Genomic DNA, 72,089 nt, shown 5'->3' with positions numbered 1-72,089 from the left:
GCTAGTTAATTATTAACCAGAACAGGGTCAGGAATAGGGGGATCGATACAGAACCTATAGGAATACATCACACCCACTCCACGCAGACTATGTCCATATTTACAAATCTAGGCATAGTAAATATACTAGTAGAGCATGTGTATACCGTACCACCCCAAAATACATTCATATGCATTTTGAAACCATGAAGTATACTAAAAGATAAATATATGCATTATATGCACTCAAGCAGTAGAAAAATGCTAAATTAATCACGCATATTCATACATCATTATTAATAAAATATTGAAAAATAACACATGAAATGGCTCTTAATACAGAAGAAAAAAATGCGAGACCATTTCATCACAAAATAAAATATTTATGAACATGCCAGAGGGCAGCTAATGTCTCTAAAGTTCCTAAAATAGAAATTTAGTTCCCTAAGAATAGTTTCTACTTTAAGCAGAAGATAAGTGTCCCGAAAAACTGCAAAATATTTTGGGGCCGCTGAAAAAATTATGTTCCGCTGTCCGTAAACTGGAAAAAATTGTTCATGATACTTTATTATCAAATTTGAAGGCCAAATTCAGGGTGTTGGGAACGCCGTGTGCTAGCCTGCTCAAAAGTCATTATTTCTGCTCTGGTGAGAACATCATATCATTTAGACTCTCGAAAAAACTGTCAACAGCTTCCTGCGAAAGTTCCATTAACTCGGAAAAAGATGTTACCATGCATGCAATTACCGCTCTAAGTGTACTGGGGATGCTCAGACGTGAGTCCCAGGCACTCCACACCACTGGAATCAAGCTAGCCGGGCTGATGAGAGGTGTTACCTCGAAACCGGGCCGGTCCTCGGATGCTTGTTTCCGTTCTGGGAAGGACATGGCTTTTGTAGTTCGGACTGGACTGTTCCCATGGGGCACAGGGTCAGCGCTGATTTGCATATCGCCATTGTCTAACCCAGGGGGGTGTGGAGTGGAAAAACGATGGATTTGGGCCCAGATCTTTGGACTGGGGTGAATGTGTGACATTGATCCACATTCTGTCCATCACTGTTGTGTTTGCAATTACCGCTCTAAGTGTACTGGGGATGCTCAGACGTGAGTCCCAGGCACTCCACACCACTGGAATCAAGCTAGCCGGGCTGATGAGAGGTGTTACCTCGAAACCGGGCCGGTCCTCGGATGCTTGTTTCCGTTCTGGGAAGGACATGGCTTTTGTAGTTCGGACTGGACTGTTCCCATGGGGCACAGGGTCAGCGCTGATTTGCATATCGCCATTGTCTAACCCAGGGTGGTGTGGAGTGGAAAAACGATGGATTTGGGCCCAGATCTTTGGACTGGGGTGAATGTGTGACATTGATCCACATTCTGTCCATCACTGTTGTGTTTGCAATTACCGCTCTAAGTGTACTGGGGATGCTCAGACGTGAGTCCCAGGCACTCCACACCACTGGAATCAAGCTAGCCGGGCTGATGAGAGGTGTTACCACGAAACCGGGCCGGTCCTCGGATGCTTGTTTCCGTTCTGGGAAGGACATGGCTTTTGTAGTTCGGACTGGACTGTTCCCTTGGGGCACAGGGTCAGCGCTGATTTGCATATCGCCATTGTCTAACCCAGGGTGGTGTGGAGTGGAAAAACTATGGATTTGGGCCCAGATCTTTGGACTGGGGTGAATGTGTGACATTGATCCACATTCTGTCCATCACTGTTGTGTTTGCAATTACCGCTCTAAGTGTACTGGGAATGCTCAGACGTGAGTCCCAGGCACTCCACACCACTGGAATCAAGCTAGCCGGGCTGATGAGAGGTGTTTCCTCGAAACCGGGCCGGTCCTCGGATGCTTGTTTCCGTTCTGGGAAGGACATGGCTTTTGTAGTTCGGACTGGACTGTTCCCATGGGGCACAGGGTCAGCGCTGATTTGCATATCGCCATTGTCTAACCCAGGGTGGTGTGGAGTGGAAAAACGATGGATTTGGGCCCAGATCTTTGGACTGGGGTGAATGTGTGACATTGATCCACATTCTGTCCATCACTGTTGTGTTTGCAATTACCGCTCTAAGTGTACTGGGGATGCTCAGACGTGAGTCCCAGGCACTCCACACCACTGGAATCAAGCTAGCCGGGCTGATGAGAGGTGTTACCTCGAAACCGGGCCGGTCCTCGGATGCTTGTTTCCGTTCTGGGAAGGACATGGCTTTTGTAGTTCGGACTGGACTGTTCCCATGGGGCACAGGGTCAGCGCTGATTTGCATATCGCCATTGTCTAACCCAGGGTGGTGTGGAGTGGAAAAACGATGGATTTGGGCCCAGATCTTTGGACAGGGGTGAATGTGTGACATTGATCCACATTCTGTCCATCACTGTTGTGTTTGCAATTACCGCTCTAAGTGTACTGGGGATGCTCAGACGTGAGTCCCAGGCACTCCACACCACTGGAATCAAGCTAGCCGGGCTGATGAGAGGTGTTACCTCGAAACCGGGCCGGTCCTCGGATGCTTGTTTCCGTTCTGGGAAGGACATGGCTTTTGTAGTTCGGACTGGACTGTTCCCATGGGGCACAGGGTCAGCGCTGATTTGCATATCGCCATTGTCTAACCCAGGGTGGTGTGGAGTGGAAAAACGATGGATTTGGGCCCAGATCTTTGGACTGGGGTGAATGTGTGACATTGATCCACATTCTGTCCATCACTGTTGTGTTTGCAATTACCGCTCTAAGTGTACTGGGGATGCTCAGACGTGAGTCCTAGGCACTCCACACCACTGGAATCAAGCTAGCCGGGCTGATGAGAGCTGTTACCTCGAAACCGGGCCGGTCCTCGGATGCTTGTTTCCGTTCTGGGAAGGACATGGCTTTTGTAGTTCGGACTGGACTGTTCCCATGGGGCACAGGGTCAGCGCTGATTTGCATATCGCCATTGTCTAACCCAGGGTGGTGTGGAGTGGAAAAACGATGGATTTGGGCCCAGATCTTTGGACTGGGGTGAATGTGTGACATTGATCCACATTCTGTCCATCACTGTTGTGTTTGCAATTACCGCTCTAAGTGTACTGGGGATGCTCAGACGTGAGTCCCAGGCACTCCACACCACTGGAATCAAGCTAGCCGGGCTGATGAGAGGTGTTACCTCGAAACCGGGCCGGTCCTCGGATGCTTGTTTCCGTTCTGGGAAGGACATGGCTTTTGTAGTTCGGACTGGACTGTTCCCATGGGGCACAGGGTCAGCGCTGATTTGCATATCGCCATTGTCTAACCCAGGGTGGTGTGGAGTGGAAAAACGATGGATTTGGGCCCAGATCTTTGGACTGGGGTGAATGTGTGACATTGATCCACATTCTGTCCATCACTGTTGTGTTTGCAATTACCGCTCTAAGTGTACTGGGGATGCTCAGACGTGAGTCCCAGGCACTCCACACCACTGGAATCAAGCTAGCCGGGCTGATGAGAGGTGTTACCTCGAAACCGGGCCGGTCCTCGGATGCTTGTTTCCGTTCTGGGAAGGACATGGCTTTTGTAGTTCGGACTGGACTGTTCCCATGGGGCACAGGGTCAGCGCTGATTTGCATATCGCCATTGTCTAACCCAGGGTGGTGTGGAGTGGAAAAACGATGGATTTGGGCCCAGATCTTTGGACTGGGGTGAATGTGTGACATTGATCCACATTCTGTCCATCACTGTTGTGTTTGCAATTACCGCTCTAAGTGTACTGGGGATGCTCAGACGTGAGTCCCAGGCACTCCACACCACTGGAATCAAGCTAGCCGGGCTGATGAGAGGTGTTACCTCGAAACCGGGCCGGTCCTCGGATGCTTGTTTCCGTTCTGGGAAGGACATGGCTTTTGTAGTTCGGACTGGACTGTTCCCATGGGGCACAGGGTCAGCGCTGATTTGCATATCGCCATTGTCTAACCCAGGGTGGTGTGGAGTAGAAAAACGATGGATTTGGGCCCAGATCTTTGGACTGGGGTGAATGTGTGACATTGATCCACATTCTGTCCATCACTGTTGTGTTTGCAATTACCGCTCTAAGTGTACTGGGGATGCTCAGACGTGAGTCCCAGGCACTCCACACCACTGGAATCAAGCTAGCCGGGCTGATGAGAGGTGTTACCTCGAAACCGGGCCGGTCCTCGGATGCTTGTTTCCGTTCTGGGAAGGACATGGCTTTTGTAGTTCGGACTGGACTGTTCCCATGGGGCACAGGGTCAGCGCTGATTTGCATATCGCCATTGTCTAACCCAGGGTGGTGTGGAGTGGAAAAACGATGGATTTGGGCCCAGATCTTTGGACTGGGGTGAATGTGTGACATTGATCCACATTCTGTCCATCACTGTTGTGTTTGCAATTACCGCTCTAAGTGTACTGGGGATGCTCCGACGTGAGTCCCAGGCACTCCACACCACTGGAATCAAGCTAGCCGGGCTGATGAGAGGTGTTACCTCGAAACCGGGCCGGTCCTCGGATGCTTGTTTCCGTTCTGGGAAGGACATGGCTTTTGTAGTTCGGACTGGACTGTTCCCATGGGGCACAGGGTCAGCGCTGATTTGCATATCGCCATTGTCTAACCCAGGGTGGTGTGGAGTGGAAAAACGATGGATTTGGGCCCAGATCTTTGGACTGGGGTGAATGTGTGACATTGATCCACATTCTGTCCATCACTGTTGTGTTTGCAATTACCGCTCTAAGTGTACTGGGGATGCTCAGACGTGAGTCCCAGGCACTCCACACCACTGGAATCAAGCTAGCCGGGCTGATGAGAGGTGTTACCTCGAAACCGGGCCGGTCCTCGGATGCTTGTTTCCGTTCTGGGAAGGACATGGCTTTTGTAGTTCGGACTGGACTGTTCCCATGGGGCACAGGGTCAGCGCTGATTTGCATATCGCCATTGTCTAACCCAGGGTGGTGTGGAGTGGAAAAACGATGGATTTGGGCCCAGATCTTTGGACTGGGGTGAATGTGTGACATTGATCCACATTCTGTCCATCACTGTTGTGTTTGCAATTACCGCTCTAAGTGTACTGGGGATGCTCCGACGTGAGTCCCAGGCACTCCACACCACTGGAATCAAGCTAGCCGGGCTGATGAGAGGTGTTACCTCGAAACCGGGCCGGTCCTCGGATGCTTGTTTCCGTTCTGGGAAGGACATGGCTTTTGTAGTTCGGACTGGACTGTTCCCATGGGGCACAGGGTCAGCGCTGATTTGCATATCGCCATTGTCTAACCCAGGGTGGTGTGGAGTGGAAAAACGATGGATTTGGGCCCAGATCTTTGGACTGGGGTGAATGTGTGACATTGATCCACATTCTGTCCATCACTGTTGTGTTTGCAATTACCGCTCTAAGTGTACTGGGGATGCTCAGACGTGAGTCCTAGGCACTCCACACCACTGGAATCAAGCTAGCCGGGCTGATGAGAGCTGTTACCTCGAAACCGGGCCGGTCCTCGGATGCTTGTTTCCGTTCTGGGAAGGACATGGCTTTTGTAGTTCGGACTGGACTGTTCCCATGGGGCACAGGGTCAGCGCTGATTTGCATATCGCCATTGTCTAACCCAGGGTGGTGTGGAGTGGAAAAACGATGGATTTGGGCCCAGATCTTTGGACTGGGGTGAATGTGTGACATTGATCCACATTCTGTCCATCACTGTTGTGTTTGCAATTACCGCTCTAAGTGTACTGGGAATGCTCAGACGTGAGTCCCAGGCACTCCACACCACTGGAATCAAGCTAGCCGGGCTGATGAGAGGTGTTTCCTCGAAACCGGGCCGGTCCTCGGATGCTTGTTTCCGTTCTGGGAAGGACATGGCTTTTGTAGTTCGGACTGGACTGTTCCCATGGGGCACAGGGTCAGCGCTGATTTGCATATCGCCATTGTCTAACCCAGGGTGGTGTGGAGTGGAAAAACGATGGATTTGGGCCCAGATCTTTGGACTGGGGTGAATGTGTGACATTGATCCACATTCTGTCCATCACTGTTGTGTTTGCAATTACCGCTCTAAGTGTACTGGGGATGCTCAGACGTGAGTCCCAGGCACTCCACACCACTGGAATCAAGCTAGCCGGGCTGATGAGAGGTGTTACCTCGAAACCGGGCCGGTCCTCGGATGCTTGTTTCCGTTCTGGGAAGGACATGGCTTTTGTAGTTCGGACTGGACTGTTCCCATGGGGCACAGGGTCAGCGCTGATTTGCATATCGCCATTGTCTAACCCAGGGTGGTGTGGAGTGGAAAAACGATGGATTTGGGCCCAGATCTTTGGACTGGGGTGAATGTGTGACATTGATCCACATTCTGTCCATCACTGTTGTGTTTGCAATTACCGCTCTAAGTGTACTGGGGATGCTCAGACGTGAGTCCCAGGCACTCCACACCACTGGAATCAAGCTAGCCGGGCTGATGAGAGGTGTTACCTCGAAACCGGGCCAGTCCTCGGATGCTTGTTTCCGTTCTGGGAAGGACATGGCTTTTGTAGTTCGGACTGGACTGTTCCCATGGGGCACAGGGTCAGCGCTGATTTGCATATCGCCATTGTCTAACCCAGGGTGGTGTGGAGTAGAAAAACGATGGATTTGGGCCCAGATCTTTGGACTGGGGTGAATGTGTGACATTGATCCACATTCTGTCCATCACTGTTGTGTTTGCAATTACCGCTCTAAGTGTACTGGGGATGCTCAGACGTGAGTCCCAGGCACTCCACACCACTGGAATCAAGCTAGCCGGGCTGATGAGAGGTGTTACCTCGAAACCGGGCCGGTCCTCGGATGCTTGTTCCGTTCTGGGAAGGACATGGCTTTTGTAGTTCGGACTGGACTGTTCCCATGGGGCACAGGGTCAGCGCTGATTTGCATATCGCCATTGTCTAACCCAGGGTGGTGTGGAGTGGAAAAACGATGGATTTGGGCCCAGATCTTTGGACTGGGGTGAATGTGTGACATTGATCCACATTCTGTCCATCACTGTTGTGTTTGCAATTACCGCTCTAAGTGTACTGGGGATGCTCCGACGTGAGTCCCAGGCACTCCACACCACTGGAATCAAGCTAGCCGGGCTGATGAGAGGTGTTACCTCGAAACCGGGCCGGTCCTCGGATGCTTGTTTCCGTTCTGGGAAGGACATGGCTTTTGTAGTTCGGACTGGACTGTTCCCATGGGGCACAGGGTCAGCGCTGATTTGCATATCGCCATTGTCTAACCCAGGGTGGTGTGGAGTGGAAAAACGATGGATTTGGGCCCAGATCTTTGGACTGGGGTGAATGTGTGACATTGATCCACATTCTGTCCATCACTGTTGTGTTTGCAATTACCGCTCTAAGTGTACTGGGGATGCTCAGACGTGAGTCCTAGGCACTCCACACCACTGGAATCAAGCTAGCCGGGCTGATGAGAGCTGTTACCTCGAAACCGGGCCGGTCCTCGGATGCTTGTTTCCGTTCTGGGAAGGACATGGCTTTTGTAGTTCGGACTGGACTGTTCCCATGGGGCACAGGGTCAGCGCTGATTTGCATATCGCCATTGTCTAACCCAGGGTGGTGTGGAGTGGAAAAACGATGGATTTGGGCCCAGATCTTTGGACTGGGGTGAATGTGTGACATTGATCCACATTCTGTCCATCACTGTTGTGTTTGCAATTACCGCTCTAAGTGTACTGGGAATGCTCAGACGTGAGTCCCAGGCACTCCACACCACTGGAATCAAGCTAGCCGGGCTGATGAGAGGTGTTTCCTCGAAACCGGGCCGGTCCTCGGATGCTTGTTTCCGTTCTGGGAAGGACATGGCTTTTGTAGTTCGGACTGGACTGTTCCCATGGGGCACAGGGTCAGCGCTGATTTGCATATCGCCATTGTCTAACCCAGGGTGGTGTGGAGTGGAAAAACGATGGATTTGGGCCCAGATCTTTGGACTGGGGTGAATGTGTGACATTGATCCACATTCTGTCCATCACTGTTGTGTTTGCAATTACCGCTCTAAGTGTACTGGGGATGCTCAGACGTGAGTCCCAGGCACTCCACACCACTGGAATCAAGCTAGCCGGGCTGATGAGAGGTGTTACCTCGAAACCGGGCCGGTCCTCGGATGCTTGTTTCCGTTCTGGGAAGGACATGGCTTTTGTAGTTCGGACTGGACTGTTCCCATGGGGCACAGGGTCAGCGCTGATTTGCATATCGCCATTGTCTAACCCAGGGTGGTGTGGAGTGGAAAAACGATGGATTTGGGCCCAGATCTTTGGACAGGGGTGAATGTGTGACATTGATCCACATTCTGTCCATCACTGTTGTGTTTGCAATTACCGCTCTAAGTGTACTGGGGATGCTCAGACGTGAGTCCCAGGCACTCCACACCACTGGAATCAAGCTAGCCGGGCTGATGAGAGGTGTTACCTCGAAACCGGGCCGGTCCTCGGATGCTTGTTTCCGTTCTGGGAAGGACATGGCTTTTGTAGTTCGGACTGGACTGTTCCCATGGGGCACAGGGTCAGCGCTGATTTGCATATCGCCATTGTCTAACCCAGGGTGGTGTGGAGTGGAAAAACGATGGATTTGGGCCCAGATCTTTGGACTGGGGTGAATGTGTGACATTGATCCACATTCTGTCCATCACTGTTGTGTTTGCAATTACCGCTCTAAGTGTACTGGGGATGCTCAGACGTGAGTCCTAGGCACTCCACACCACTGGAATCAAGCTAGCCGGGCTGATGAGAGCTGTTACCTCGAAACCGGGCCGGTCCTCGGATGCTTGTTTCCGTTCTGGGAAGGACATGGCTTTTGTAGTTCGGACTGGACTGTTCCCATGGGGCACAGGGTCAGCGCTGATTTGCATATCGCCATTGTCTAACCCAGGGTGGTGTGGAGTGGAAAAACGATGGATTTGGGCCCAGATCTTTGGATTGGGGTGAATGTGTGACATTGATCCACATTCTGTCCATCACTGTTGTGTTTGCAATTACCGCTCTAAGTGTACTGGGGATGCTCAGACGTGAGTCCCAGGCACTCCACACCACTGGAATCAAGCTAGCCGGGCTGATGAGAGGTGTTACCTCGAAACCGGGCCGGTCCTCGGATGCTTGTTTCCGTTCTGGGAAGGACATGGCTTTTGTAGTTCGGACTGGACTGTTCCCATGGGGCACAGGGTCAGCGCTGATTTGCATATCGCCATTGTCTAACCCAGGGTGGTGTGGAGTGGAAAAACGATGGATTTGGGCCCAGATCTTTGGACTGGGGTGAATGTGTGACATTGATCCACATTCTGTCCATCACTGTTGTGTTTGCAATTACCGCTCTAAGTGTACTGGGGATGCTCAGACGTGAGTCCCAGGCACTCCACACCACTGGAATGTGGCTAGCCGGGCTGATGAGAGGTGTTACCTCGAAACCGGGCCGGTCCTCGGATGCTTGTTTCCGTTCTGGGAAGGACATGGCTTTTGTAGTTCGGACTGGACTGTTCCCATGGGGCACAGGGTCAGCGCTGATTTGCATATCGCCATTGTCTAACCCAGGGTGGTGTGGAGTGGAAAAACGATGGATTTGGGCCCAGATCTTTGGACTGGGGTGAATGTGTGACATTGATCCACATTCTGTCCATCACTGTTGTGTTTGCAATTACCGCTCTAAGTGTACTGGGGATGCTCAGACGTGAGTCCCAGGCACTCCACACCACTGGAATCAAGCTAGCCGGGCTGATGAGAGGTGTTACCTCGATTTCCGTTCTGGGAAGGACATGGCTTTTGTAGTTCGGACTGGACTGTTCCCATGGGGCACAGGGTCAGCGCTGATTTGCATATCGCCATTGTCTAACCCAGGGTGGTGTGGAGTAGAAAAACGATGGATTTGGGCCCAGATCTTTGGACTGGGGTGAATGTGTGACATTGATCCACATTCTGTCCATCACTGTTGTGTTTGCAATTACCGCTCTAAGTGTACTGGGGATGCTCAGACGTGAGTCCCAGGCACTCCACACCACTGGAATCAAGCTAGCCGGGCTGATGAGAGGTGTTACCTCGAAACCGGGCCGGTCCTCGGATGCTTGTTTCCGTTCTGGGAAGGACATGGCTTTTGTAGTTCGGACTGGACTGTTCCCATGGGGCACAGGGTCAGCGCTGATTTGCATATCGCCATTGTCTAACCCAGGGTGGTGTGGAGTGGAAAAACGATGGATTTGGGCCCAGATCTTTGGACTGGGGTGAATGTGTGACATTGATCCACATTCTGTCCATCACTGTTGTGTTTGCAATTACCGCTCTAAGTGTACTGGGGATGCTCAGACGTGAGTCCCAGGCACTCCACACCACTGGAATCAAGCTAGCCGGGCTGATGAGAGGTGTTACCTCAAAACCGGGCCGGTCCTCGGATGCTTGTTTCCGTTCTGGGAAGGACATGGCTTTTGTAGTTCGGACTGGACTGTTCCCATGGGGCACAGGGTCAGCGCTGATTTGCATATCGCCATTGTCTAACCCAGGGTGGTGTGGAGTGGAAAAACGATGGATTTGGGCCCAGATCTTTGGACTGGGGTGAATGTGTGACATTGATCCACATTCTGTCCATCACTGTTGTGTTTGCAATTACCGCTCTAAGTGTACTGGGGATGCTCAGACGTGAGTCCTAGGCACTCCACACCACTGGAATCAAGCTAGCCGGGCTGATGAGAGCTGTTACCTCGAAACCGGGCCGGTCCTCGGATGCTTGTTTCCGTTCTGGGAAGGACATGGCTTTTGTAGTTCGGACTGGACTGTTCCCATGGGGCACAGGGTCAGCGCTGATTTGCATATCGCCATTGTCTAACCCAGGGTGGTGTGGAGTGGAAAAACGATGGATTTGGGCCCAGATCTTTGGACTGGGGTGAATGTGTGACATTGATCCACATTCTGTCCATCACTGTTGTGTTTGCAATTACCGCTCTAAGTGTACTGGGGATGCTCAGACGTGAGTCCCAGGCACTCCACACCACTGGAATCAAGCTAGCCGGGCTGATGAGAGGTGTTACCTCGAAACCGGGCCGGTCCTCGGATGCTTGTTTCCGTTCTGGGAAGGACATGGCTTTTGTAGTTCGGACTGGACTGTTCCCATGGGGCACAGGGTCAGCGCTGATTTGCATATCGCCATTGTCTAACCCAGGGTGGTGTGGAGTGGAAAAACGATGGATTTGGGCCCAGATCTTTGGACTGGGGTGAATGTGTGACATTGATCCACATTCTGTCCATCACTGTTGTGTTTGCAATTACCGCTCTAAGTGTACTGGGGATGCTCAGACGTGAGTCCCAGGCACTCCACACCACTGGAATCAAGCTAGCCGGGCTGATGAGAGGTGTTACCTCGAAACCGGGCCGGTCCTCGGATGCTTGTTTCCGTTCTGGGAAGGACATGGCTTTTGTAGTTCGGACTGGACTGTTCCCATGGGGCACAGGGTCAGCGCTGATTTGCATATCGCCATTGTCTAACCCAGGGTGGTGTGGAGTGGAAAAACGATGGATTTGGGCCCAGATCTTTGGACTGGGGTGAATGTGTGACATTGATCCACATTCTGTCCATCACTGTTGTGTTTGCAATTACCGCTCTAAGTGTACTGGGGATGCTCAGACGTGAGTCCCAGGCACTCCACACCACTGGAATCAAGCTAGCCGGGCTGATGAGAGGTGTTACCTCGAAACCGGGCCGGTCCTCGGATGCTTGTTTCCGTTCTGGGAAGGACATGGCTTTTGTAGTTCGGACTGGACTGTTCCCATGGGGCACAGGGTCAGCGCTGATTTGCATATCGCCATTGTCTAACCCAGGGTGGTGTGGAGTGGAAAAAACGATGGATTTGGGCCCAGATCTTTGGACTGGGGTGAATGTGTGACATTGATCCACATTCTGTCCATCACTGTTGTGTTTGCAATTACCGCTCTAAGTGTACTGGGGATGCTCAGACGTGAGTCCCAGGCACTCCACACCACTGGAATCAAGCTAGCCGGGCTGATGAGAGGTGTTACCTCGAAACCGGGCCGGTCCTCGGATGCTTGTTTCCGTTCTGGGAAGGACATGGCTTTTGTAGTTCGGACTGGACTGTTCCCATGGGGCACAGGGTCAGCGCTGATTTGCATATCGCCATTGTCTAACCCAGGGTGGTGTGGAGTGGAAAAACGATGGATTTGGGCCCAGATCTTTGGACTGGGGTGAATGTGTGACATTGATCCACATTCTGTCCATCACTGTTGTGTTTTGCAATTACCGCTCTAAGTGTACTGGGGATGCTCAGACGTGAGTCCCAGGCACTCCACACCACTGGAATCAAGCTAGCCGGGCTGATGAGAGGTGTTACCTCGAAACCGGGCCGGTCCTCGGATGCTTGTTTCCGTTCTGGGAAGGACATGGCTTTTGTAGTTCGGACTGGACTGTTCCCATGGGGCACAGGGTCAGCGCTGATTTGCATATCGCCATTGTCTAACCCAGGGTGGTGTGGAGTGGAAAAACGATGGATTTGGGCCAGATCTTTGGACTGGGGTGAATGTGTGACATTGATCCACATTCTGTCCATCACTGTTGTGTTTGCAATTACCGCTCTAAGTGTACTGGGGATGCTCAGACGTGAGTCCCAGGCACTCCACACCACTGGAATCAAGCTAGCCGGGCTGATGAGAGGTGTTACCTCGAAACCGGGCCGGTCCTCGGATGCTTGTTTCCGTTCTGGGAAAGACATGGCTTTTGTAGTTCGGACTGGACTGTTCCCATGGGGCACAGGGTCAGCGCTGATTTGCATATCGCCATTGTCTAACCCAGGGTGGTGTGGAGTGGAAAAACGATGGATTTGGGCCCAGATCTTTGGACTGGGGTGAATGTGTGACATTGATCCACATTCTGTCCATCACTGTTGTGTTTGCAATTACCGCTCTAAGTGTACTGGGGATGCTCAGACGTGAGTCCCAGGCACTCCACACCACTGGAATCAAGCTAGCCGGGCTGATGAGAGGTGTTACCTCGAAACCGGGCCGGTCCTCGGATGCTTGTTTCCGTTCTGGGAAGGACATGGCTTTTGTAGTTCAGACTGGACTGTTCCCATGGGGCACAGGGTCAGCGCTGATTTGCATATCGCCATTGTCTAACCCAGGGTGGTGTGGAGTGGAAAAACGATGGATTTGGGCCCAGATCTTTGGACTGGGGTGAATGTGTGACATTGATCCACATTCTGTCCATCACTGTTGTGTTTGCAATTACCGCTCTAAGTGTACTGGGGATGCTCAGACGTGAGTCCCAGGCACTCCACACCACTGGAATCAAGCTAGCCGGGCTGATGAGAGGTGTTACCTCAAAACCGGGCCGGTCCTCGGATGCTTGTTTCCGTTCTGGGAAGGACATGGCTTTTGTAGTTCGGACTGGACTGTTCCCATGGGGCACAGGGTCAGCGCTGATTTGCATATCGCCATTGTCTAACCCAGGGTGGTGTGGAGTGGAAAAACGATGGATTTGGGCCCAGATCTTTGGACAGGGGTGAATGTGTGACATTGATCCACATTCTGTCCATCACTGTTGTGTTTGCAATTACCGCTCTAAGTGTACTGGGGATGCTCAGACGTGAGTCCCAGGCACTCCACACCACTGGAATCAAGCTAGCCGGGCTGATGAGAGGGGTTACCTCGAAACCGGGCCGGTCCTCGGATGCTTGTTTCCGTTCTGGGAAGGACATGGCTTTTGTAGTTCGGACTGGACTGTTCCCATGGGGCACAGGGTCAGCGCTGATTTGCATATCGCCATTGTCTAACCCAGGGTGGTGTGGAGTGGAAAAACGATGGATTTGGGCCCAGATCTTTGGACTGGGGTGAATGTGTGACATTGATCCACATTCTGTCCATCACTGTTGTGTTTGCAATTACCGCTCTAAGTGTACTGGGGATGCTCAGACGTGAGTCCCAGGCACTCCACACCACTGGAATCAAGCTAGCCGGGCTGATGAGAGGTGTTACCTCGAAACCGGGCCGGTCCTCGGATGCTTGTTTCCGTTCTGGGAAGGACATGGCTTTTGTAGTTCGGACTGGACTGTTCCCATGGGGCACAGGGTCAGCGCTGATTTGCATATCGCCATTGTCTAACCCAGGGTGGTGTGGAGTGGAAAAACGATGGATTTGGGCCCAGATCTTTGGACTGGGGTGAATGTGTGACATTGATCCACATTCTGTCCATCACTGTTGTGTTTGCAATTACCGCTCTAAGTGTACTGGGGATGCTCAGACGTGAGTCCCAGGCACTCCACACCACTGGAATCAAGCTAGCCGGGCTGATGAGAGGTGTTACCTCGAAACCGGGCCGGTCCTCGGATGCTTGTTTCCGTTCTGGGAAGGACATGGCTTTTGTAGTTCGGACTGGACTGTTCCCATGGGGCACAGGGTCAGCGCTGATTTGCATATCGCCATTGTCTAACCCAGGGTGGTGTGGAGTGGAAAAACGATGGATTTGGGCCCAGATCTTTGGACTGGGGTGAATGTGTGACATTGATCCACATTCTGTCCATCACTGTTGTGTTTGCAATTACCGCTCTAAGTGTACTGGGGATGCTCAGACGTGAGTCCCAGGCACTCCACACCACTGGAATCAAGCTAGCCGGGCTGATGAGAGGTGTTACCTCGAAACCGGGCCGGTCCTCGGATGCTTGTTTCCGTTCTGGGAAGGACATGGCTTTTGTAGTTCGGACTGGACTGTTCCCATGGGGCACAGGGTCAGCGCTGATTTGCATATCGCCATTGTCTAACCCAGGGTGGTGTGGAGTGGAAAAACGATGGATTTGGGCCCAGATCTTTGGACTGGGGTGAATGTGTGACATTGATCCACATTCTGTCCATCACTGTTGTGTTTGCAATTACCGCTCTAAGTGTACTGGGGATGCTCAGACGTGAGTCCCAGGCACTCCACACCACTGGAATCAAGCTAGCCGGGCTGATGAGAGGTGTTACCTCGAAACCGGGCCGGTCCTCGGATGCTTGTTTCCGTTCTGGGAAGGACATGGCTTTTGTAGTTCGGACTGGACTGTTCCCATGGGGCACAGGGTCAGCGCTGATTTGCATATCGCCATTGTCTAACCCAGGGTGGTGTGGAGTGGAAAAACGATGGATTTGGGCCCAGATCTTTGGACTGGGGTGAATGTGTGACATTGATCCACATTCTGTCCATCACTGTTGTGTTTGCAATTACCGCTCTAAGTGTACTGGGGATGCTCAGACGTGAGTCCCAGGCACTCCACACCACTGGAATCAAGCTAGCCGGGCTGATGAGAGGTGTTACCTCGAAACCGGGCCGGTCCTCGGATGCTTGTTTCCGTTCTGGGAAGGACATGGCTTTTGTAGTTCGGACTGGACTGTTCCCATGGAGCACAGGGTCAGCGCTGATTTGCATATCGCCATTGTCTAACCCAGGGTGGTGTGGAGTGGAAAAACGATGGATTTGGGCCCAGATCTTTGGACTGGGGTGAATGTGTGACATTGATCCACATTCTGTCCATCACTGTTGTGTTTGCAATTACCGCTCTAAGTGTACTGGGGATGCTCAGACGTGAGTCCCAGGCACTCCACACCACTGGAATCAAACTAGCCGGGCTGATGAGAGGTGTTACCTCGAAACCGTGCCGGTCCTCGGATGCTTGTTTCCGTTCTGGGAAGGACATGGCTTTTGTAGTTCAGACTGGACTGTTCCCATGGGGCACAGGGTCAGCGCTGATTTGCATATCGCCATTGTCTAACCCAGGGTGGTGTGGAGTGGAAAAACGATGGATTTGGGCCCAGATCTTTGGACTGGGGTGAATGTGTGACATTGATCCACATTCTGTCCATCACTGTTGTGTTTGCAATTACCGCTCTAAGTGTACTGGGGATGCTCAGACGTGAGTCCCAGGCACTCCACACCACTGGAATCAAGCTAGCCGGGCTGATGAGAGGTGTTACCTCGAAACCGGGCCGGTCCTCGGATGCTTGTTTCCGTTCTGGGAAGGACATGGCTTTTGTAGTTCGGATTGGACTGTTCCCATGGGGCACAGGGTCAGCGCTGATTTGCATATCGCCATTGTCTAACCCAGGGTGGTGTGGAGTGGAAAAACGATGGATTTGGGCCCAGATCTTTGGACTGGGGTGAATGTGTGACATTGATCCACATTCTGTCCATCACTGTTGTGTTTGCAATTACCGCTCTAAGTGTACTGGGGATGCTCAGACGTGAGTCCCAGGCACTCCACACCACTGGAATCAAGCTAGCCGGGCTGATGAGAGGTGTTACCTCGAAACCGGGCCGGTCCTCGGATGCTTGTTTCCGTTCTGGGAAGGACATGGCTTTTGTAGTTCGGACTGGACTGTTCCCATGGGGCACAGGGTCAGCGCTGATTTGCATATCGCCATTGTCTAACCCAGGGTGGTGTGGAGTGGAAAAACGATGGATTTGGGCCCAGATCTTTGGACTGGGGTGAATGTGTGACATTGATCCACATTCTGTCCATCACTGTTGTGTTTGCAATTACCGCTCTAAGTGTACTGGGGATGCTCAGACGTGAGTCCCAGGCACTCCACACCACTGGAATCAAGCTAGCCGGGCTGATGAGAGGTGTTACCTCGAAACCGGGCCGGTCCTCGGATGCTTGTTTCCGTTCTGGGAAGGACATGGCTTTTGTAGTTCGGACTGGACTGTTCCCATGGGGCACAGGGTCAGCGCTGATTTGCATATCGCCATTGTCTAACCCAGGGTGGTGTGGAGTGGAAAAACGATGGATTTGGGCCCAGATCTTTGGACTGGGGTGAATGTGTGACATTGATCCACATTCTGTCCATCACTGTTGTGTTTGCAATTACCGCTCTAAGTGTACTGGGGATGCTCAGACGTGAGTCCCAGGCACTCCACACCACTGGAATCAAGCTAGCCGGGCTGATGAGAGGTGTTAACTCGAAACCGGGCTGGTCCTCGGATGCTTGTTTCCGTTCTGGGAAGAACATGGCTTTTGTAGTTCAGACTGGACTGTTCCCATGGGGCACAGGGTCAGCGCTGATTTGCATATCGCCATTGTCTAACCCAGGGTGGTGTGGAGTGGAAAAACGATGGATTTGGGCCCAGATCTTTGGATTGGGGTGAATGTGTGACATTGATCCACATTCTGTCCATCACTGTTGTGTTTGCAATTACCGCTCTAAGTGTACTGGGGATGCTCAGACGTGAGTCCCAGGCACTCCACACCACTGGAATCAAGCTAGCCGGGCTGATGAGAGGTGTTACTTTGAAACCGGGACGGTCCTCGGATGCTTGTTTCCGTTCTGGGAAGGACATGGCTTTTGTAGTTCGGACTGGACTGTTCCCATGGGGCACAGGGTCAGAGCTGATTTGCATATCGCCATTGTCTAACCCAGGGTGGTGTGGAGTGGAAAAACGATGGATTTGGGCCCAGATCTTTGGACTGGGGTGAATGTGTGACATTGATCCACATTCTGTCCATCACTGTTGTGTTTGCAATTACCGCTCTAAGTGTACTGGGGATGCTCAGACGTGAGTCCCAGGCACTCCACACCACTGGAATCAAGCTAGCCGGGCTGATGAGAGGTGTTACCTCGAAACCGGGCCCGTCCTCGGATGCTTGTTTCCGTTCTGGGAAGGACATGGCTTTTGTAGTTCGGACTGGACTGTTCCCATGGGGCACAGGGTCAGCGCTGATTTGCATATCGCCATTGTCTAACCCAGGGTGGTGTGGAGTGGAAAAACGATGGATTTGGGCCCAGATCTTTGGACTGGGGTGAATGTGTGACATTGATCCACATTCTGTCCATCACTGTTGTGTTTGCAATTACCGCTCTAAGTGTACTGGGGATGCTCAGACGTGAGTCCCAGGCACTCCACACCACTGGAATCAAGCTAGCCGGGCTGATGAGAGGTGTTACCTCGAAACCGGGCCGGTCCTCGGATGCTTGTTTCCGTTCTGGGAAGGACATGGCTTTTGTAGTTCGGACTGGACTGTTCCCATGGGGCACAGGGTCAGCGCTGATTTGCATATCGCCATTGTCTAACCCAGGGTGGTGTGGAGTGGAAAAACGATGGATTTGGGCCCAGATCTTTGGACTGGGGTGAATGTGTGACATTGATCCACATTCTGTCCATCACTGTTGTGTTTGCAATTATCGCTCTAAGTGTACTGGGGATGCTCAGACGTGAGTCCCAGGCACTCCACACCACTGGAATCAAGCTAGCCGGGCTGATGAGAGGTGTTACCTCGAAACCGGGCCGGTCCTCGGATGCTTGTTTCCGTTCTGGGAAGGACATGGCTTTTGTAGTTCGGACTTGACTGTTCCCATGGGGCACAAGGTCAGCGCTGATTTGCATATCGCCATTGTCTAACCCAGGGTGGTGTGGAGTGGAAAAACGATGGATTTGGGCCCAGATCTTTGGACTGGGGTGAATGTGTGACATTGATCCACATTCTGTCCATCACTGTTGTGTTTGCAATTACCGCTCTAAGTGTAATGGGGATGCTCAGACGTGAGTCCCAGGCACTCCACACCACTGGAATCAAGCTAGCCGGGCTGATGAGAGGTGTTACCTCGAAACCGGGCCGGTCCTCGGATGCTTGTTTCCGTTCTGGGAAGGACATGGCTTTTGTAGTTCGGACTGGACTGTTCCCATGGGGCACAGGGTCAGCGCTGATTTGCATATCGCCATTGTCTAACCCAGGGTGGTGTGGAGTAGAAAAACGATGGATTTGGGCCCAGATCTTTGGACTGGGGTGAATGTGTGACATTGATCCACATTCTGTCCATCACTGTTGTGTTTGCAATTACCGCTCTAAGTGTACTGGGGATGCTCAGACGTGAGTCCCAGGCACTCCACACCACTGGAATCAAGCTAGCCGGGCTGATGAGAGGTGTTACCTCGAAACCGGGCCGGTCCTCGGATGCTTGTTTCCGTTCTGGGAAGGACATGGCTTTTGTAGTTCGGACTGGACTGTTCCCATGGGGCACAGGGTCAGCGCTGATTTGCATATCGCCATTGTCTAACCCAGGGTGGTGTGGAGTGGAAAAACGATGGATTTGGGCCCAGATCTTTGGACTGGGGTGAATGTGTGACATTGATCCACATTCTGTCCATCACTGTTGTGTTTGCAATTACCGCTCTAAGTGTACTGGGGATGCTCAGACGTGAGTCCCAGGCACTCCACACCACTGGAATCAAGCTAGCCGGGCTGATGAGAGGTGTTACCTCGAAACCGGGCCGGTCCTCGGATGCTTGTTTCCGTTCTGGGAAGGACATGGCTTTTGTAGTTCGGACTGGACTGTTCCCATGGGGCACAGGGTCAGCGCTGATTTGCATATCGCCATTGTCTAACCCAGGGTGGTGTGGAGTGGAAAAACGATGGATTTGGGCCCAGATCTTTGGACTGGGGTGAATGTGTGACATTGATCCACATTCTGTCCATCACTGTTGTGTTTGCAATTACCGCTCTAAGTGTACTGGGGATGCTCAGACGTGAGTCCCAGGCACTCCACACCACTGGAATCAAGCTAGCCGGGCTGATGAGAGGTGTTACCTCGAAACCGGGCCGGTCCTCGGATGCTTGTTTCCGTTCTGGGAAAGACATGGCTTTTGTAGTTCGGACTGGACTGTTCCCATGGGGCACAGGGTCAGCGCTGATTTGCATATCGCCATTGTCTAACCCAGGGTGGTGTGGAGTGGAAAAACGATGGATTTGGGCCCAGATCTTTGGACTGGGGTGAATGTGTGACATTGATCCACATTCTGTCCATCACTGTTGTGTTTGCAATTACCGCTCTAAGTGTACTGGGGATGCTCAGACGTGAGTCCCAGGCACTCCACACCACTGGAATCAAGCTAGCCGGGCTGATGAGAGGTGTTACCTCGAAACCGGGCCGGTCCTCGGATGCTTGTTTCCGTTCTGGGAAGGACATGGCTTTTGTAGTTCAGACTGGACTGTTCCCATGGGGCACAGGGTCAGCGCTGATTTGCATATCGCCATTGTCTAACCCAGGGTGGTGTGGAGTGGAAAAACGATGGATTTGGGCCCAGATCTTTGGACTGGGGTGAATGTGTGACATTGATCCACATTCTGTCCATCACTGTTGTGTTTGCAATTACCGCTCTAAGTGTACTGGGGATGCTCAGACGTGAGTCCCAGGCACTCCACACCACTGGAATCAAGCTAGCCGGGCTGATGAGAGGTGTTACCTCGAAACCGGGCCGGTCCTCGGATGCTTGTTTCCGTTCTGGGAAGGACATGGCTTTTGTAGTTCGGACTGGACTGTTCCCATGGGGCACAGGGTCAGCGCTGATTTGCATATCGCCATTGTCTAACCCAGGGTGGTGTGGAGTGGAAAAACGATGGATTTGGGCCCAGATCTTTGGACAGGGGTGAATGTGTGACATTGATCCACATTCTGTCCATCACTGTTGTGTTTGCAATTACCGCTCTAAGTGTACTGGGGATGCTCAGACGTGAGTCCCAGGCACTCCACACCACTGGAATCAAGCTAGCCGGGCTGATGAGAGGGGTTACCTCGAAACCGGGCCGGTCCTCGGATGCTTGTTTCCGTTCTGGGAAGGACATGGCTTTTGTAGTTCGGACTGGACTGTTCCCATGGGGCACAGGGTCAGCGCTGATTTGCATATCGCCATTGTCTAACCCAGGGTGGTGTGGAGTGGAAAAACGATGGATTTAGGCCCAGATCTTTGGACTGGGGTGAATGTGTGACATTGATCCACATTCTGTCCATCACTGTTGTGTTTGCAATTACCGCTCTAAGTGTACTGGGGATGCTCAGACGTGAGTCCCAGGCACTCCACACCACTGGAATCAAGCTAGCCGGGCTGATGAGAGGTGTTACCTCGAAACCGGGCCGGTCCTCGGATGCTTGTTTCCGTTCTGGGAAGGACATGGCTTTTGTAGTTCGGACTGGACTGTTCCCATGGGGCACAGGGTCAGCGCTGATTTGCATATCGCCATTGTCTAACCCAGGGTGGTGTGGAGTGGAAAAACGATGGATTTGGGCCCAGATCTTTGGACTGGGGTGAATGTGTGACATTGATCCACATTCTGTCCACCACTGTTGTGTTTGCAATTACCGCTCTAAGTGTACTGGGGATGCTCAGACGTGAGTCCCAGGCACTCCACACCACTGGAATCAAGCTAGCCGGGCTGATGAGAGGTGTTACCTCGAAACCGGGCCGGTCCTCGGATGCTTGTTTCCGTTCTGGGAAGGACATGGCTTTTGTAGTTCGGACTGGACTGTTCCCATGGGGCACAGGGTCAGCGCTGATTTGCATATCGCCATTGTCTAACCCAGGGTGGTGTGGAGTGGAAAAACGATGGATTTGGGCCCAGATCTTTGGACTGGGGTGAATGTGTGACATTGATCCACATTCTGTCCATCACTGTTGTGTTTGCAATTACCGCTCTAAGTGTACTGGGGATGCTCAGACGTGAGTCCCAGGCACTCCACACCACTGGAATCAAGCTAGCCGGGCTGATGAGAGGTGTTACCTCGAAACCGGGCCGGTCCTCGGATGCTTGTTTCCGTTCTGGGAAGGACATGGCTTTTGTAGTTCGGACTGGACTGTTCCCATGGGGCACAGGGTCAGCGCTGATTTGCATATCGCCATTGTCTAACCCAGGGTGGTGTGGAGTGGAAAAACGATGGATTTGGGCCCAGATCTTTGGACTGGGGTGAATGTGTGACATTGATCCACATTCTGTCCATCACTGTTGTGTTTGCAATTACCGCTCTAAGTGTACTGGGGATGCTCAGACGTGAGTCCCAGGCACTCCACACCACTGGAATCAAGCTAGCCGGGCTGATGAGAGGTGTTACCTCGAAACCGGGCCGGTCCTCGGATGCTTGTTTCCGTTCTGGGAAGGACATGGCTTTTGTAGTTCGGACTGGACTGTTCCCATGGGGCACAGGGTCAGCGCTGATTTGCATATCGCCATTGTCTAACCCAGGGTGGTGTGGAGTGGAAAAACGATGGATTTGGGCCCAGATCTTTGGACTGGGGTGAATGTGTGACATTGATCCACATTCTGTCCATCACTGTTGTGTTTGCAATTACCGCTCTAAGTGTACTGGGGATGCTCAGACGTGAGTCCCAGGCACTCCACACCACTGGAATCAAGCTAGCCGGGCTGATGAGAGGTGTTACCTCGAAACCGGGCCGGTCCTCGGATGCTTGTTTCCGTTCTGGGAAGGACATGGCTTTTGTAGTTCGGACTGGACTGTTCCCATGGAGCACAGGGTCAGCGCTGATTTGCATATCGCCATTGTCTAACCCAGGGTGGTGTGGAGTGGAAAAACGATGGATTTGGGCCCAGATCTTTGGACTGGGGTGAATGTGTGACATTGATCCACATTCTGTCCATCACTGTTGTGTTTGCAATTACCGCTCTAAGTGTACTGGGGATGCTCAGACGTGAGTCCCAGGCACTCCACACCACTGGAATCAAGCTAGCCGGGCTGATGAGAGGTGTTACCTCGAAACCGGGCCGGTCCTCGGATGCTTGTTTCCGTTCTGGGAAGGACATGGCTTTTGTAGTTCAGACTGGACTGTTCCCATGGGGCACAGGGTCAGCGCTGATTTGCATATCGCCATTGTCTAACCCAGGGTGGTGTGGAGTGGAAAAACGATGGATTTGGGCCCAGATCTTTGGACTGGGGTGAATGTGTGACATTGATCCACATTCTGTCCATCACTGTTGTGTTTGCAATTACCGCTCTAAGTGTACTGGGGATGCTCAGACGTGAGTCCCAGGCACTCCACACCACTGGAATCAAGCTAGCCGGGCTGATGAGAGGTGTTACCTCGAAACCGGGCCGGTCCTCGGATGCTTGTTTCCGTTCTGGGAAGGACATGGCTTTTGTAAATCGGATTGGACTGTTCCCATGGGGCACAGGGTCAGCGCTGATTTGCATATCGCCATTGTCTAACCCAGGGTGGTGTGGAGTGGAAAAACGATGGATTTGGGCCCAGATCTTTGGACTGGGGTGAATGTGTGACATTGATCCACATTCTGTCCATCACTGTTGTGTTTGCAATTACCGCTCTAAGTGTACTGGGGATGCTCAGACGTGAGTCCCAGGCACTCCACACCACTGGAATCAAGCTAGCCGGGCTGATGAGAGGTGTTACCTCGAAACCGGGCCGGTCCTCGGATGCTTGTTTCCGTTCTGGGAAGGACATGGCTTTTGTAGTTCGGACTGGACTGTTCCCATGGGGCACAGGGTCAGCGCTGATTTGCATATCGCCATTGTCTAACCCAGGGTGGTGTGGAGTGGAAAAACGATGGATTTGGGCCCAGATCTTTGGACTGGGGTGAATGTGTGACATTGATCCACATTCTGTCCATCACTGTTGTGTTTGCAATTACCGCTCTAAGTGTACTGGGGATGCTCAGACGTGAGTCCCAGGCACTCCACACCACTGGAATCAAGCTAGCCGGGCTGATGAGAGGTGTTACCTCGAAACCGGGCCGGTCCTCGGATGCTTGTTTCCGTTCTGGGAAGGACATGGCTTTTGTAGTTCGGACTGGACTGTTCCCATGGGGCACAGGGTCAGCGCTGATTTGCATATCGCCATTGTCTAACCCAGGGTGGTGTGGAGTGGAAAAACGATGGATTTGGGCCCAGATCTTTGGACTGGGGTGAATGTGTGACATTGATCCACATTCTGTCCATCACTGTTGTGTTTGCAATTACCGCTCTAAGTGTACTGGGGATGCTCAGACGTGAGTCCCAGGCACTCCACACCACTGGAATCAAGCTAGCCGGGCTGATGAGAGGTGTTAACTCGAAACCGGGCTGGTCCTCGGATGCTTGTTTCCGTTCTGGGAAGATCATGGCTTTTGTAGTTCAGACTGGACTGTTCCCATGGGGCACAGGGTCAGCGCTGATTTGCATATCGCCATTGTCTAACCCAGGGTGGTGTGGAGTGGAAAAACGATGGATTTGGGCCCAGATCTTTGGATTGGGGTGAATGTGTGACATTGATCCACATTCTGTCCATCACTGTTGTGTTTGCAATTACCGCTCTAAGTGTACTGGGGATGCTCAGACGTGAGTCCCAGGCACTCCACACCACTGGAATCAAGCTAGCCGGGCTGATGAGAGGTGTTACCTCGAAACCGGGACGGTCCTCGGATGCTTGTTTCCGTTCTGGGAAGGACATGGCTTTTGTAGTTCGGACTGGACTGTTCCCATGGGGCACAGGGTCAGCGCTGATTTGCATATCGCCATTGTCTAACCCAGGGTGGTGTGGAGTGGAAAAACGATGGATTTGGGCCCAGATCTTTGGACTGGGGTGAATGTGTGACATTGATCCACATTCTGTCCATCACTGTTGTGTTTGCAATTACCGCTCTAAGTGTACTGGGGATGCTCAGACGTGAGTCCCAGGCACTCCACACCACTGGAATCAAGCTAGCCGGGCTGATGAGAGGTGTTACCTCGAAACCGGGCCGGTCCTCGGATGCTTGTTTCCGTTCTGGGAAGGATATGGCTTTTGTAGTTCGGACTGGACTGTTCCCATGGGGCACAGGGTCAGCGCTGATTTGCATATCGCCATTGTCTAACCCAGGGTGGTGTGGAGTGGAAAAACGATGGATTTGGGCCCAGATCTTTGGACTGGGGTGAATGTGTGACATTGATCCACATTCTGTCCATCACTGTTGTGTTTGCAATTACCGCTCTAAGTGTACTGGGGATGCTCAGACGTGAGTCCCAGGCACTCCACACCACTGGAATCAAGCTAGCCGGGCTGATGAGAGGTGTTACCTCGAAACCGGGCCGGTCCTCGGATGCTTGTTTCCGTTCTGGGAAGGACATGGCTTTTGTAGTTCGGACTGGACTGTTCCCATGGGGCACAGGGTCAGCGCTGATTTGCATATCGCCATTGTCTAACCCAGGGTGGTGTGGAGTGGAAAAACGATGGATTTGGGCCCAGATCTTTGGACTGGGGTGAATGTGTGACATTGATCCACATTCTGTCCATCACTGTTGTGTTTGCAATTATCGCTCTAAGTGTACTGGGGATGCTCAGACGTGAGTCCCAGGCACTCCACACCACTGGAATCAAGCTAGCCGGGCTGATGAGAGGTGTTACCTCGAAACCGGGCCGGTCCTCGGATGCTTGTTTCCGTTCTGGGAAGGACATGGCTTTTGTAGTTCGGACTGGACTGTTCCCATGGGGCACAGGGTCAGCGCTGATTTGCATATCGCCATTGTCTAACCCAGGGTGGTGTGGAGTGGAAAAACGATGGATTTGGGCCCAGATCTTTGGACTGGGGTGAATGTGTGACATTGATCCACATTCTGTCCATCACTGTTGTGTTTGCAATTACCATGCATTCATGAGCATGATTGCCTTCATTGATGTTTTGATCAGCATAACTGACAGAAGGTCGTACCTGATCGATGCTGCTTTCATCTTGAACCTCACTACCCCTCAATCGTAGTGGTGAAGTCTCCACGAATGCCGTCATCAGGATTGGTAGCCGCAGGGGACAGCACAATGCATGAGCCGTGACCGGACCCAACAAAGTTTCTGCATCCATTGGCGCATCCGATTGTAGCGTCAGACGGGTCTCTAACACGCATTCTTCTCCGCATAGCAAGCACCTTAATACAGGTAAAACACAGCTTTGCCACATTGGTCTAAATGAAAGAAACCAAGTCATGTTTAGGTCTCTAAGCCGGGACATTCCAAGGATTTTAGATATCCAGTCCCGGTATCCAATGGCTAGGATTGTTTCTTCCCTTGTCGCAGGTGTTTTGTCTGTGACACGGTTTGCCATAGCGAAATAACAGAATCAAAAATAGGATTCCTGCCACTAGTCCCAAAAGGAGAGGAAGTCCACCAAAGATGGAATGGACAAAGTCCGGAAAAATACCCAGAATGGCTTTAAATGGTGTTAAAGCCCCCGAAAACACTGTCTTAAATACATTTGAGACTCCACTGGTATCAGAAATATTTAAGATTTTGTTCAGGATTTCTGCGAAATGTATGGGGGAATTAGTTGATAACAATGAATGAATCTCTGCAGTTGTCCTTGCAACTTGGAGATCATACGTTTCTTTTGATGACGTGAGCCTGGTCGGCGTCTGAAGGAGCACTGTTTTCATTCTGCTTAAAGTATCAACTCGAATGGAAGCAATTTTCAAATTCGGCCATAACCTTGCCTCCCTGTCTGGCATTGCGCTGGGGAACAATACTCGTTCACAGCACATAACCTTCGCAGTCGTAGTTATGAGATAAGCTATTCCGGGCACCAAGCTACAACATCTGCGGTCTACGATTATAATGTAACTCCCGTTCGATAGTCTCCTAAAGAATGGTTCTATTTGTGTCGCAGGTGTGCCTAGCTGGTGACATGAAAGGTTATTTGAGGACCCTTCACAGGCTCCGTGTAAACTAACACCATTACACAGAAGTGTACCGCTTAGTGACATGGCACAATTATTGCCACTAAGAAACACTTTCCGGCCTTTATTACTGACACAAGCATGTGAATAGGGCAAGTTCCATGTTGACTTAATGTACCCTTTACCCAATTTTTCGTACATGCCAGCCTGTATATATTTTTGGCAATATTGAAACCTGAAAGTAGATATTGGAATATTAATTATTCCATGTATTATCCATTCACTGACAGGTCGTTCTGACATTGTCAATGGTAATCTCTCGAGTTTCTCAATGCTCAGGATTGTATAATCAGCACCCTTCTGTGCCATACTGATTTGTTTATCAGTAAGGTTAAAGATATTGAACAGTGACGTTGTGTTGATTAAACGCCAAGGCACATAGCCTGAACGCAGATTTTGTAACGTCCAGCCAAGTTGTACAATAGAACGCAATTGAGACTGACCGTGATGTAACAACAGTAAGTCTTGCGATATTATGTCGATTGCTGAAGACACAATGCTGTCCAAAGAGTATATTCTGGAGGACAGAGTCATTAACCCATTGTCCACTACAGAAAGTGATTTTTCCAAATTAATACGGTCAATTTCCCGTATTCTCTCTGATGTTTCAATTTGAGTTATTTTCCAGGCTTCGTTATAAGCTGCATATACAGAGGCTGCTATGAAGCGTTTTTGACGCTGTTTGCGCGGTCCCATAATGAAATCACGCAAGTCAGCACCATCAGTAAGTAAAGTCAGGTGTTGCTTAATTTCTGCCAGTGTGGATGTTTGTAGCCATTGAAGGCAGAGCTTGCCCACACTGTACGTGGTAATTATCCCTGGGTGTCGTCTTTGGGAATATCTAGGGTCTGGCCTGGTCAATGTGAACCCTTGGATTTTGTTCAGGAATCTGTCTTGACAGTTATTTGTATCTGTGGGCCAGACCAACCACTTTTTCCAATCAGGATGTGTTCTGTTTTGGCTTAATATATGGTTTACGTCTATCTCAACATATATAGAGCTATTACTGTTCATTGATGGCTTTGGAATAGACGGTTTGTTTAAGTCTTTGATTGTGGCTAGGCCAAGACAGGTAGTTTGTTGAACAGTGTCATTCAAAAATATAATTTGTTCTGGGATCATGCAGGCTCTAAACAATGATTCTATACCTTGTACTTGCCATTCCTTTGTACCCCAAACACTTTTTACTTCAACATTTTTGTCCCAGTAATCAAAACCAAATGTACTCATTTGCTCAAAAAACGAGTCTGAATATATCAATTTAGTGTTTGTAAGCATGGTCTTTGTACCTGTCTTATTTGATAATTTGAAATAAAATGTTTCTGCATTGCTTGTGTTGAACCCTGAAAAATATGAATATTTGTCATCAAAAGTTCTTGAGCTACCTTTTGGAGGGGTTGCACAGTGTTCCCATTGATTATAATTCAAAACATTTCTAGGTTGTGCAGATTTATGCAGATAATGATTACTATAGTGATTATAGCAGAACATTTTATCATAATTAGACGAACCCTGCAAATAATCATGTTTTGTAAATTTAGCAGACATCACTAGGTCAGACATCATATTATTAATGCTTTCAACGTCCCAATCATCAGCAACTGAGCTTGGTTTTACAAAGTCACTCAATGAGATCTTGATTTGATGTGGATACTTCAGGATTTCAACCGGACCATAGATTTCATAATCAGTATTGTCCCATGCTACCCCACCGGGTATAGGATTGGCTGTGAAGTTGACTGAAGAAAGTTCTCTTTTCTCGACGTGTGAAGACGTGTGTGGTTTGAGGACCAGGTTGATTTTCTGGCTTGCTGTGTCCATTTTAGCATATTTTCCCTCAATGAAGTGTCCCAAACATAGTACCATGATGAGCCAAAGTATGAGGATTATTGCACCTAAGGCCACCCAGAATTCAATCCATGGAGAAATCAGATAGGTTTCTTTCAGATGTTGAAAAAGTTCCTTAGCTTTATCTTTAAAGGTTTTTGTTGATGTTTGTTCCTTTGATTCACTCAGGTCTTCAGATGAATCACTGAAGTTGATGAAGTAACCGGATGCCGTTCTGTCTATTGTTCCTATTGTTTCAGGATTGCTGTTTGCTTTATTAGTGTGTTTTGTTGCAGCAGCATAGTCATTTGTTACTTCATTGTAGATTGGTGTGTCTCTGCTAAATGTTTTTATTTGGGTTTTTAGAGGTTTAAGTTCCATAGCATTGTTGCATAGTCCTTGTTGTTGTTCTGTTGGCATTTCAAATGTGAGTAGCCTCTTAGATTGAACCTCTGTGTTTGTAGCAAACCTTGGTATTCTGCTACTTATCGGGAGTCCACTTGGCCTACTGTTTGTTATCGGCCACATGACTGTGGTTTTATCAGGTCGATTGATACAACCCTGTTCTCCTTTTTACCAGCAAGGGGCGGTAGTACTACTGATCTTGTCTCGTTGATAGACAAGACAGGAACTGCTTTTCTGTAAGAAGGCCCAAATTCCTTCTTTACCGCGATCTTTTCTCTGACTAGATCCCCGACTTTTGGAATCCAGACAGGTCTTGCTGGGACAGGTGGTTTTTCTTCAGTGGTCGTTGGCTGTTGTTTCAACTTCATGTTGCTCAGGTCTTTCCTTGTTTCGTTTAAGTCCTGTAAAATAGCCAAACGATCTTTGATATCAAAGCTTTTTTCTTTAACCACTGAAGTCTGACTGTCAAGATCTAAGATCATCATTCTAGTTCCAAACAATAATTCGTACGGACTGAATCCCCTCAGAGAATTTCTTGGCAGGTTATTTAGACTACGTTGGACACTTATTAGATGTTTGACCCACCCAGCTCCCGAACCTAATACCTTCGCTGTTATAGATTGCTTTATGCCTTTGGTTTTTTCTTTACACCATCCCGTTCCCTCAGGTAGGAAGTGAGAAGAGTCCCGCTATGCTATGCTCATTTGGCCATGTTTTTTCATACGCTTTAGGGCAAGAAGAAAAAACATTCAGCCAGACGTAGCATGCCTCTAGCGTATATGCCATTATAGACTCGCAAATCTTTTTATAACAGTCCAGACGTCAGCCGAGTGCTGGGGTCTTACTTCATAAGTGGAAATTAGTCTTTTTATGTTAATATAACGTTTTTTCGTGATAGGTATATTATTATTGTTGTTGTTTTTCTGGAGCGATGTGCCATGGTAATAGTCCTCCTCGCTCGCCACTGCGATCTCTATTGCAGTCTGGGCAGTTTTTTACAAAAATCTGATGATGCAGGCTCATGCCTGGCCACCAGTACACTGATTGTAATTCTTCCAGAGAATCTTTTTGTTTAAGGTGTCTGAGACCTTCACCCATATGTGCGTCTGCTATTAACAAGCCTCTCCTGTCCGTGTTTGGAATCACTCTATCCCCCACTCCAGGGATTCGAGCAAAAGGGACTGAGTTTGCATCGATTATGTATGTATAATTGAGTGGATAGTTGATCGGTAGTGCTGAGCAGTCGCTTTTTGATGACGTTTTCACCGCCAGCATAGTTTCACCGTCAATGTGTTTTACTGGACGCTTTTTCTTGACTACGGAAGCCGATTCAGTTGCTGCCGTTGGGGCTTTTTTAGCCAATGAATTCCCTGCAACGTGAACGCCATCACGCTGATGACTCAGTGAGTGTATCACGTGAGTTTTTGGTAGTTCTTTCTGTAAAAGAACTACTTGTTCCCAAAGCACTTTTTGCTTTATTGTTGCTCCTGTGTCATCTTTGTAACCGTTTTGAATCCATTTCTGTAAATCGTTATTGTATGATTTGACGCAGTAATACGAATCGCACACAATAAGTGTCGGGAATTCGCGATCGGCATTATCTAGCGCCATTTTTAACGCTATTATTTCCGTTTGTTGTTCTGAATTATTTTCCACTGAGTGTGTTTTTGTAAGTAGAGGTCTTAATTTACCTCCGCGCCACACTTCTTTTACAATTTCGCATGTGGCCTTGTAAGCCAGCTCTCCCCAAACCGAGGGTTGAGCATGCCCGTCTGTATGTATTACACAGGCGTACTGTCGTAAAGGCAGAATGTCGATTGGCAGAGGGTATGTCATTTCATATTCTAGATATCTTAATTCCTTTAATTCTGGATCAAAGTAGTATTTTACTCTGTCCGTTGTAATTGAATTCACCCATTGTATCCATTCTGGATTCAACACTGTTGTTGGTAAATTACATGGGGTTGTTAATGCCTCAAAGGCTGACTCCGCTGTTCTGACTGTGATACGTCGACCGTCAGCGTTGTCTTTTTCTTTTGCTATAGCCGTTTGAACTGCATGAACAATGTTGTCTTTAATACTGAACTTCTTTTCAGCTTCTGTGTACAAGTGTGATTTGTATGCAATTGGTACCTTTTCTCCCTCATTAGAGGTCAGGTATGTGAATCCGCATCTTCCTGGGATGACTCGAATCACAAGATTGCGTGTGTTGTCACGTGTTTCTAATTTTGTTTTAATTAACATGTCTGTTTGTAAAGATCTCCAAATTTCTGTGTGTTTTTGAGTCCAATTGATTCTTTTAAAATCTGGTTTTATTAGATCATAAAGGGGGTTAACCCTTTCTGCGTAATTTGCAATGTATGTTCTTCCGAAGTTTAGGAAGCCTAGAATTGATTGTAAATTTTTTAGTGTTCTAGGAGATTGGAGTACAGCACATTTCTCTAGGAAATTGTCAGCCAGGCTTTTGCCTTCACTTGATAATTCATATCCTAAAAACAGGACTGTTAGATGGGCAATTCTTGATTTTTTAAAGTTGAATTTGTAACCCTCTGCGAACCCAAGTATTATGGTGTTCACTCTCTTCAAGTGAGTATCCAAGTCATCATCTGTTAGGTAAATGTCGTCGACATATGATAATGCCTCGTCATCGTATGTTTGTAGTAATTCTGTTACTCTCTTTGAGAATAATCCTAGGCTGTTCTTGTGCCCCTGGGGTAAACGGCAGAAACTTTTTTGCAAGCCATTTACCGAGAACGCAGTCAAATATCTGCTCTCTGGTGCTATATTTTGACAAAAGAATCCATTAGAGATGTCTAATGTTGTTTTGTATTTTTTGCGCACTATGTTATTCATTAGTGCAGCACTATGCGAGTTTTGCACTGCAAAGGTTTTGCAACATGAGTTAAGGTGTCTGTAATCCAAAACTAGACGATATGAGTTGTCTGGTTTGGAGACAGGAAACAAAGGATTGTTCATTTGTGAGGTGCAAGTTTCAATCACCCCCTGGTATTCAAGTTGATCTAGGATCTCTTTTACCTGTTTTTTAGCTTCTTGCTTAATTGGGTACTGCCTCTGAGCAGTAGGTTGTGATTTTAACTGGATTTTGTGAGGAGGAGAGTCCTCATCCCATCCTACATGATTTTTATATAAAGCAGGAGCTTGAGCTACTGCCCACTTTCTAGCAAGTGTATATTTTTTATGAATTGGAATATGATTTGAGAAGGCAGGCATAATTATTTCTTCGCCATGAGGACACTCCCTGACAAACTCTGGTTGCCAGTCTTTCTCAGCTAGAAGGATGTCATAGCCCTGGGAGAGATTATCCCAAAATAGTCCCCTTATTTTTCTAGTCTTATCCCCTTCTATACGTAATGTTATTTCATATATTTTATGAGGTTTGCTAACTCTGGTATCTGCAGTTTCCACCTGAATGTATTCATTCGTGTCCACTGTCTCCAGATGATTCATAAGGACTTTGCGAGCTATGCTCACTTCTGCTGCGCTGTCTAGCATTGTCTGAGCCCATTCTCCGTTTTTCAGCTGTGATCTCAGTATTCTCGGCATCTTTGATTACTTTAATACTGGCTACCTTCTTTTTTGGAAATTGTAACTTTTTATTAGGATGAGCAGGTTCCTTGTCTTTGGACTTGACGTGCTCTTCCCTGTGTTCTGATCGTCCTCTTCTTTCCGATTTCTGCGAGGAAGTCTGAAAAGATTGAGAGGGACGTGTATCATTATCTTGATATCTATCAGGTTTCTTCAGATTATCCTTATTTCTAAGGTTGTATTTTTTCCCAGAGGGCTCACTTTGGGGAGACCTGCGTCCTTGGTTCGGAGATCTTTCTCTCCGCCGAGGAGACCTTCCTCTGGTCTGGAATCTTTTTTCTTTAGGATTGGATTGTTTGTTTCCATCCCAGCTCTTTTTTTGAGTGTTTAAATTATTTTTAATAAATGCCTTTTCAGGACTTTCAATCAGTTGGGGTTTTACCGGTATTCCACCCAGACTATCTCTTCCTAGTTCTTCATAGGATTTCTCTATGATTCTGGCAATTTCAGTTGGTTGGTCTGCTATGTCTGTCTCTTTTAACCTTTGGCGGATCGCCACGTTTGCTGCTTCTCCCTTTATGTTGGCTAATAATATAGCCGAGACCTGCTTGAAGTCTTTCAGTAATTTCATACCAAGAGTTAAAGCGGGTTCTGGACCATATTCATCTTGAATCTGTTTTAGCACATCTGGTATTACTGACATGGATGGTACACCATGTGTTTTTGTGTATATGGAAGCAAATACTGTACCCCAAGTGTCACAGTCCTCCACGTGTGGTGCGATTCCCATTGGAAGACAGATAGTCAGAATCCTGTGTTTTTCTACCGGGGTGGTGTCTGGAAACACCGCCTCTATTTGAGTGATTTTTTGTGCTAGCCAGAAGGGTATTTGTTCCCGTTTTGCGGGTACTTTACCCAGACAGGACTGTATGTTCTGTGGTGTAATTTTATTTGTGTTACCCTGATGAGGGTTCAGCTGTGGAATTTTACTTGCTGGTTGGACTGTTGAAGTCCGCATTACATATTGGACTAATTGTCTATGTATTTTGATTAGTTGTTTTAGCTGTATTAAAAGATCTGGTGCAGGCATTTCTTCAATGTCTGGATGTGGTGTATATCCGCCTAGGACCGGCCACGTTGCTCCTGGTCTACCTAGTGGACCGAGCCTGGTGATGTGATTATTATGTTTTAGGGCGCCTTTAAACAAGAGCAGGTGCTCTTGGAATTTGAGTGGTACTTCCACCTCCTCGAAAGGAGTGTAGGTATCCGGTGGTTCCTCTATTTTATAATAGTGGAACTCTTTTGTTACAGCGTTTGCTGCTGGAAAGTTTATCCATGTATAGAATACCTCTGTCTGCCGATATTCGTGTGCCTCAATTACGAATATGACTGTACCACCTCTCGATGTCAGTCCATTTTCTATAAGTTTTAAGGTTATAGTTTTCCTTATGTTGACCGGGATGAGTATTGCATTTGGGTCATTTTCCAGCAGAGTATTGTCTGCTACTAGGAGTTCAGCTGCTAGTCTAACTGTCTCCCTTTCTTCATCACTGTCTATCATTTTACCGACAGGAAGGTTATTCTGTTTGTTTGCAGATCAGGTTTCTATGGAAACAAAGATTAGATGCACAATATTTTGGAACAGTGTATCCTTCAACGTTGACTAAACCAAGAACCATACATAGGAGTCTCCTCCTGCGAGGTTTGGCGGATATAACCTTTCACCCACTCCAGACGTCTTTGGAGTATTATGGGAAAAAAAGGGTTCTGTGTGAAAAAGCACGACTGAGTTACTCTAATGTCTTGCGTTAGTTTTATCGCCTATCCAAACGTTTGGGCACCATGTAGTGTAGTTCCTATTATCCCAATAGGCTCTGCGCATTGGAATAATATCTTCAATAGTATAGACCTAGGGCAGAGGTTAACTAGGTCTTCTACTGACGATATTAGACTTAAAGTTTTTGGTTTTGCCAGCTAGCTCAGAGTTCACTAGAAACTTTCTCGAATAGGCAAGGAGGAGTTTAACCTCCCTGGATAGACAAGAAGGGATTTAGTTTCTGACAACCATAGAACATGACAACTTTGCTCTCCCCTAATCAAGAGTGTATCTCTAGAGTCGTGTGAAAACAAAAGACAACTTATTTCACTCAGTCAGTACGTGCATTTTTAGTTTCACCAGATTGTAGAGAAAAGGAAGAGACGGGCGTGTTCAATAAAAGATGGTATTTATTGATCAGTCTCTTTTCTCGTACAAGAGAAATGAATCGATATTATTGCGATACTTATGGTTAAGTAAAGTGCATACAATAAAAGCAGGAGTATAAAATAATACTGCAGAAGCATTGATATGGTTTCTAAGCCATATGATATTTAAAACTGATAAAATAGATACATACATATATACATTTGACTAATCGTACTCAACTGGTGCTTCTAACCACGCCTACCCCAGTGTACCTGACCTAAGCCTAATATGTGGGCGGGAGTAGATAAGTAGCAGTTTAAGTTAAGTTTGTTTTGCCAAGGGACTGACTCAAGAATTCTCTGCAAGGGGTTGTTCAGTTCTGTACCTGAGGTCTAGAATGATTGAGGGCTGGTATCTCTCGTCTCTGGTCTTAATATTCCAGCTGCCTGCGAGGGCTGCTTGGAAGTGCCGGAGCTGGATTTCTCGGTAGGAGAAAAGCAGCGTCTCGTTCTCAGCGCGTCAGGAAGGCGGGGCAGTGCGTGTGGGCTTCGCTCTCTGCTGGGCTCCTCAGCACGTCTCGCTGCTCCGATCTCGTCACCACCGCGTGTGTTTGCTTAAGGCAATGTCGGTAATATTTATACCTGTAAGGTGCCGAGATTGACGTAAGGATGGACATGGATACGTCAATAAGGATGTCATACGAACGGGCTTGTTCGCACATTCTTTTGCTGAAGTTCTCGGTGAAATCAAAACAATGGCCGCAGGGATTTTCCCAGGTTGTCATAGGTTTGATTTGTTTTGAGAACTCCGTATGCCTTATCAGGGGCTGGAGGAATAGTGCTTGCCTAATTAGATGGCAAGCGTTATGACCTAATCAGATAACGCGTTCCTGTGCCGTGGTGTGGCTTAATCAGATAACGTTTTTTTGTACCGTGGGATGGCTGCTAGTTAATTATTAACCAGAACAGGGTCAGGAATAGGGGGATTGATACAGAACCTATAGGAATACATCACACTTGATGCAGTCAAAGAGAATGTAAGAGGGGGTGATAGACTGCACCAGTTGAGAATATTGGAATCCAAATTCATTATTGATTTCGAGACACTACATCCTATTGGGATGAATTGTAGTGAAGAACTTGCAGTCCATCTATGATAAATGTAAATGTAACTGGTCTGATATCTCGATTTATTGTTTTAACATGTAAATAATTTTGTCATATCTGGTTTTAAAACACACATTTTCTTTTTACATAGGAATACAGGACCTCAAACAGCCGGAGGAATCAAATAATGTAAAAATCTTTTTGAATAAGTACTGTCACAATTCTTCAGCCCACTTGGGCGAGACCAATATAATACATGAATAAGTTCAATCCAGGGACGTATGCATTAGCCTATTGGGGCAAGATTTATTTTGTTTGAAAATGTTTAAACTTGTATATTGTGGCATTACGTGTGTTTATTATTGTGCATCATTCCAAGATGGCGGCCCACTTGGGCGAGACTAATATAATACATGAATAAGGTCAATTCATGGACATATGCACAACATTAGCCTACAGGGGCAAGATTTAATTTGTTTGAATATGTTAAACATGTATATTGTGGCATTATGTGTTTATTATTATGCACCACTCCAAGATGGTGGCCAAAAACAGGTCGGGAGTGATCAATAAGAGTCCTCTTTCTATGTATATTGTTTAGATATGTAAATAGCACTTTGCATTGATCACATTTACCGTGACCAAGCCTTAGTGGCGAAACGCGTCGGTAGGGAGCTGCTGATTTCGTGCCTCAAATAAATTCACTTTAAAGCATCTAAAAGCAGCCTGTGCATTTCTTCAAATCGGGAGAAATCTTGTTCGCGTATATATATATATATATACACATCAATACACAATACTTCTCATGAAGGAAAAATGAGGCGCCCACCAGTAAATTCCACAGCTCCGTGATTTTAATCAAAAGACCATTTCCATTTAGCAGGGTTCAAAAAGCGAGTAATCTACGCGTTTCGGTGTCACAGACACCTTGGTCACGATTAACTCTTTCCTTTTTTTTGGCATTATTTAAAAGCCTCATACAACTGATAGTTGCATCACTTCCTGTCACATGGTATATGAGTTCAAATGCATTATGGGTGCTGTAGTTTTTTCATTAAAAACCAACTGGAAAAGCAAAACAATTTATACAATTTCATTGGAATTTTCTCCCTTTTGATTGTAATATTAAATACAAAGATACCACATTTTCATTCCACCTCAAAATTAGAGTAACTATTGATGTTTTATACCCATCGGTGGGATTTCATCATTATGCCACTTAAAATGTACTTTCTCGAGAAAATATGATCATTTGAAACAGCAAGGCCCAATGAGGAATATGGGCGACATGTCGAGCAGTGCTTCATCTGTAGCATCATCCTTAATGTCATCAGATATAAGTGAAGGAGGAGTAGAAATGTCGACAGATCATACAAACCAGGCTTTTTTAGGGGACATGCGCCTCGTGTTGCAACAGAGACAGTGGGAGCAGAATCACACCATGCAACACCAACAAAGAGGAAAGGGAAAAGGGTGCAAATGGACCCCAAGAAACCAAAAAGAAGGAGCAAGAGACTCAAACGATCAAGAAGAAAAAATCGGAACAGAAGCTCGAAGTATGCGCCAGAGGAGGAACAGCAAGTAATGGATGATCTCCAAATAGTGAATCTGTCAAAAAGAGAAATTACTGAGACGGAAATTGCACTATTGAAGAAGGGTATACATTTCTGCCCAAAAAGGAAAATGAATCTGGCACAGGTCATAATTGATCTGTATTTATACATAAGAAGAATAAAACTGGCAAAATTCTTTGCAGAACATCAAGGAAAACAACAAAAACACGTACTTTGGAAGATGGAAACACAGGCCTATCAGTGAAAGATTCGGAGAGTTATCTTACACTATTGAATTTGGATGCAACAGATGAAGAGGCAATACCCATAAGTCAGGCCACATGCCAAGCTGGAGCGGGCATAAGTGGAAAAAAAACGAAATCGGAATTTTATCCCCAATTACCACCTGGGAATAAGGTAAATCTTTTTCAGGAAGCGGTAATTCAAGACCTATACAAAATCAAGGAATCAAATTATGAGAAAAGCACTTGAAAAACTCACATTGGATGATCAGATGGAAATTAAAATAGCCGATAGAGGAGGCAACAGAGTTATTTGGGACAGAACTGCCTATATTACAGAGGCACAGCAACAACTGAGAAATCCCAAATACTATGAAAAACTAAAAATTAATCCAACAACCCAAATTAAGAAAGATCTAGATGACAAACTATGGGAATGGAAAATGAAGAATCTGATCGATGATGAAGAGCACAAATACTTGACAGTCTCTCACCCGACAACGGCAACAATATGTTTTTTGCCCAAGTTGCACAAGGACCAACAAAAACCGCCGGGAAGACCAATCTTTTTGGCGAAGGGCTAATTATTAGAACCCATTTCAAACTACATAGACTTTTTCCTCAGGCCATATGTAGCTTAATTAAGCTCATATATAAAAGATACAAGTGATCTGTTGCGAAGACTCCAAAACACTCCCTGGCAAGAAAATTATCAGCTTATTACTATGGATGTCATATCCTTGTACACTAATATAGGGAATGACATGGGCCTAGGTGCATGCAACTATTTTCTACAAGATCGGAATATCCAATACAAAAACCACAACCAAATGTTACTTGACATGATCTCAATGTGCCTTACCAGGAACATCTTCTTATTTGGCGAAGAGATATATCGCCAAAACAATGGGACAGCCATGGGATTCTCTTTTAGCCCAAATATGCCTGTTTAGCCATGGGATATTGGGAAAAAGAGATAGCTTGGAATGCAGGAAATGATCAAATGACAGAGAAAATTGTAAGTTGGATACGGTTTATTGATGACTTGCTCACCATTTGGGATGGGTCAACTACAGATTTCCAGCAATATTTTGAAGCCGTCAATAACAGTATACCAGGTTTGAAATTCACTTACAAAATAAGTAACCAACGAGTGACTTTCCTGGACACTGAAATTTACATCAAGGAAAACCAAATCCAATCCACGTTACATAGAAAAAGTACTGCAACCAATGCTACATTAGAAGCTACTAGCTTCCATCAAGAGTCACTCATCTCCAGTATTCCTTATGGGAAATTCCTCCGAATTCGAAGGATTTGTAGTGAGGAAAATGAATGGCAAAGACATAGTGCTGCCACACGAAAAAGATTCAAGAACCGAAAATACAACTCAGGCACGGTGGAAAAATGTTGGCTAAAAATAAATGAGAAATCCCGAGAGGAATGTCTGAAGCAGTCAAACAAAGAGGAAAAGGATGACCCGGAACCTATACGATTGATAATTGATTTTTCCCAGGAAAGCAAAGAAATTACTCAAATATTGAGGAAAAATTGGAAAATCTTGCACCTGGATGAAACTGTGAGCAAAATAGTGGGAAAACACCCAATGATAACCTAGCGAAGGGTGAAAAACCTCAAGGCCCATCTGATTCACAGTCATTTCAAATCAAAAATATGGGACAACACGTGGTTAAAAACAAAAGGATTTGTAAAATGTCATTTATGCAAAATGTGCCAAATCGGAAAACCAACAAAAGAAATAAAAATGGCAAATAACAAGATGTGGGAGATACGTCAACGTATCACTTGTAAAACACCGTACGTGTGGTGGAATGTCCATGTCCACAGCTATACGTAGGAAGTACTATATGTGAACTTAAAAAACAAATAATGGGGCACACAAGAGCAACGATCCACAAGGACAGATCGAACGCAATTGCTAAATATATGGAGCAATTTCATGAACGCGATTGGAAACGCCTAAAATTCTTTGGTATTGAAACAATTCCAAGGAGTGAACGTGGAGGAAACAGGGATAAACTCTTGCGCCAAAAAGAATCTCGCCACATTCTAAATCTTCAAACTTTAAGTCCACATGGCCTTAATCAATCTGAGGAGTTATATATTCACCTGTAAAAAAAGAGACATTTTAAGGCTTGAAAAGAGTAAAAGAAATCAATAACTAAAAATATTTTTTTTATAGACAACAAAAATAAGAACGAAACAACGAAAATATGGATATAAATAACAAAGGGAAATTAAAGAAAAAAGACAGTCATGTGACTAAAATGTAACCACCATGTACGTTACCCCACTGGAGGGGAATGTCAAAGATTAAGTGGCATAATGATGAAATCCCACCGATGGGTATAAAACATCAATAGTTACTCTAATTTTGAGGTGTAATGAAAAGGTGGTATCTTGTATGTAATATTACAATCAAAAGGGAGAAAATTCCAATGAAATTGTATAAATTGTTTTGCTTTTCCTGTTGGTTTTTAATGAAAAAACTACAGCGTCCATAATGCATTTGAACTCCATATACCATGTGACAGGAAGTGATGCAACTATCAGTTGTATGAGGCTTTTAAATAATGCCAAAAAATAAAGGAAAGAGTTAATCATGTCCAAGGTGTCTGCGACACCGAAACGCGAAGATTGCTCGCTTTTTGAACCCTGCTAAATGGAAATGGTCTTTTGATTAAAATCACGGAGCTGTGGAATTTACTGGTGGGTGCCTCGTTTTTCCTTCGTGAGAAGGATTGTGTATTGATGTGAAAGCGGCGGGGTTCCGCCGCAGGGAGCTGCCCCCATGGTGAGCGCTGCGATCCCCGGATCTCTTTGAACCGACGTTTGCTGGTCCTTACTGTTTTTGAGGGTAATTAGTCAGAATATCGAATTTTTTATATCGACATTGCAAAATATCGAGTCAAAAATATAGAATGGACATAATATCGACTTACAAGAATATAGTGGTGCAGAACATCGAAATGCAGGTAAGAAATATCGTTTTTAATAACATCGAAGTTAGTAATATCGACAGTCATGATATAGTTGTTAGAAATATCGATTTTTTATAATGTTTTAAGTGTTAGTATATGTGTTAAAAGTATGTATTATTTTTGTAATGTATGTTTGAATAAAAAAAATGAATTTTAATTAATTTAATTTTTGTGTAATTTAAATCTGTAGCGGGTTGTGGGTTTATAGAGGAATAGGGTGGGAAGTAATTTCATTATAATATATTTTCTCGAAATATTTCGAAATAATTTATTATATGTTAATTATTTTTTGCACAATTTAATTCTGTAGCGGTTGTGGGTTTATAGGGGAATAGGGTGGAACGTAATGTAATTAAAATTAATTAATTATTTTATTAATTAATAATTTAGTGTGTGATAATTTATATTGTTAATTAAGTTAATTAATTAATAATTAAGTAATTATGAGTTGATTATTAACAAGTAATAATTAATTGGTAATTATATTAATTGTATTAGTTTTTTATTAATTAGTAAATATTTAGATATTAATCATTAATAATTAATTTGTAAATATGTTAAATGCGTACATTTTTTTAGGAGTGGGGTGGGGGTTGATAAGGGAATAGGGTAGGAAGTACTTTAGTTTTAATGTTATTTTTATTATTTTTTATATTATATTTATTAAAAGTGTTTTTGTAGTGGTAATTTTGTGAATTAATTTAGATGTGATGGTTATTCATTTTACTGTTAATTGTAATAAGTTAATTAATTTATTCTAATTAATTATGTTAATTAACAGGCCCGGGGGGTGTGGGGAGGGGGGCATAGCCACATGCCCCCCTCCCCATTTAATTTAAAGGCCATGCCACAGAGAATGGGTCTCTAGGGCCAAAATCAGACCGGGGAAGAGGGCTACTTTACATGTCCCACAAGATGGGCTGATTACCTTGGGTCACCATTATTATTTTGTTTTTCCCCATGCTCACCTAAGGATTTGTTGCTTTTCATGTAATTCATATGTTCTGTTTTGAAGTTGTACTCATGCTTTTACCTCATTCCACTTACACACCTTTTATCAGTGCACTTTTAATCAGGGCTTTAGTCCGGTATTTGCTTGAAACTATAGGAAAGTCAATAGTAGATTCATAGATAACTACATCCTGCCTGGGCAACCCTGAATACAGTCTGCCTTGGCCCGATAGCTATAAGGAAAACAGAAACCCATGATGGTACAGATTCAAGAGACCCAAGTGGTACTGATCATATGTCGTTACTGTTCATATTGTCCTTAATAAATGTAGATTTTAAAATATTCCCCAAAATCATAATGGAATGTCAAATCAAAGCAATCCCTTCTTTGGTTGATAGAGAACAAAAGAGATGTGTTGAAGGTCAAGATACTCCCATAGAGAGCCACTTGAGAGTATCTGAGAATGAGTTTGCTCTATATGAAGGAGTTTCACTGGCATTTGTAAATATAGCTCAGCGATGACTGAAATACACATTTCCTGTAACAATTCGCAGCAGATTCAATATCAAGGCTATAAAAAGCCCGAAATGCATTGGGTTGAAATAAAGATTTGCTGCTTTGAACTATTGTTTGTATGGGATCGTATTTCCAAGGAAGCCTGGATGGGCACATGTGAATACGTGAAGTTTCCTAAATACAATTTGTTTAACATATGGATACATTTGGAAAAAAGAGAAAGAATGGTAACATAATGGTGAAAAAAGGATGAACTTAATTAAGGTGTAAAAGGATGATAAATAGGTTGGATTTGATATCCACAAACATGCTGTGCGTCTGGGAGTGGAGCGGTGTTGAAGCGCTCCCCACATGGCTTTTCTTAATGAATTTGCTTTGAGGGCAAGGCAAATCCCAGTTTCGCATGCAAATTGTCAAGGATGGACAAAGACTTTATGGACTAAATAAGGACTACAACGGTGTGCATGCCACCACTTCCATTGTTTAAAATTGATTGCCCCACGCTGGTTGTGCACCCGAGGAAATAGCAAGTTTAAAAAGACAAACATTTGTTTTGATGAAAGTTTCCACATATTATGATAACAGCAAGTTCTAAGCAGCCTTGGATGAAGGAGATAACATGAAAGGACATAATGATATATTTTTTATACAAAAGCAGAAATTTATGATTTAGTACGCATATGTTAAACAAGATGTATATTCGTTTTTCGTGAGTACTGGTCAGGTGGATGGAAGAGGTGCAGTATGGGTACTGTAGTAACGCGATGAACGCCAGGGACTCTGGGAGGTTTTTGCACGTGAGGTGGGTGGATTACACGCAGTTTAAATCGGGAGGGTTCAGCAGGACGGTTACACTGGACAAAGAAGAACCAGAGGTTAATGCTGAGCAAGAAAAATTAGGCGATGTTTCAAGCAGGTACGCACGGAGTCTTGTTGAAATTCGTAACACTGAAATGTTTGGTTATCGTGCGTGAAGGAAATGGCTGTTGATAGACGCCCGATAGAAAGGATATATAAGTGAGCGAGACACGCTCGTAAGCAGAGAAACATAAATACAGCATTTAGGTATAGATAACAATCTAGGAACACGCAAACTGGGCCCAGTGTAAATCGGGACAATAAATGTGAAAATAATGTGGTTTCAACTGCTGGATGGAAGTTTTTCTCGAACGATTGTTAGAAGCAAAAATCGAGCTGAATAATATAATGATATAGATGCACTTGATAGTTTCATTTTGTTCTAATGAAAACTATATATTTGGACGCAAGGGGATGAACACTAGTAATACATCGGATAATTTAATCAATGAAATGGGAACTGTTTTTGTACATGCTAAATGTCATATGCGTTTGTTTAAATCAAGAGGATTCTAACTGTAATGAAGAAACTATACATATATAAATGCAATGTTCTGTTATTATTGACTTTCAGTTACCCCCGACGAAGGGCTATAAAAAGCCCGAAATGCATTGGGTTGAAATAAAGATTCGCTGCTTTGAACTATTGTTTGTATGGGATCGTATTTCCAAGGAAGCCTGGATGGGCACATGTGAATACGTGAAGTTTCCTAAATACAATTTGTTTAACATATGGATTAATTTCGAAAAAAGAGAAAGAATGGCAACATAATGGTGAAAAAAGGATGAACTTAATTAAGGTGTAAAAGGATGATAAATAGGTTGGATTTGATATCCACAAACATGCTGTGCGTCTGGGAGTGGAGCGGTGTTGAAGCGCTCCCCACATGGCTTTTCTTGGTTTAAGATTGGCAGAACCTCTGCTGCCCCTGCCAGAAGTTATTCCTAACCCACTAGTCCACTTACCAAAGGAACGCTGTTATAGCCATCCCTCCCTACTGAGGGTGGGTATACATCTGTGTTTCCCTGAGAATTTTTTTTTAATGGTCCATCTATACAGGGTAAAAGCTTCCTGTGAGTCAGGGTTATTTTATTTTTTGTTCAGAGAAAATTATCTCCCATTTTGGAAGTTTGAGTATTACTGGGATACAGATTTACTCACATATATAAGTACATGCAATAAATCAGATTAATAATCAGGTATAACATGAACTTTTATGAGGCCTCAACCACAGTTACATGCCTTCTATTTACGCATATGGTGAACTGTGTTGCTTTTGAAAACTATGGCAACAGCTGAGATATTTGTTAATGATATCCCTAATTATGTGTAACACAATATGGCATAATATATTGCAAAGTATTTGCAAAACACAATAACAAAATTATAAATAAACCAATACTTGCAAATGTAGGTGTTAGTTTTGATGAACATGTGGACATTTCTTAGAAGATATTAATATATAATGCACGGGAGCCTGCAATCCCTGTATAAAAGACTGTTTATACTTTTCTTATTACAATTGAGCTATGATGTCTTTGGTAGGTACCTGTTTAACTGGGATAAGTTATTACAGATAAGTTGTAACATCATAATGCCTCCTCTAGAGTGACCAAGGTGAAATGAAGGTCATAGAGCACAATTATACCTGCAAGTTAAACAAGAAAAACTAGAACTTGCTTTTTCTTCTTCTGATCTGATTTTCTAGAAAGAACAGTGATCACCAGAAAAAAAAGATATTTTTGACAACATGTCTATTTTTTGTACACTACTGGTCATTACACAATGGGGCATATTCTCAAGGAGCTATTGCTGAGTTAACGGCGCTTTATCACAGCCAAAGTCGTGATAAATGTATCGCCCGATTCACAAGCTGGTGCTAACGGCCCATATCACCAGTTTACCTGCGATAGCAGCCGCAAAAAACATCGCTACAGATGACCCCCGCAACTATCGCTAATGAGATGCAGAGTAGGCGTTCTTGAGGAAAAAGCTGTGACAACACCACTTCCCAACATTCTCAACGACCAGCCAGATCGGAGATAAAATCACAAAACAGGCGATAAGGCGCGTTAGCAGCAGGAAACTAACACCTGCTCTGACCTGGTGTAAAGTCGAACCACAGCCTGCACCACAACAGGAGCCAAGGCCAGAGCCACACCTGAGGAACAACAGATGCCATCGAGCCACTGATTATGCAGCCAGGACACTAAAGAGGGCAACAACCCCCCCCCACTCCAGGACCCCCCTTCCCGAGCCCTCCCCACCGGACGAAGACATGCCACATCAACCACACGAAATCATGTACCAAATATTCCACCTGATGTCGCACAATCACATCTGGTTACATGCATGAATCGACACAAAAATTAGCATAACACATTCATCTTTGAAGCAACAAATGAAAATGAATTAAAACAAACAGAACATAAATGAATACACATGGCAGCACCCCTCGGGACACTCCGTAGGTCACAGCCAGCAAGACAAAAATCCTGATGAGAAGGTTTGTCCTCCACACATGAAGGGACAGAGAGAGAGCGGAGAGAGAGAGAGAGGGAGAGAGAGATAGATGGACATAGGGGGGAGAGAGAGATAGAATGAGAGAGAGGAGGAGAGAGATATAGATGGGCAAAGAGGGGGAGAGAGACACAGAAAAAAGAAGAGAGGGACAAGGAGAGAGAGTGCCGACACGGTGCACCCAGGCCACACTGCTCACATGCAGTCACCAGTGTGTCTCCCACCACGTGCCGGTATGTAGTGCAGTTCACCAGGTCCCACATCTGAAACAGATCCATCATCTGAAACAGAGTCCAGATACATGAATGGCAAAGTACATACAATACCATTTTTTTCAAGCAGAACCTGTCTAAGGACACACTTTTCACAACCCCTGTAAGGTGTGCAACTTTTTGGGGGAAAAAACTGGTCAATACAGATCCATGAACAATTGGCAATCAATGAAACTATTTATACTTATCATCATTCAGCTTTGCAAGATGTAATTTAACTGCAGACAATGTTGAATGTTTCAGCCAATTCTGACACAATTTGCCCACAGAGTAAGTCGTGACAGAATGCTCAGTTTCAAAACGTGGATCAGGTCTAACCTGTGTAAAGCCATCAGATAAACCCAGAAAACGGTGCTGGCATGATTCCGCACTTCTGTGCCACACTAGCCAACCTTTTGGATCCATACTGGATATGTTAAAGGACGAATTCAGCAATAGGGTTTGCAAGTCCCTAATAGAAAACTGAGTATAATTACCCCAGCCAGAATATTCTTCTAACTCTGGGATGGTTGGAGAATTCAATTTTTTAGAAGTAGCCAGTCCAAAGCACGTCGTTTGTGAAATAGAGGAATTCAAAAACAACATTTGATTCGGAATGAGACAAGCACGGTGCAAAGCCTCAGTGCCTTGTACCTGCCAACTCTTAGAACCCCAAACAGATTTTAAGTCAATAGTTTCTTTCCATAATTCATAGCCACCAATAGCCAGCTGATCAAGAAAGAACTTCGAATACGACAATTTGGTATTAGTAAGTCTAACCTTGGACATAGGCTTCTGTGTCATTTTAAAATAAAAGGACTCGGGATTAGACTGATTGAAGTCAGTAAAATAAGTGTACTTTCTTAAATAAGTACTCGAACTGCCTTGTTTAGGAGCTGGGCAATGCTCCCATTGTGTATAATTTACAATATTCCTTCGTGATGCTGTTTTATGTAAGAAGTGATTGCCAAAATGCTGAAAGCAAAACAAATCACCATAATTAGCAGATTCTAAGTACAAATCCTCAGCATCAAAGGCAGCATAGTATTTCAAATCAGAAAACAAAGACTCTACGGCCTGAACATCCCAATCATCAGAACGAATATTTTGTTTCACAACATCCCCCATGTTAACCCTAAGCACATTGGGGACATTAACAACCTCGGTAGGGCCATGAATTTGAAACCTAACGGCATCTCACACTATCCCATCAAGGACAGGCCAAGCAGTGATGTTAACAAATGTCAAGTCTCTTTTCAATCTGTGTGCAGAATGCGAAGAGGAAAGGGGGGCCAAAGTTCCATTCAGATGTCGAATGCATGTTCTTTCCTCGACATAGTGTCCATTCATAAGACGGAAAAAATAAAACACAAACCCAATTGACATAAAAAGGTAAATTGAAAAAAGCACCAGCCAAATATATGTCCAAGGCGGAATTAAAAAATTTTTTTTAAACAAGCTGGCATAAACTGCAAAACGTGAGGGTTTCTTCGAGGCATTGGAAACAGAGTCAAATGAAAATCTGGATTCTGTGGCCAAACGGGCTTGCAGGTCAGGCATGGACAAGTCAGTGGGGTAAGTATAGTCTATTTCAGCAAGATCTGTACCGGGCAAAGTACTTAATAAAGGACTGGAAATAGCAGGCAACTCGATTGCCACTTCAGTTTCATGATTAGAAGCAGTGGGCAAAACTGAATTTCTCACAATGGAAGGACAGGAAACAGCCGGTGTCATGCTAAGAAGAATCGGCCACTCTGTGTATCTTGACATTGTCAATTGAGATAAACCTGTTTTCCTTACGACCAGGAAGTGGTGGTAAAATTACTGTTCTTGTGCCCTTCACTCCAAGTACTGGAACCGGAGCTCGATAGGAAGGACCAAATTCTTTCTTGTTGTCGATCTTCTCTCGAACCAGTTCTCCAACTTGGGGTAGCAAGCCGACTACCGGGATCTGCAACGCAACATCCGACGTGGAGGGCAAATGTTCCTTTGCAAGACTGTCTCTGGTCTTTTGTAGATTCTGTAAAACAGTACAATGTTCATCTACGTCAAAGGTTGTGGCGCGAGCCACGCAGTCTAGACCGTCAAGGTCAGGGACGAACATCTTGATGCCAAAGAGCATTTCGTATGGGGTCCGCCCACCCAGAGACCTTCTAGGGAGATTATTAAGAGCACGCTGCACGCCATAGAGGTGGGCTAGCCAGTTTCTGCCAGTGCCTATAACTCGAGCTGTCAAAGATTGCTTTAAATCACGGTTCATTCACTCCACTACACTGTTACCCTCAGGTCTGTAGGGAGACGAAAACTTGACTTGGACCCCCATCGAAGTCATGGCATCCTTATACGCCTTAGAGGCGAAAGCCGGACCCTGATCCGAATGGAAGGTACCACAGGCAAAAATCCCTACAAAGATGCGCAAATCTCTAATGACAGTCCGTGAATCAGCGCTGCGATGGGGCCAGACCCACACAAAGCGTGTGCAAGAATCAACCGCAACTAAGATGTACTTATACGCAGTATCAGATGAAAAAGGACCGCAGTGATCTAAATAAACACAACCTAGTGGTTTATTAGAAATGTACAACTGAGTCTGTGGCGGACGCGCAGCAGTCGAAGGTCTATTCTGCTGACAAATGTCACAAAGAAGGACATAATCACGCGCCTGTTTGTACAGTCCCCGCCACCAGAAACGTTGTTGTAATTGAGTTACAGTGGCTGAGACGCCGGCATGCGCAGACGCCACACCTTCATGAGCTGCTGTAATCAAGTCTGCCCTGCGATCCGAGTTGGGAATCAAACATTCACCAACATCAGGAATTTTCACAAAAGGAACCTTTTCGGGACTTAAGTGGTATGTGTACTTCGAAGGGAACCCCGAAGGATGTTTACCTCCCTTCTCAGTGGCAGCAACAGCCGCCAAGATGTCACTATCAATCTTACTTTTGGACCGTTTAACTGCTGCAACTAAGTACGTAGACACCGCTGATTTCGCCGCTTCATCAGCAAGCGAGTTACCGACAGCGTGGACTCCAACACGCTGGTGGCCAAGAGTATGAATAACAAAAACGAGCGGCAACATAGCCTTAAGCTCTGCCACTCGAACCCAGATCATTTTATGTTTTATTGTGCTACCCTTGGAATCACGAAAGTCATTCTGAATCCAAAAGAACAAGTTTTCATTGTAAGACTGGACACAGTAGAAAGAATCACTTACAATAAGAGTAGTAACACTAGGATCTGCGTACTCCAACGCTAGTAAGAGAGCACGAAGCTCTGCCAATTGTGCCGTGCAATCTCCCAGTGGCAACGTGTGCACTTCCCTGGATATGAACTCATCGTTCAACATAGCACCGACCACAATGGCGCATGCGGAAACGTAGGCATGTTTAGAGCCATGGGCAACCTGCGCCGAACCATCAGTGTAAATGATGGAAGTCCTCCAAAGGTCGCATAGCTAGAGGAGCAGGATGAACAAACTCATACTGCAAGTACTCCTGCGACCGCAACGAGGCGTCAAAAATAAACGTGACATCTGTGGACGTCAAGGACGCAGCCCACTGAATCCACCGAGGGTGCAAAGCTTTTGAATTTGGTACACTGGCTTTCGTGACTGCCTCCAAATGAGGACAGGGTGTTACAACCAACATGCGTTTCCCCTGTGACAGAGCCCGTTCCTTAAGAATAGCCATCTGCACAGCTGTTAAAACCTTTTCCACAGTGGGAAACCGCATCTCAGCCAAAGTGTACAAGTGTGACTTGTAAGCAATAGGTACTGTGTCTCCTTCATTAAAAGTGATGTACGTGAAACCCACTGGTATTATTCTTATCACCAGGTTGGTATGGTTATCACGAGTCAGTAAGAACTTAGAAGCGAGCAGATCAGCCTGCTAGGACTGCAAGATGGCTGAATGCTCAGGCAGCCAGCATGATTTGGAAAAAGTTGGTTGTATCAAAGCATACAAAGGCTTGATACGCTGGGCATATTCCGGAATGCATGTCCTCCCGAAATTCAAAAAGCCCAGTAAAGACTGTAATTTTTTCAGTGTTGTAGGAGCGCGCAACTGTGCGCATTTCTCCAAGAAGTGAGGAGCCAAACCTCTACCTTCATTGTTGAGCTCATAGCCCAGAAACAACACTGTGTGCTCAGCAATGTGCGATTTTGCAAAGTTACATTTGTAACCCATGTCTGCAAAGTTACAAATAATAGAATTTACACGACGCAGATGCTCCCAAATTTCGTCGTCTGTGAGATATATGTCATCCACATATGAACAAGCATCCGGGTCGAGTGCCTCCAAAATAGAGACTATGCGTGCGGTAAATATACCAGGACTATTCTTATAGCCCATTGGGAGACGCCGGAATTGTTTTTGGACCCCAGCGCATGTAAAACTGGTCCATTGGGAGCTAAAGCTGTCTAATCTGTGGGCATAGAAACCGTTGGATATGTCAAGCGTTGTTTTAAAACGCTTACGCACTAGACCATCCACTAGGGCAGAGCCGTGAGTATTCTGTACTGCACAGTTACGGCAATGCGAGTTCAAATGCCGGTAATCCAATACCAAACGATATGATCCGTCAGGCTTGGTCACAGTAAAAAGAGGATTATTCATTGGTGACACACACGTTTCAATAACTCCCTGATATTCCAATTGTTCAAGGATTTCCGCGACGGAAGCCTTTGCTTCACGACGAATGGGATATTGAGGTTGAGGCTGCGGCTGAGACCGCAATGGAATTTCGTGGCATGGGGATAATTTGTCCCAACCCCATTGGTTACGATACAGAGCCGATGCTTGAGCCCGAGCCCACTATTCTGCAAAATGCTGCGCATGCTCTTTCGAGACAGTGTTCGCGAAACTGGGGAGGATTACCTCCTCCCCTCGCGGCGCCGCGAGCACAAAAGGTGGGGGCCAGTCAGCCTTCGAAAGCAAAATATCATACGTAGAAGACAGATTTTCCCAAAATACCCCTTTGACGGTACGCTGTATGTCACCTTCAATTAACAGGACAATTTCATAAAGTCTTTCAGGGGGAGCAAGTCTCGTATTGGCTGTTTCTATTACAACTTAGACATCAGTCGCTGTCACCCTCAGTAGTGGACGCAGCGCCTCTCTCACTATGGAAATCTCCGCCGCGCTGTCCAGCAAGGTCAGAGCCCACGTCAGATTCCGAAGCTGCGTTCTCACTATCTGTGGCATATCGATGTGCTGTTAAGGCCGCGACTTTCTTTTTCGCAAACTGCGGTCTTTTAGGCGTAGAATCCTCCTGCTTCGCCGCGCCGTCTGTCTGGCGGGACTGGCCACGTCCTTGTTGGCCACCACGTCCCATACCGCCTCCTCCTCCACCGGTCTTCGGGGCCGATGAGTCCTGAAAGGAACGAGGAGAACGTTGTTCAGAAACCTGAAATCTATCAGGCGATTTAATCATCGCGCGATCGCGCAAATCATATACTCTTTCAGTTGGCGCAGGAACTTGCGGCGCAGGATATGAATCCTGAGTTTGCTGTTGTTGCTTCCCCTGTTTCTGTTTTTTAGGCCAATTCTGTTTATTGGACTTGGGCTGGACATCCGCTGTTGCAGACTGTTCCTGTGGTTGTTTTTTCTCCTTGACAGGAAAATATTTCAGACCTTTACTCGTGCGACCTATAGTTTTATAAGCGGCCACAACAATCTTCGCTAACTGTCGGGGTTTTTCGGCATCGGGCAGAGCAGCCAAAGCATTCGACACCTGAAAGTTCACCGCATCTCCCTTTATATTGGAGAGGATGAGATCGCTAACAATCTCAAAAGAACCACACAGGCGCATACCCAATTCAACCGCTGCTTCCGGTCCGTGATCATCCTGAACACGTTTAACGATCGTAGGCAGTACGGACATAGACGGGGTGCCGAAACACCTCGTATAAACAGCCGCAAAAGTTTTTCCCCAACTTTCACAGTCAACGAGTTCAGGAGTTAAATCCTTAGGCAAAGTAATCGTCAACATTCTATGTTTATCAGCAGGAGTAGAATTCGGAAACACAGCCTCCAGTTGGTCAAATTTCTCGGCAAGCCAGAAAGGGAAATCATCTTTATCATCGGGACGCTTACCAAAAACCGAATTGACCATAACAGGATTGAGTCTTAAACCGCCATGTTCCGTTTGAATTGCCGGACCCCCCGGGGGACCTCCCGGGAGATGACGACCAATGTATTGCACTAATGCACGAATTACGGCAATCGAGACAACATGCAGGCTACGAATATCCACAAGGGGACAAGCGCCGTGATTCGGGTGCGGGGTGAATCCACCCAACGCAGGCCAATTTGTGCCTGGAATGGACAATGGACCCAACCTCGCAGCGGATAAAGAGTGGGGAAGGGCGCCATCAAACCAAACGCGATGCTGCCAATGATCAATAGGTATTTCCAGTGCCCTGTAAGGTGTATATTCAGCCGGTACAGGAGAGGGTGTGTAGGTGTGGAACACGTTAGAATTAGCGTCCACTTCCGGAAACGTTACCCACGAATAAAACAGTTCGAATGGGTACGCCGGATCTGCACACATCACCAAAATCACAGCCAAGCCATCTAACGGGACCTGGTAAGCCTGTAAATGGTTGCGCACTGCAATGCGACTATGCTGCGGGATGACCACAGCCTGCGCCATGATTGCACTGGAAGAACAGAAAAAACAAAGGAAACTTTGTAGCACAACTGGGTAGTAATTCAAAAGAAACCGTTTTAGATAGAATCAAGCTTGAAAAGACCTATTTAAAAAAATAGGTAGGTTTCACCGACACCACCGTTTTCCGGAAACGACAGTGAAGGGGTTAAGGTTTGAATGATATACTACTCGAGTGTCATGATATAGTCCACCAACGTATGGGTGCCATGTAGCAGGGTTTCTGTTCTCCCACAGAACTGTGCACAGAGGATTGGAACCTCAGCGAATTAGGGTGACCCAAAACTCACCTTAGTACCCAACAAACCCCTTACCGAGCTAGGTACAGTGTCTCATTGGTCATAACAAACTCCCAATGTTTAGACAAACCAGAACATGAGCTTACAATACCTCAGGTTACGTGGAACACATGAGCACTCATTAGTTATACTATCATTTCAAACCAGAACGTGGAGTAAATGAGGACATGTGAACATTTGAAATATTTATTTACTAATGCCGTCTTCTCAGGCGCAGTATCTTAGATAATACAAGGAAACATATTATCAGAAGCAAAGTTATCAGCATAGTTACTAGTCCATAGAAAGCAAATGGTGACAAATGAATAAGAGTTAACAACACTTATTTCTCACCCTCCCTAACACACATATTATATTAATAGCTAAGAAGGTCTCTTTGGGTTTGAATTAGGGCGGGCCCATACCTCAGGATCCTAGAATGAAGGGATCACATCAGCATACACCAGCTCTCTCTGCATGCGAACAGCATCAAGTGTGTTGTGTGTGCCTCAAGCAAAGCAATATAAAACCCGTCTAAAAGCCAAAGTTGGCAGAAGCTGCACTTATGTTATGTCTAAGAAGGCGCGAAGATCAGACCTCATAACAATTCAGTATCTTGTTGTTCCTGAAGCTTCAGCACTCCCTGTACAGACATAGTTTATTGAGCAAAGCTAATATCAGAGTAATAACATATTATTCTCATGTAAACCACAACGAACTACTAGGTTGAAAGCTAAATCAACAATTAAGTTTCGTGTGCAGAAGCAGCAAAAGGAAAAATGGCGTTTAAACATGTAATGTGCCTATGCTAACTTAACGCATTATAAAGATATATAGTAGCTATATGACAATACTTCTGTGTTCTGTTGGTCAAACAATTTTCAAACTTTCTTCTATAAGCAATACATGAATAACTTCACAATATTGATAGAGAAATATTCAAACACATGCAAAAAATGCAACAGAATAAGAAGGCAGCAACACAAAGCTGACAGTTCCTAGCACTGTATCCTGATTTATTTTATTTTCAGGTATTCATTTCTTGATGCATCCAAGCAGTATTTCACAGTTCACAGTTCCCAATTCATTTTGGTGCGAGGCACCTTCATCAGGGGAATGCTGCAGAAATATGCATATAATACAAATGTTTCTGATATTCACAATGTATACAACAAATCAAAACAGGAGAAAACTTCCAGATATATTTCAAAACGAAACTCAAAGGCGTGGTTAGGCCCACAAACACAGATTCTGTGTGTAACAATATGTCAACCAGTACACATGCGACTGTACCAGTACTGTAATCACAGTGTTCAAATCACGCACAAATGTGCAGTATAGTATCACCCTGTGTATCACCGAAACCCTCAGTGATAAATCAACAGGATTTATATATACCAAATAGCATGCTAATAGTGCTATCCTATTCACAACTAAAGGAACTCATCTACAAGAGTGCCCGACAACAGAAGGACCCTCTGTAGCAATGCATAATCAATGCGTATAGCACTTCTAAAGACCAAAGAAAACAATGAGAAAGAGGAGAATCTCCATTAACACCTATGGCTCTACCATGCACTACCCAAACCGAAAACCAGTGAATAACACATACTTAGAATCCTTAAAGACTTGTCTCCTTTCCAGCAGTCATCAGGTGAAATCCGTCACAAATAAATAGTACTGCCAACACAAAAAGCATCGTAAATAATTTGTCCTGATGTTCTAAATGTACAGCGGAAAAGCTCAAAGGTCTAGAGCTTACCGTTCAAGTTAGAAGTCCGGCCGCGCGTTCTGCTATCCTGCCACCGCTATAACCTGGCGTGCCTCGAAATCCCGTATATTAACATCCGCGTGTGACGTCAACGGGGATGAACATAAACAAGGGACTGCATTCAAAGCTGCATGTCCCAGACAAATACAAGCTGATTCCGTACAGGAATGGTGGAGAAAAGACTAGACAAGCAAACTGCAATATCTCTCGCACCTCTAAAATTAAAAATTAAAAATAGACTAATGCACACACATTTCTGATGTCAAAGAAAATGTATGTCATATTATTTTCGAAACATATACCAAAGGACCCGATTGTCCAAACTGGTATCAATGAGGTTGAACACGTCCAGATGCTACTTAGACAAATATCTAAGTGCTAATGTACATATGTGTTGCGAGAGAAAAGGAGAATAGTAAAGGAAAAATAGGAATAAAAATCAAAATCAAAAAATTAAAAATAAACCGAGGATGTTCAAAGAACATCCCCACAAGTGAACAGCAGGAAATAATGTGAGAGATTAGAGTAACTGTGAAGCCCTCCACTGTCCAACAGGTGTATAACTCCAAACTGAAAATGTTTGCGTGTTTTCAACCAGTAAAACAGAACAGTACTGAACATTCAATGTGGGAATAATACATCCACGAGACTGAAATAACAACAGAAATTGGTACTTTACATACAGAATGCAATCACAAGAAGCAAGTAAATTCAATCTTGTCATTCAACCCACAAGGATTCATAATATTTAAAAACCGAATCCAAAATGTTTTCTTTGCGCCAGGTACCTGGCTGTATCTCCATACGGTAAAGCTGACACCTGTTCTAGTACAGTAAAGCGGAACTGAGGTATTGTATGTTTTTTCTCCATCCAATGCACCGCTAAACATGATTTTATGTTGGCCGTGCAAATCATACTTTTGTGTTCTGTGAGTCTGATTTTGACTTTCCTAGTGGTGCGCCCGACATATACGAGCCCACACGGGCACTTTACATCATAGATAACCATGCTTGTGTTAGAATCAGATGTGTGCCTTAACTTAATCTGCTTTCCGGTGTGTGGGTGTGTGAACTTGTCACCTACGATCACGTTGCCACAGAGACCGCAGTTGTGGCATTTTCGCATGCCAAATTGTGCTGTGTCCGTCTGAGTCAAAGCTTTCTTACGTCAGAACTCTATTTTTAGATCTAGAAAAGGCAAATATGGGACGACCCTTAAAGACATACAATTGCACGCAACATCATCGCCTGCCCGCCCCTGCGCACCCAGGCAGCTGCACCCCATCCCCTCTCGCCGCCCAGCGGTGCATGCCCAGCCGTGCGCACCCGGGCCTAACAGCTCACCTTCCTCCACCGGCGTGTAGAAATGAGGGCCCACCATGTGCCGGTACAAGCCCCAAGCCTGGTGCCCACAGACATGGCACCCTCCACTTCATGCAGCTCCGCTCTGCGGGCCCCCAGGCCTCACATTTGGTGCTGTGTCTTGATTTCTCCATGGAAGAGGACATACCAGTGCACCCGGCATCATCGCAGGCTGCACACCCGCTCAGCCACATAGGTGTCACTAACTCTGTGATCCAGGAGGTGATGCCACATGGTGGTAGGCACGTGCTGCCCGCTGGCTCAGGCCTACACTGCGATCAAGCAGGGCACACAGAACCTGAGCTGTCCGGACCGCCGGGACGGGGCATCATCGCAGGCTGCACACCTGCTCAGCACTTAAGGTGCCCCTACCTCAGTGCACCGAAAGTCACCGTCCCTTGCCGGTGTGCCTGTGCCGGCCTCAGTGCATCTGGTGCCACCAAGTCTGTGCCCCACAAGTCATGGACCCTCTATGATTGGGTATCGTGGTGCACACGCCATCATGTCACCTCCGGTTTTCCGGAATGTGATGTTGCGGGCCCCTGGGCCCCCATGCCTACATACACACTACACGGATACACCCAGAGAGAGGTTGGAAATGGCATTGTGCACGTGCGCCTGACACTTTTTATTGGCATGGTCACATGTGCTGTGGCGCGTGTGCTGGCTGGGTGTGGTGTGGGTGTATACCAGCCGTGAGGGAGTGGTCATGACATGCTGACAACTAGACCTGTGAGCAGCATGTCACCACAAAGAGGTCCTGGCACATGTAGCATTGTTGTCCCTCCCTGGAGCGTAAGCGTAGTGGGAAGACCTGGCGTGTGCCAGTCCAGCATGAGGGTTTGAACAATGACCCCGGGGCTCTGGGCGTGGTTCCGTCCTGGGCTGAACAAGGAAGTAACTAATGCATGTGTCCCTGTTGTAGTGCAATCGGCAATGTGTCACCCTGTGACCCAAGTCCCACAACATGAGCAACATGGATGTACAGGGGAATCACTGAGCATACATTCATCCATACTTCCACACTTGAAAGATCATAGACATGACACATCTGTGTGAATATGAATGTTTGATGCACATTCAGTGGAGTGTTGCATCTGGAGCAGTACAGGGCCATGCAAACCCCACTTTACAATGTTGGCCCGTGGAGGGCCAGCCAGAGTTCTTCAAGAAATGACCAGTCCAAAGAAAGAGGAAGAGTTCAGTTCGCAGTCTGTTTGCTGTGTCATTGGTGATCAAACAGAATATGGCAGTCCATTGCGAGGTCCAAGGTGAATGTCGCAGAGTGTATCGGGGACAGTGGAAGGTGATGATGCAGAGGGCAGATCCAAGCTGAAACTGGCCATATGGCGGAGATAAATGCTACTGCGTCCTTCTTACCACGATGGCAGATTCATCCACATCTCAATCCTCTGCTGTTCCATGGGCCTCACGTGTGGGTGCTGCTTGTCTTTCTCCAGCACTATGTGGCAGTGACACCTCAGGGGCTAGAGGTGGAATGTCTGCTGCACTGTGGGGAAACATCCTTTACAACACAACTTTTACCACGCAGTGCCTTTACGACGCAACTTTTACAACGCAAACCATTACAACGCATTGCGCTGGGGGGCGCTCTAGGATAGGGAATACGTTTAATTTACTGTCCAACACCTTCCCTAGTGTCCACGGGGACTGGAGTTGGAATAGTAAATTAAACTATTCACTATCCAGCACCCCAAAGCGCTATGCGTTGTAAAGGTATGCAATGTAAAAACCGCGTTGTAAAGGCATGCGATGTAAAAGTATGCGTTGTAATGTCATACATCCGTACTGTGTGGCACTGACACTTCAGGGGGCGAAGAAATGGATGGAGTGGTAGCAGCAGCACGCATCAGCGCCAGGCCTTGTGGCAGCAATGCCATGAGGATGGTTTTGAGGTCATTGAGGAACCCAGCTACCAATTGCTGGTGTGCAGCCGTGGCAGTCGCTCTTTCTGCATTGGGCCGCTCCATGATCTCCATGAGCCCCCGCATGTTTCCCACCTCCCGGGCGAACTCGATGGAGCTACTCTGACTAGTCAGTCATTCTTGTCTCTGAGTCAGGACTCTGGCGATATCAGCCATGGTTCTTTGGAGAGCAAGGAGCGGACTGTGGGTGTCTGTTAGGGACAGTGAGTGGTACCTGATGGGACTTAGACACCCATGTATGGCATCTAGTTTGTCTGCCATGCAGTCGAAGCCCACCCGCACTTGTTCAGCTAGCTGCTCCTGGCATCCCAACACATGGCGTTAGAAGGCCATGTGTTCTTCGTGGGGGTCCTGTGAGGAAGCCGTGGTGGTGGGTGCTGCCTGCTGTGTGATCTGTGCAGGGGGTGGTGTGTCCTCATTACAGCTGGCCTGCCCTGCTCCTGGAGGTGGGCTGCTGAGGCTGTCAATGAACTCTTGTTGAGCATCGGAGTCAAAGCTGTGTTGGTCCTGTTCGTCATCAGAGAAGAGAGGTTCGGGCTGCCCTGCCGGAGGTGTTGATTGTCCCTCTGAAATGGGAAGGGGAGATGCAGTTTAACAATGTGTTTACTTGTGTGTTGCATTTTACATGTTTACATACAGACTTCATGACTTTACATCGTGGCTGTTTGTGAGTAGCTGCCTATTTGATAGGGGATGGTGGACATTTCGACAACAGACGTGTGTGTGTGTTTGTACTTGTACATAGTCATCTCACATTTTCCTTCAATGCCACTTGTGATTGGTCAGTGTCTACACCCAGTCGGCACCAGTTGTGTCCTGTGTTCTGTTGTGGACATGTTGCGGTTTGTGCCACATTGTTGTCAGTGTTGCTGTGCTCTGCATGTCATGTGTGGGTGCTGCATTTTGGGGGGTGGGTTCTCCTGCTCTGTTTTGCTGCCCCTTATCCCTTTTCTGCGGTGTGCCTTTGACTTCTGTACCTATACAGTGCTGAGATGTTGCTTACTTGTGTACATTGGTCTCTTGGTGGAAGTTGGGATCTGGGGCATGGTTTTTCCACAGATGTGCTCAGCTCAGTTGTGCATGTGTGCCATTGTGCCCATCTCCCACCGTCCCCCCAATCCCTGGTCGTTACTCACCCTGTTGCTGTTGTGTCCGGTCTTGTTGAGCAGTGTCCGGTCCACCAACTCCAGTCACCTTCTCCCCACTTATGACTGTGGACAGTATTTCCTCCATGTCGTCCAGCTCCTCCTGTGGCGCAGGACGAACAATAGTTACTTACCTGTAATCTGTGGTTCTCCAGTATTGGTGTCTTTCATAGATTCACATGCCTGAATCATTCCCCGTCGTCGGAGTAGGAGTCCCACGGTATATAAAAAAGCAGTAATAAGCCATTTGTACATAGCAAATAACAGTTACCATAAACCAGGAAGTGAAGTAGCCTCAGCTACCAATGAAAAAACTTCCACATTAGTGACCATCCAAGTCATTATGTTAGACCAAACTGCAGCCAATCAGGCCACAGCTCCCACCTAGGTATTCTCCCCAGAGACCCAGGCTGTCAGATTTTTGTAGCACTGGAGTGTACCAGAGTATATATAGCTATATCATAACAGTCTGGGTGAGACTCTGAGGGGAGGTGGGTGGGTGCATGTGAATCTATGAAAGACACCAATACTGGAGAACCACAGATTACAGGTAAGTAACTATTGTTCTTCTCCAGTATTTGGGGTGTCTTTCATAGATTCACATGCCTGAATCCGAGTAGTTAGCAGTAATACAATATCTCGCTCTTATACGCCAAAACATAGTTATCATGCATAAAAAGAAAGCAATGCAACATCATAAGAAAGCGTAAAGAGTGCAAAGGAGGTGGGAGAGAACACCAGAGGCTCACCTTACTGAAACAGATTTCGCAGGACTGCTCTCCCCACCGAGGCATCGGTGTCGCTTGAAGAATCCAGACAGTAATGCCTTGTGAATGTGTGTCTGCTGGACCATGTTGCTGCTCTGCAAATATGCGGGAGAGGCACACCAGCAAACAACGCAGTTGAAGAGGAGACTGCTCTTGTAGAATGGGCTCTAGGTAAGGTCTGTAAGGGTTTACCTGCTTGTTGATGGCAGAGCCCTATCGTGGATGAGACCCACCTGGCGATAGTCTGTTTAGTAACAGCAGAGCCTTGTCTTGGTCTGCCATATGCCACAAATAGCTGATCCGTCTTCCTGATGGCAGCTGTTCTTGAAAGATAAAATTTAAGGCATCTCTTAATGTCTAATGTGTGTAAAGTCCGCTCAGCTGGTGACTGCGGATTGGGAAAAAATGTCTTAAGTATCACAGGCTCATTGAGATGGAAATCCGATGGTACTTTGGGCATGTACTTCGGGTTGGTGCGTAGTATCACAGAGTCAGGTGTGAATTGCAAGAATGGTGGCTTAATGGTGAATGCTTGCATGTCACTCACTCGTCTGGCTGATGTTAGTGCCAGCAGCAATGCAACCTTCCAAGTGATGAACTTGAGATCGACCTTATGAATAGGCTCAAAGGGATGGCGAAGAAGCTGTGCTAGGACTATATTCAAATGCCAAGATGGAGGTGGCCGGCGTACAGGTGGAAACATACGAAATAAACCTTTAAAGAATTGTTGTATTATCCTTGAGGAGTATAGAGAAGTCTTACCGTCCTGACGGTATCGTGATATGGCGGCTAAGAACACTTTAAGTGTTGAGTGCGCCAAACCTGATTTAGCGAGCTGCAAAAAGAAGGGCAATATCGCTTCTGGCTCCGCAGTCATTGGATGCAAATTCATAGTTTGGCACCAAACACAGAAACGTTTCCACTTGAGTTTGTAAGTTTTGTTTGTGGAAGGCGCCCTAGCATTGGCCAGGACTTCCTGACAGTCTTGTGAAATGTTCAAGTGCGCAAACTCGTGGTGTTGAGGAGCCAAGCCGATAATTTCAGAGATTGAGGGTCTGGATGAAACACCTTGCCTTCTTGGATTGTTAGAAGGTGTGGAATTCGGGGCAGTTGAATTGGGTCGCACTCTGATAGAAGGAGAAGCTGCGTGAACCAATATTGTCGTGGCCACCGTGGAGCAATCAGGATAATTCGACACGGTTGCTTTCTCATTTTCTTGATGACTTTGGGTATTAGCGGAATTGGCGGGAAGGCGTAGGCAAAGATCCGTTCCCAATTGAGTGATAGAGCGTCCCCGCAAGAGTCCCTGTGGGGAATCCAGCTCGCAAAGTGAGTACATTTCTTGTTCTGATAAGTTGCAAACAGGTCCAGATCGGGGAGACCCCACCTCTGGAAGATCCGATCCAGCTGTGGCTGATGCAGTTCCCATTCGTGAGTGCTGTTCTTGGATCTGCTCAGCGAATCTGCCAGTACATTGGCTACTCCCGGAACATGCACCGCTGACAAGTTAATGTCGTGATCCAGAGCCCAAGTCCAGATTTCTTGAGCCTGTTGAGACAACCGGGCTGATCTTGTGCCCCCCTGCTTGTTCAGGTAATGCATGCTCGTTGTGTTGTCTGTTCGAATCAACACTGTGGAGCCTTGTAGGATTGCCAGAAAGGATTTTAGGGCGAGGAAAATGGCTCGTAACTCCAGCAGATTGATGTGCCATTTCTTCTGTTGAATGTCCCATTTGCCGCTGATCGTCATCCCTTGAAGGTGAGCGCCCCAACCTTCTAGGGAGGCATCCGTGGTTAATATGAATCTTGGGACTTCTGCGAGGAAGGCACAGCCGATTTGTAGGTTGTGTGCCTGACTCCACCACAGGATTGTGTCCTTCATTCGAGGCGTCAGTGTAATGAGATCCTCGAAGGACCCCGATATCTGCATCCATTGGTGACTGAGTTCCTCTTGTAATGGTCTCATCCTCAGACGACAGTTTGGAGTGAGGGGGATGCACGAAGAGATCATCCCTAGGAAAGATTTGAATCTCCGAACAGAAACGTACTCTTTTCTGAGGAGTGTGGTTGCCATCGTTCTGATCTTTTTCTGCCTTTCGTTTGAAATGAAGACCTGGGCGAGCTTGGAATCCAGCGTTGCTCCTAAGAAGGACTTTCTTTGAGATGGAATTAGGTCTGATTTCTCGAAGTTCACTGAAAACCCCAGGCTTTGAAACAGGCAAAGGCATTTTTGGACATGGTCGTTTGCTGTGGCGTAGGAATTGGCCTTGATAAGGCAATCGTCCAGATAAGGGTATATTTGAATTCCCTGCAATCGTAGGTGCGCCGCTACGGGTGCTAGCATTTTCGTGAATACCCTCGGGGCTGAACGTAGTCCAAAGGGAAGCACCTTGAATTGGAAATCCCTGCCAGCCACTCTGAACCTTAGGAACTTCCTGTGTCTGGGGAAGATAGGGACGTGGAAGTAGGCATCCTGAAGGTCGAGTGTTGCCAAGTGGTCCCCTTCTGCCAAAAACTGTAGGATCTCCTGGAGCGTTAACATTCTGAACGTCAATTTTTTGATGAATTTGTTCAGGGCACGCAAATCGAGGATTGGGCGCCATTCCCCTGATTTTTTGCGTATCAAGAAAAAACGAGAGTAAAAACCTGTCCCTCTCTGGTGTCGAGGTACTCTCTCGATTGCCCCTTTTCGAATCATGGAATTGATTTGGATGAAGAGCTCCTTGAGATGTGCTGGGGGCGGCCCTTTTGGAGGAGAATTTGGAGGGGTTTTTACAAATTCTAAAATGTGTCCCTTGGATACCACATCCAGCACCCATTTGTCTGTAGTAATCTTGGACCATTTTGAGTAATGTTGGGATATTCTTCCTCCAATTCGTTTTTGGCGGGGACACTTTGGCGGCAGGAAGTGAACCTCACTTCTTGTTGGTGTTATCTCTTCCGCGATATGTTGCTTTTCCTCGGGGCTGTGTGTAAGAGTTACGTCTTTGGCCATAAGGCTGTTGCTTATATGGTTGGTACCTCTGTGTGTTTTGAGAAGTGGTGTAGTTGCGCTGTTGGTAATATCCTCCTCTATTGGAGAAATTTCCCCTTCCTCTTGCGCCACGAAAGGAAGATTTTCGAAACTGCAGAGTGCCCAAAGATCTTGCAGTTTCAGTATCCTTTTTGATGGCCTGCAAAGCCTCATCCACGTGCGAGCCGAATAGAAACTCGCCATCGTAAGCCATATTTAAGACCTTGGACTGTACTTCATGTCTAAAGGATGTAGATTTCAACCATCCTTCTCTCCGAAGGACTGCGGCTCCTGCCAATTGTCTGAAGCCTGTAGCTGCTACATCCACTGCAGCGTCAATGATCTCGGACGACGCACACTCTCCTTCTTGTAAAATTTTGATAGCCTCAGACCGGTCCGGTTCAGGCAGTTTCTTAATATAAGGCGAAATGTCAGACCACATTTGCCTATCGTATCGGCCAAGAATCGCCATAGAATTAGCAACCCTTACTGTGGTTGCTGCAATCGTGGAAACTTTTTTGCCAATGGTATCGAGTCGTCTTCCGTCTCTGTCTGTAGGCGTGGAGATTTGAGATGATGGGTTTTTCGCCCTTTTTTGAGCTGCTTGTGCAATAACTGAGTCTGTCTTGGCCTGTCCAATCAGGCAAGCCGGAGAAGAAGCAGGCGCTCTGTATTTTTTATCCACTCGTGGCAAAACTGGAGGTAAAGAGTTTGGAGTGGCCATGATCTTTAGACCTTCTTTCCAAATAAACTCTATGATCGGTATCGACCAGCTTTGTCTTTGGGACAGATTTTTGAAATCATACAGGAAACAATCATCCTGTTTTGTCTCCATGGTAATGAGAAATCGTTTGGTAGCATTATCCATAATCCTATGGAAATTTGCAATATCCACTGGTGGTGATTCAGCCTTTGGCTGTTCATCTGGAGCAGGGGAGTCAGCTTGATAATCCTCATACTCCGACGAATCCGAGTCATCCAATTCTCCTTCTTCCTGAGCCTCCTCTTCAGAATTGTTATCCACCGGTTGATTAGATGGTACCGGCATGGATGGGGCATGTACCGATTCTTCCATGTTAGGAGGGACTGAATGCGGAGTTCCTCTAGGCGGGGGGGAAGTGATGTGCGATTCGCCCGATTCCGAGGGCGGAAAACGTTGATAGTAATCATCCAACATGGACATTAAATTTCTAAATAGTTCCATGGGCATTTGTGTCCCTGATGGGGGTGCAGGATCCAACCCTGTGTGTTGCGTCACCTGCTCCTCTTCCTCCTGTTCCTTAACGTGTATGAGCAAGTCAGATGGACTCGTAGCTGCCGGAAATAAGTCTCCAGCAGAGTCCTCGTCAGAATCCAAGAGCCTGTCTGGCATCGTGAGTGGTGACATACATGCAGACTGTGATGGGCGTTGTAGAATCGCCGCAGTGGTGGCTGGAGAAGGCAACGATATGGGGTTGCTCTTTGCAGACCATACTTGAAGATCTGTGCAAGTTGACAGTTTTGGCGTCATAGGATTCCCTTGGGCCACCGAGAAGTCCTGTGGCATTGACTTTGCTGTGAGGGACGAACTCGCCGTCGACGACTGTGGCTGGAGAGGTCTCGTCGACGATCCATTTTTCGATGTCGACGACGTCGTCGTCGTCGTCGACGGAACACCTTTCGTCGTCGACGGAACATTTTTCTTCGTCGACGGGGCCGTCGACGGGGCCGTCGACGGGGCTGTCGACGGCGTTATCTTCTTCGTCGACGAGGCCGTCGTCGACGACTTCGTCGACGGGGCCATCGACGGTGTCTTCTTCGTCGACGGTGGGATCGTCGACGGAGTCTTCCTCGTCGACGATGAGTCCGTCGACGGGTGCTTCGTCGACGGTGAAGCCGTCGACGGCAAGGCTTTCTTCGTCGACGGTAGTGTCGTCGTCGACGGGAAGGGATTTTTCGACGCTGAGGAGGGCTTCGTCGACGGAGGCTCGTCGACGGTAGGTGAAACTTTCTTCGTCGACGAGATGGGACGAATTTGAACATGCACATAAGTAGGTGAGGACACTGAGGACACCACCAAAGAGGGTTTTGGTGAGGAATAGGTGACAGTAGAAGTCACTGTAGTGGCAGTCTGACAGGAAACCGGCAGAGAAGCTGCTGCCTTGGTTGTAGGCCTCTGAGGTGACAATAAAGGGACAGTCTTTTTAATGACAGGCTGTTTGACAGATTTAGGACAGGCTTTCTTCATTTTAGAAGTCGTAGGTTCCTCAGCAGCGAGCGTGTGCTGGGCCTGCTTCGCCACCTTAGCCTTAGGGGTAGTTACTGTACCCTCCGCTATTCTCTTCCTAGATCCCATAGAAGACATAGAGGCCAAACTTCCTACCTCAGAGAGTGGCAAGTCCTTGTCCTTATTCCGTTGTATCCATAGTAGGAGGCGACCCTCTCTGTCCCTGAGGGTTTTTGTTGGAAAAGTGCGACAAATCTTGCACTCCTTAGCCTGATGGTCTGGATACAAGCAGTATATGCAGAGAGAATGAGGGTCTTCCTTGAAGAGCCTTGCCTTGCCACAAGAGTCACACGCCCTGAAGAGGGACTTAGATGTGGACATGTTGGAAAGAAAGAAACTTTCAAACTTTCAAAGTAGAAGAAAAAACTGAGCAGAGCTCAGAGAGACTCCCTATCACACGACGTGCGGTAAAAAATCTGACAGCCTGGGTCTCTGGGGAGAATACCTAGGTGGGAGCTGTGGCCTGATTGGCTGCAGTTTGGTCTAACATAATGACTTGGATGGTCACTAATGTGGAAGTTTTTTCATTGGTAGCTGAGGCTACTTCACTTCCTGGTTTATGGTAACTGTTATTTGCTATGTACAAATGGCTTATTGCTGCTTTTTTATATACCGTGGGACTCCTACTCCGACGACGGGGAATGATTCAGGCATGTGAATCTATGAAAGACACCCCAAATACTGGAGAATCACACCTCCAGTCTGCATTGCTGCCTTCCGGTTGTTGGCGAGTTTCAGCTTGGTTTTCCGCTTGACGTCATTGCAGCTCTTGACCTCTTCCATTGTCCTCTTCAGCACTCCCACTGCATTCACCTTGTCCAGGATGGACTGCCATAGTCCATTTTCGGTTGCCAATGACACAGTGGAGGTGACGAACAGTTGTTGATGTTGTTCGACCACCTCCAGTATAAGGATCCTGTTTTCCTGCAGACTGAAGCCCTTATTCCTACTTCTCTTCTCCTTGGCATTACCTGACCCTGAGTTCCCAGGCAGGTCCTCTGGGGGGTTTGTGGAGTTCTGGTTCTCCGCCATACTTGCTCCGGCAACATCCATTGTGCTTCGCTGTTGTTTGGCATTTGTTTGTCAGTTTTTTTCTACTTTTATGGTGGTTTTTCCCACCTGATGCATGTTGCTGGTTTTCGCTGATTTTAGTATCGCGATTGGCCTCATCGCTGCTTTTTGTGCGTTCGCTTTTTGCATTTTTGCGGCGTGGCGTTGATTTTAATGCGGTCAGTTGGCACATTATCTGGAGCCTATCGCATGGTACTGCCGTGTTGAAAATGCGTAGTTAACCCAACGTAATTTTCCTGCGATAGACTGCGATGTTGGAAGTTGCGTTAGGTAAATTTTGCGATGGTTATCACACGTTCTTGAGAATATGCCCCACTATTTTAGTATGTTTCTACATGTTGTCAACCACAGCAGTTTTTAATCTGATTTACACTTTAGTGAGTCAAATATCTTTTTGCAGCAAGTTAATAAATGTTTTTTGTGCGTTTAATTTTGTGCTACCGATTCTGCTTTTATTCTTCATATCTGCAAACATGTTACCTATTTCATTTGAATGAGCAAGACACCAAGGAATTAAGCGGTTTATCAGGAGGGTGATATTGTAGCCATGTACAACAAGGAACAAAATACCAACTGCTCTACATTAAAAGAATTTTCCATGACCTTTTAAAGGAACTCGGCCATTAGCATCTTTGTTTTATATGGTCATAGAGATCCTCAGTGAGTTGGAATATCCTTATAATGTACGATAGGATGTACTTTATCCCATATATGTTTTCATCAAGGTAACTTCGCATTCGTACTACAGAGCAAAAGTAATCAATGTAATATGATGAACATTAAATACACTTTAGAATAAAGCACACCTAAAGGCGTAACTGTTTTAATGTATTAGAGGAAACACTTGATACAGGCAGTCATTTGAAAGGTCAATTCTAATTTTGCTTTCAAGGGACCATTGGGGACAGAACTTTGCTTCCCTTTACCCGGCTGCCTCTTCTTTTTCAAGGTTGTACGCCCACAAAAATGTGTGATCTAGAATACCACATACTCTCTCTCCCCAGACTCAGAAATCATATTCGGCATCTTGAAATATAAAAGCTGCGAGCTTCCATGATAATTACGAAGACAATATTCAGCACCTCATTGCACTGTTTTTCAGAATATGTTCTGTCACTACCGAGAATTGCCTCTGCATTTATAAAAAGAAAAAACTGCCTAAGGCGCTAACTAGGGAGTCCTGGGGATGGAGTTTATCATTTTTCACTGGGGCTGCTTGTGAACTATATTTATCATGGGTTATTTAAGGGTTTCCGTAGTGGACTGGCAATAAAAAAGACTGCTTAGTGGTAATGAGACGTGGTGAGATCAGGAGAGTCTGTTTCTGAATATATTTGGTTTTTTTGCACACTGATATGCCTAAAAAAGACTAAATCAGATTAAAAACTGAATTGCGAATCTGCTCACAACTAAAGCATCACCACATTAATGGCTTCGCACAATCCTGCAATTCTCCTGTATATATTACTGTTATCTTCAGCTCCCTTTGTCTTCAAATATTCATAAAAAGATTGGTAATTCATATATATTGAGCAATAATTTGTCTTTTTGCAGCCACGACACAGACTTTCTGCTAATTTAGAGACCAAGGGGGCAGTGGGCGAAATGAGAGGGAAGGAAACACAAAAGGCCTGCCGGCAAGCCAGAAACGTGCAGCCTACGCCATAACCTTGCCAGAAAAGGTGTGTTGTCCGAACTTTCTAGATTTTTCCTAAGCTTCATTCGAGTCGGAGAGCCAGATGAAGTAGGATCATCAGAAATGATCTCCCACTAATATGCACCCAGCACAATGATATTTTGTTACAGAGAGGCAATTTTCGGCATCTGGTCAGTCAGTAGAGGGGCAGCACCTGAGCTCAGTAGTAAGGAATGTCACTGGTTTGTTGGGTAGCGGTTCAAACTCCATATTCTGCTTCATCTGGAGCCAGTGGGGCAGCCTCAAATCAGCGGTGGTGTGTTTCAATCGCTTCGAGAATATGATGAGGATTGTCACATAGTTCTGTATACTTTTTAAGTTTGGTCACCGTAGCATGAACCCCTAGATTACCTAAACCAGAACAACAGTTAAAGCCAGAAAGGACAGCTGTAAGGAACAGGAAAATCCAGCGTGGAAGAAGCAGTATGGATAAGATCACATATACAGTGCAGAGAGGGGAGACAGTATTGTTTGCATGGGCATTAACAAGAGCATGGCCTATAATAGGGTTTGGTGGACGGGATACTCTCCTGGGCGTCTGCAGGTAGGGGAAAGGCGGATGCTTGCCCCCCATGGATTTTTCGCTTCCATTTTAAAAATATTTCAAGATCTCACTGACGGTAGAATACCGGCATTGGGATCTTGATTTGTTTTTTATTATACCCCCCCAAATAAATCTTGACTTTTTTTAATTATGACCCCCCCCCCCGCCCCCCCCCAAAAAAAGAAATCTGTGGATGCCCATGGATACCCTGTCAAAATGTGGTAAATATTCTGGCTGCCATATTACAAGTGCCATAGGCAACAGTGCTCTTGTAATACGGGGAACGGGACATCCACCACATTTGTAATAAAGTATCCCGTCATCCAAACTCTATGTGAGGCTCTTTGTCCCAAAAGGGTGCAAGTTTAGGCATTTCAAAGTATTGTGGACCATGCAGACCATTGATACACACTACAAGAAATGCAGAAGGGTTGAGATGTGTAAGACCTCAGATTAACAAGGTGGGTGCAGTGTGGGAACAGACGTAAGGCAAAGCGGTTCAGCAGAGATTCTCAAGAAGAAGAGTATGGTATTTTCACTGTATTGATTGCTGTGGCATGATGAAGTAGGTTCAGAGCACAGCCTTGGCCTAAACCCCTGAACGGAAGCATCTCATCTCCAAAATGCATTAAGGTTGTTTTGGTTTCTCATTGCAGGTAGGACCCAGTTGAAAAGTCACTTAAACTGCTGTGAGACTTTGTCAAGTTAATTGCAAACTCTTAGGGGAAAAAAACAATTTCTCAATAGCAATAGAGAACTACTGACCTGACTCCACAGAGTATGAATGTAGGAACGTTGGGCTTCATCCTTGCCAGGACTCATTTTACTGCAGAACCATAGTTTTAGAATGGCTAGTGTGGGGAAGGGGAACGAGAGCCAAGACTACTCTTCCTGTGTTCCTTCCTCTCTTATCGGTCTTTTTGTGCACATAAAATCTTTAAACAATCTGTTAGTCAACAACCTACACTATCAGTTCTCACCACATTTATAAACATATCTATATAACATATATATATATATATATATATATTACTGCAAACAAATGCACGTTTAAACACGCTCTCAGCAGCCGTCACCAAACGCCAGACAGGAGATAGTCCAAGGGTGTTTATTCAGTTGCTACATGTTTCGGCTTCTCACAAGCCTTGATCACGCAAATGAGTGTGAATGTGCACAACACATAAGTAGAGTGAATAGTGGTGAACATGAAAAGAGGACTGTAAACAAAGTAAGGCAGACATCTTAGCCTAGTCAAAAGTAAAATACACAAACATGAAAATAGGGCTAGTTGAAAAAAGGGGGCTGGTTAAGAAAATGCAAAACGTAAACACACAATGTGAGCTAATTTGCATAGCATGTAAAAACGTAAATAGCATAATATCGCTGGTTGCCATCATAATCATAATGAAAATAATGAAAATAATGCCCGTACCCACACAATCAGCCGGCATAATGGGAACAGGTAAATCAAATGCCGTGTGGCCAAATGACAAACATAAATATGTATATGTACCCCAGATCAAAACTGCCGCGCTGCCACAAAGGGGGGGGGGGGTCGATGGGGGGCCCAGGAAAGTTCCGGACACAATGCAAATGCTGAGTCTGTCACCGGGTAAGGGGACAGAAAACAAAATAACGAGTGAGGCGGAAATATGTCCCGTCACTCCGAGGCAGCATACATATCTGCAAAAGGGGGAATGCAGGTTACAAGGTCCAAGTCAAGGCCCATACTTAGCTCCACAACTGCCCAAATTCAGAAATTGCGTCCAAATCATGTTCACAAAAGTTCAGTGATGCCCGAGTGGGCGTGCTCATAGATAGAACAGGAACAAATAATCCAAAAAAGTGGGAACAAGTCCTGTAAACTGAAAGAGAAAACAGGGTTAAAATCAACATGATACACTCATGTGCACATACAAGTAAACTAGCTCTACAGAAGGAAGAGGGAATTACAGACTAAAGAACCAGGGAAAACATTTTATGTGTAATTATCTTTGAGGTGAACCGCAAGTTCTTCATCTTGGTTCAAACCTCCCGGGGCCTTGCTGCTGAAGGAAATGATGTATTTAGACTCTATTTGCCTCAGCTTCAATAGTCGATTGCCACCTCTCGGATTCCTGGTTATCTGTTCAAGGATGAAAAATTTCATCAAAGCAGGATTCGAGAAGTGGTGCTCACTGAAATGTCTGGCTACTGGATATTTGGGATCTTTATGTATGATGGCCCGATAATGTTCTAAGATCCGTTTCTTGGCAAATCCAGTGGTACTGCCAATGTACCATAGATTGCAGGGACATACGATGACGTATACCACAAATATGGTAGTACAGGTAAGGAACTGATTGATGGCCTTGCTAACCCCATTATAGGTGACATTCTTAACTGAGGTGCTGGATTTACAGGCCTTGCAGTGGCTGCACGGAAAGAACCCCTTTAAACCCGACTCAAGGTTGCTGGGGTGCCTCGTGATGTCACTGTGAACAATCATGTCTCTTATGTTCCTTCCTTTTCTGTAGGTGATACTGGGCTTGTTATTGATGAGATGACCAATAGTGGCATCACTCGTGAGAATATTCCAATTTCTCGAAACAATCTTATGTATGTCTTTAGATCCTCTACTAAATGTGAGGATGAGTCTGGTAGTATCCTCCTCACTGTTGATATCCTCAACCGGATTCTCACGCAAGGTTTCGCTGCGTGTGATAGAGTCTGCTCTTTGTTTGGCCTTCTTGAGAACCCAAGCCGTATAGTCCCTGAGTCTAAAGCGTTCCATCATATCCGATGCAACCATATATATATATATTCACACACAACAGAGTTGCCCCCTTGGAAAAGCCGCACAAAGGTAGGTTTCACTTCATTTTATTTTCAGGAAGTTGCAGCACAGAAGGAATGAAACCATACATCCAAATGTTCAGATTGCCGACGCATTTCGTGCATACAAGCACTTTGTCAAAGGCATGCTGGTCCCCGCAGCGCAGGGCATTGTGCACTGTTTTATTTCATACCTGAGTCCCGCCCATGTGGGCGTAAGCTCCTCGCAGAGCTTCATGGTCTCTGTAGTACACAGTTGTATTCCTCCAGTGAGGTGCTCCATACGTTGCATTATTCGACATGAATTAAAACCCAGGTGGGTATGCAGAGGTTCACGCTCACTCCGCGCTGCATGTAACACCTTCCAAAAACAACCTCCTTTCCAACATGGTGTTCGAGGTTGAGAACACCATCGGGCCGCTTTCATGCGGCGGAGCTTTTCCACGGCTGGGCCAGCCGTAATTTATTCACACACAACAGAGTTGCCCCCTCGGAAAAGCCGCACAAAGGTAGGTTTCACTTCGTTTTATTTTCAGGAAGTTGCAGCACAGAAGGAATGAAACCATACATCCAAATGTTCAGATTGCCGACGCGTTTCGTGCATACAAGCACTTTGTCAAAGGCATGCTGGTCCCCGCAGCGCAGGGCATTGTGCACTGTTTTATTTCATACCTGAGTCCCGCCCATGTGGGCGTAAGCTCCTTGCAGAGCTTCATGGTCTCTGTAGTACACAGTTGTATTCCTCCAGTGAGGTGCTCCATACGTTGCATTATTCGACATGAATTAAAACCCAGGTGGGTATGCAGAGTTTCACGCTCACTCCGCGCTGCATGTAACACCTTCCAAAAACAACCTCCTTTCCAACATGGTGTTCGAGGTTGAGAACACCATCGGGCCGCTTTCATGCGGCGGAGCTTTTCCACGGCTGGGCCAGCCGTAATTTATTCACACACAACAGAGTTGCCCCCTCGGAAAAGCCGCACAAAGGTAGGTTTCACTTCGTTTTATTTTCAGGAAGTTGCAGCATAGAAGGAATGAAACCATACATCCAAATGTTCAGATTGCCGACGCGTTTCGTGCATACAAGCACTTTGTCAAAGGCATGCTGGTCCCCGCAGCGCAGGGCATTGTGCACTGTTTTATTTCATACCTGAGTCCCGCCCATGTGGGCGTAAGCTCCTCGCAGAGCTTCATGGTCTCTGTAGTACACAGTTGTATTCCTCCAGTGAGGTGCTCCATACGTTGCATTATTCGACATGAATTAAAACCCAGGTGGGTATGCAGAGTTTAACGCTCACTCCGCGCTGCATGTAACACCTTCCAAAAACAACCTCCTTTCCAACATGGTGTTCGAGGTTGAGAACACCATCGGGCCGCTTTCATGCGGCGGAGCTTTTCCACGGCTG

The sequence above is a fragment of the Lissotriton helveticus genome, chromosome 1_1, assembly GCF_964261635.1.
Source record: "Lissotriton helveticus chromosome 1_1, aLisHel1.1, whole genome shotgun sequence".
Classification (NCBI taxonomy): Eukaryota; Metazoa; Chordata; class Amphibia; order Caudata; family Salamandridae; genus Lissotriton; species Lissotriton helveticus.
The sequence above is the reverse complement of the archived record's forward strand: the minus strand, read 5'-3'. Positions refer to the sequence as shown.